Here is a 71932-nt window from a genome sequence, read left to right on the forward strand (position 1 = left end):
TAAAGGTCATCAGCCTTTGCTTCCTGTCTTTGAGCGATGTCAGCGTGAACAACGCATAATATGGCACCATTTGGTCTTGTCTCGCTTGGGGAAGCCGAGAGGATTTTGTGTGTCTCAGTTGGCAGTGTTCTCAGGAGTGATTCAGTAGGTTGTGGGTTCATAGCCTGGGCATCAGGACTTTGAGCTCGTATAGTATAATATATATATTGGCTGAGGCACCAGTGGAGTTCTGGTGGTGGTGTTCATGGTGACGTCCTTCAGATGAGATGTTAAACCAAGGTCCCGAATGCTGATTTTGGTGCTGTCAAAGATCCCATGGCACTCTTTCAAAAGAGAAGAGAGTTTCTCCTGGTGTCCTGGCCAACAATACAAATCGATCAATCGCTACCTGGCTGTGTGTGGGACATTGCTGTGCGCAACTTATAATAAATTATAATAATCCTTGCATTTGATATAGCGCCATATCAGGTCTTGGAGACGTTTCAAAACTTGACTGCTTACAAAATACGCAGTCACTACATTTTACAGTGAAATCCAGTGAGGCTCTTTGAGACGTCCTCCCGACGTGAAAGGTGCTACATCAGATCATTTAGTAACTATTATAAACTGCTGTAGGAAAATATGTGTTAAGTAGAAGGAGCTACCGCCTCAAACTTTTAGGAACATTATCAAAGCCTTGTGTAAGGACTCTGAATTGTTATTATATAACCTGGGCTGTACTTGAACTTCGATTGCTTAAAGGTGACACTGTGCAAACCGGAATGTATTGTCATTCCCGGCACTTTCATCCTTCACTTGACTAAACGCAAACTAAAATTAAAAGATAAAATAAAATTGAGGTGAAACACATTTTTAAGCGGGATTTAGTGGAGCGGAACATTATGTGAACAGTTTTTTTTTTACCGGGGATTTAGCTTATCGGTGTTTTTAAACTGACTGCGATAAAACGTCTGAATGAACCAGTGAAAGCATTTGCTAAAACTCTTCCTTTCTTGGGTCAGCCAGGTATCTGGCACCTGCAGAAACCCATCGCCAAGCTTAAGAATATCTGAGAGTGCCACATATGCATAACAATAACCCTTGCATTTGATACAGCGCCTTTAATGTTGGGAGGAAATCTCAAGTTGTTTCACAGAGTTTACCGTAAAGTGAAGTGACTGTGCATTTTGTAGATGGACAATTTGCACACAGCATTTGTCCCACTTTTAGCCAAGACCAATTTTTTACGTTGGTTTGGACACCAGAAGAAACTGCCTTCTCATTTCCCAACAGTGCCAGGGATCTTTAAAGTCCACCGGATGGAACAGGCAGATGGGACCTCAGTCTCGTTCAAAGGACGGCACCTCTGACAATGCGGAGCTCCCCCAAGCGCTTCACTGGAGAGGGCAAACAGGTCCCCTCCATCAACAATTAACCGCCCATGAAAAGTGATTATTTTATCTTCTTCGTAGAAACATAGAAATCTACCTCACAGAAGGAGGCCATTTGTCCCGTTGAGTCTGCACCACTCTCAGGGAAAATACACCTCACCTCCCAACAAAATACACAGTCACTATTCTTCACAGTATATTCTATGGAGCGCTTTGAGATGTCTCGAAGATGGGCATTTTATCTATCTGAACATCATTAGCTCCTGAGATATTAACCTCGTCCAGAGTTTAGAGCCCAAAGAGTTTGTAATAAGAACGTTCACTACACAGTCCATATTGATATGCCGCAGAGAGGGGAAGGATAAGAGTTGCCCAAATACAGATGAGTGGGTTTTCTTTTAAAAGAAGCTACAATCTTCTAAAATAAAACCCTGCAAAAAAAGAATGAATCAAACTCTTAATATGCCATACAGAGGGGAATTCTATTCCAAAGGGGGCTCCATGACCCAAATCTAGACAAGCCCCATTGGGTCGCTCTGTCATTAAAATTCCACTCGGATTCAGTGCCAGCTTGCAACATTGGAAAGAGCCTAAAAGAGTCCGGTAGCTGTTAGCACGTAAGCAGAAATACTGCTTAGCTCTGGAAAAAGAAAGGACTCCTTATTAGTAACAATTATTAATGTAGGTTTTGACGGATAGAAAGTGAGCGAATTTCTCTTTCTTTTTTAACTCTTCCCGGCACGTGTTTGAAATAGAGCGTTAGCTTTTGCTATGGAAGAAACATACTGACCTCTAGCTGAATCTAACTGGCAAAACACAAGGAGTGTTTCAGATCTGAAAATCTTTCCAGGGTTCTGTTTGATTACGACTGCCGATAATAATTACACAACGCGGCGAAGAATTCGCGAGACGTGTTGCTGGAATCTTTAGTGAATTGAACCAGAAAAATAATTAGAAATATCGACAAGCAGGTTAAATAATCACCATCTTTAGATTTCTCTGTTTGAAAGATAATGTAATTTTTCTTGTGTATTAAATGCTCGGAGTCAGGCTCCACCACTGGTAAGCGCTCTGAGGCGCTACCCTGTGTGGAGGGCTCTATATAAGTGCAAGTTATTGTTGTTGTGTTCGGAAGGATAAGATATGTATTTTTCCAAGTTTTGCTTTTCATTACATTTCACTTCACATGGGCATTTGTGTACGGCATAAAGTGAAAATGTCGTCTCGGGCACTCATTAAATCGTACTGTAATCGTGCCCCTTTGGATCAAATTTATATGGGTCACTACTATTATTATATTATTATTTTGTTGTTGTTGATGACAACGACAACGACAACAACTGACACTTGTACAGCTCCCTTCACATCGGAAAGATGTCCCAGGGCACTGGGCAGTCAGGGGTTTTTGGACCTGAGCTGGGAGTTGGCGGTCAAGAGGGGTGGAGGGCGGGCGGGTGGCTCAAGGCACGGTTGGAGAGACAATCAAATGATGGGGATGCAAAGAAGTGCGAGACATGATGATGAAAGGTTTAATGAGGAAGGAGAATATTCCCTGATACACCACTGGGTGATGATGGTGAGCAATTGTTATTTAAATAAACATTTGCGTAAATGCATTGGGACTCCCAGGACTGACACTCGAAACATTTAATGGCATTCGATAGGAATTCAAGGGCCTTTCATTAAGCTCCAGGTTTCAGGGGAATAATTGAACTAATGGCAGTCAGATTGGCTTGGGAGAGTTTAGTCCGTATCCTCCTCGGGTCAGAAGAAAGAGCTTATTTTTTGCAAATCAATAAAGGGGAAGCCGTGTCAAAGCTTTTCAATCTGCAATCTCACTCGCATCTGATCGGGCAAAACGGTTTATCAAAAGTTTCTGCGAGGATTCCAAAATTACAAAGCGTTAAATTCGACGCTGGGAAGATTTTGAAGTGCGTGCAGTATAGTCCAACGCTGGCAAAAAGAAAAGTCCCATCTGCATTCATGACCTTCTTCTTGTAACTGCCAGAGAACCGAGGGTCAAATCCAATATGTCTGGGAAAATCATTTTGGTTATCAATTCAATTCAATTGGATTTGTTTAATCCTCGGGGAGATTAAGCAGCTTCTTTCACACGCATCAGGTTTTGCCAGCCTCGGGCTCTGTTGGGATTTTATCCCTACAATCAAATGGAATCGTGAAGGTGAACTTCTTCGCAACCCTGATTCACAAAGACATTCATTAACTCTTCCCCACGGTAGCTTACGGTGACAATGATAGGAACTCAGGAAAACCTAGGCAAGAATCCGATCGAAACCTCTCTGATCGGCCTGATCATAATAATTATCATAATAATATTAATACTGATAACATAATAATAATCCTTGCATTTTATATATCTATATTTATTCAGCCCCTTATCATGTCTTCGAAACATCTCAAAGTTCATCACAGGATACACTGTAAAGTGAATTGACTGTGTATTTTGTGGGCATTAATATAATAATAATAATATAACAATAATAATAATAATCAATGCCAAATTTCATACTGCAGGAGCCCTGCAGAAATGCTAAACACCAACTTGCATTGACACAGCAACCTTCCCGCAGGGTCCCGTCTCACGGGACTTAACAGTTGCGGAGATTCATGTTGAACTGGGAGGGGAGGGGAGGGGAAGAGGTGACTGTAAGCATGGCTGAGGAGGAAGGTCATCGAGTGTGATCTGAAGGCGGACAGTCAGGCAGCTTCCTTCGCCTCTTACAACACAACAAATACAATACATCAGGCCCCTGTGTTATTGAGGGCATTGAGATTCACATTGGAGATATTTCCTGTCTCGGCTGCTTCATTGCTAACAATCCCCACTGTTTTCTTTCCTCTGCAGTGAGCATTAATGAGATGGTTCTACTTGACTGTTTGCTTTTCAGCACAGGAATAGCAATTTGATGAACTGGCACTCCGCAGCCTGGCTCGACTGAAAGAGTCCTGCAAATTGTGAAACGTTAAATGAGGTTGTTTAATCGAGGATTGAATATGTTATCATTATCTATTTCGCACCTCATTAAGAGCAAGTTTTACTTCTCTATTAAAATCATCCTATTTATGTTCCTGTTGTGATACGGGTTCTGTGTCCACTCTGGAACTGTAGCCGCTCCACCCTAATCTAACGTACCAAAGACTTGTTCTTTATCTGTAGGGTATCAATTAGAGCTCTTGTCTCGGAAGGCTGATAATCCGTGTTGAATTCCTGGGAAGGGCGAAACCTTAGGTAAGTTTCCTTATTCCACACACCTCTGTTTACCTAGCAGTGAGTAGGAACCCGGCTGTTAGTCGATTGGCAGATCGCTTTTCCGGGGGTAATAATCCCTTCAAAAAATAACAACAACAAAATTGAGAAGGATTTGGTCACTCAAACCCACGACCGTTTGTGGGGACGCTGCTGTGCCCAATTGGCTGCCGCGTTTCGCCCACAAAATATACAGTCAATTCACTTTACAGGATATTCTGTGAAGCGCTTTGAGACATCTCGAAGACGTGATCAGGCGCTATATCGAATGCAAGGATTATTATTTATTTTTTATCCTAAAGACGAGCAGTTTAACCCAATCACACCACTACTGGTTGCCCACAGGTTCAGCAAAAAAACAATTTTGATGTTGGCTACTTTGGATATAAATCCGCCATGATGTACTGCGGGAATTGTCAAACAATCTGTTTAGTTGCCAATAGCCAATTCAACCAAGATTTTAATATATTAGCAACAACTTGGCATGCATTGTTGCCGTTGGTATAGTATCTCGCAAACCACAGCACGTCTGCATGTACACAGAGCACACATACTCAATCAGAAACATAAGTGATGCGCACTCGTATATTGGTGACCACATCCAACACGGCAGGAGTTTGATTCACCAGAGTTATAATAGCAAAGAATTATCTTGTTTCAACTTTACACCACGCACAAGTCTGTTTCACTGGTACAGGAATAGAATTGACTGGTTTAACTTAACAGTGCATAATGGGAGCGTTTAATTTTTAATCATTATATTACACGCTTGGCCGCCTTCTCTAGTGAGAAATGAGTCACAAGCGAATAAGAAATCGCGCGCTTTTCCTAGAAGAGAATTTCAACAATTTCCGTCATTTAAAGCTGTCCTGATCAGCCCACGGTTCAAAACCAAGTCAATTCACATTTTTTCTCTTTTGGGTTTCTTTGAAAGCCACTGACCTTTAAAATATCCTTTCACAGATAAGCACGTCTTAGTTTAACAACAACACTCGGCCAAGTTTTAATCGGGGGGGGGGGGTGAACGTACAGAGAGATCTGGATGTTCAAGTAAGCGAATCATTAAAGGTAGTGGGGCAGGTAGATAAGGCAGTAAAAAAGGCATTTGGTGTACTGAGCTTTATTAGTAGGGCATAGAGTATAAGAGTAGGGGTTATGGTTAATCTGTACAAAACACTGGTTAAACCTCAGCTGGAGTACTGAGTCCAGTTCTGGGCACCTTACTGCAGGAAGGACATTAAGGCACTGGAAAGGGTGCAGAGGAGATTCACCAGAATGATACCAGGAATGGGGAACCTTAGCTATGAGGACAGTGGAGAAGTTAGGACTTTTCCCATTAGAGCAGAGAAGGTTACGTGGGGACCTGATAGAGGTCTTCAAGATCATGAAAGCTTTCGACAGGCGAGATAGGGAAAGCTGTTTCTGCTGTAGGTGTGTCTGTGACCCGCGGTCACAGTCTAAAGATATCTACCAAAAGAAGCAGAGGGGAGGTTAGAAGAAATGTTGTCACTCAGCGAGTTGTTCCAATTTGGAATGATCCGCCCGAAAGGGCAGTGAAGTCCGATTCGATAACAGCTTTTAAGAGAGAACTGGACAGGTATCGGGAAGACGGGTTTGTGGGGTTATGGGGAGAAAGCTGGTGATTGGGGTTAGTGAGAGTGACGCTCTGTCAAAGAGCCGCACAGACTCGATGGGCCGAATGGCCTCCTTCTGTGCCGTAACATTCTATGAAAAAGTGCAGTTCAATGTGGTATCCGGGAAATCGAAGGGGAGAAAAAAACCCTCACAAGAGATTACGTTAGTTCTTAGCAAATGGACGTGACCTTGTCTAATTGGGATTTTCTCAGGTTTAAAGGCTTGTCGCACAGGGGATCAGTGGTGATGCCACGCTTTGCTATGTGATCTACTGAGTGTGATCATTGTTGCCGTTGGTATAGCATCTCGCAAACCACAGCATGTCTGCATGTACACAGACCGCACATACTCAATCAGAAGCTATAAAGCAGCTCAATACTGTGTATGTCGGGTCCAATTCTATTGTGAATTTTGTTTTCCCCACCTCCTTCATGGCGTTGATCATTTCTCTTTCGTGACGTTCGAAGCGACATTGTCTCAGCTACGAACTCAAACCTGACCAGTACAGACCAGCTGTGAAACTGGTGTCTTCTTAATGTAAGTAGCCAACCCATCAGTCACTTGATCTGTGCTCTGAGGCATCCTGAAGACGTAATAAGGCATATCTGGTTTTATTCTGGATCTTTTATATTAATCTGAACCTCTGGAACTCTCTGCCCCATTTCTTCTGCCTTGTCCCCTCTTTGCCACCTTCAGATCACACCTTCCTCTGCAATATTGCCTACAGTCGCCTCCCCTCAAGCTCCCCAATCGAGTCAGTGCCATTGTCACAGGAAAGAGTGGTTGTGAAAATGTGTTGTGGGCATAAAATTTAAACGCCACGGCAATACAACAGGAAGTCAAAGTGGCTGAAAGATTTTCTGTAGAAAGCTGATGTCACAAAAGAGCTCAGACAATAAACTACTACTAATAATAATAACCCTTGCATTTGATACAGCGCCTTATCATGTCTTCGAGACGTCTCAAAGCGCTTCACACTGTAAAGTGAATTGACTGTATATATTCGTGGACGAAAGCGCGGCAGCCAATTGCGCACAGCAGCGTCCCCACAAACAGCTGTGGATTGAAGTGACCGATTTATTATTGTTTTTTTCTTGAGGGATTGTTATCAGGCGTGTGTGTGTGTGTGGAGTAAGGACCGGTTTCAGGGTGAACGTGAGATGGTTGAGACCACGGCTCAAAAACACAGTGCCTGAACTTGTCACGTTTTGCCACCCGATGGAGCTCTCGGCACACGGGTTCAGTGCAGAGCTTTGCCGTCGGGCTTCACATTCTCTGTTGAGCGGCAACCGAAAAAAAAAAAAAAGTTTGGAAGATGTTCCCTGCCCACAACGTGTTAGAACCAGGAGCCAGGTCCTGAGTAACAGGGGCCAGGCGACAATGGTGATCGAGGTCTGAACAGCAGCAGATTACACAACAGGCACCTGGGATTTAGACCCACTGGCTGACCACAGTTTCATTCATGGTTTAACAACAACAACAACGAATAAACAACAGCTTGCATTTATACAGCGCCCTTCACACGGGGTAGTGTCCTGGAGCGCTTGACAGTGGTGGAGACTGACCCCAAGCCAGGGGAGAGGGAGGGCGGAGGTGACTGTAGGCACGACCGAAAAGGAAGGACTTTAAACAACAAAAAACAGTAGAATGGGGGGGGGGGGGGGGGTGACTGGAGGTCTGAGCACATTCCTGTCTATTTATTCAACTAATAGATTTCAAATCACTATATATTATATATTATGTAAAACAATAATAATAATCCTTGCATTTGATTTAACTCCTGATCACGTCTTCGAGCGGTCTCAAAGCGCTTCACAGAATATACTGTCAAGTAACTTTACTGGATATTGTTTTTTTGGGCGAAACGTGGCAGCCAATTACGCTCAGCAGTGTCCCACAAACAGTCGTGCGTTGAGTGACCAAATTATTATTATTATTTTGTTTGAAGGGATTATTAACCCCAGATCTGGCAATTGACTAACAAGAGAGTTCCTACTTACTGCCTGTATGTGTGTGTGTACGTATGTATGTGTGTGTGTGTGTATGTATGTATGTTTGCATGCATGTATGTATGTATGTGTGTGTGTGTGTGTGTAAGTATGTGTGTGTGTGTGTTTGTATCCATGTATGTAGACACACACAATGTTTATTGAGCTGCCTTTATTCAGTATGAGGTAAAGATATAAACCTCTATGTGTTTTATTGTGTGGATCCATTGAACGCACAAAAAGGAAAATCGAGGAAAGTCCCATTATTGAGAGGAAAAAAAGTCCCTTCACTTATTTGTCTTTTCTGTGACAAATAAGGGCTTTAAGATGTTATTAGGTAATGGGTTTTGCAAAGTCTGAGTTAGCAGAGAGTTAGTTCGAAGCGGTGTGGCTATATGTGCAAGAAGGTGAGAAAACGGTAGGAAGTGGTCTCGAGATACATTTTGTAATACCCTTTACCTAAAGGCAGAACAGCTTGAAAAATAATCACCCGGCTCAGTTATCCATCGCTCACAAAACAACTTTTATATCAAATAAACTCGATAAATTCCTGATCACTCAATCTATAATGAGTTTCTCTCTCCTGGTGTCCCTGGCCAACAATCCCCCAAATAAAAAAAAACTGGTTACTCCGTTAGATTGAGTAGAATATTGTAGAAATTATAGCACCTTATAGCAATTATAAGACAGTGGTTTAAAATGTTAAAAGAATACTGCGACTGTTGGTTTCAGGCACTGTGAGAAGCTTAGTCCTGACATGAGGTAAGGGCCATCTGGAGATAAGGGGAAGACCCTGAGCCTATCACCAGGACAGTGGGATGTGTGTCTAAAAACTTTTTTTCTTGTAAGTTAGCTGCACTCTCAAGGACAGCACTGAGAGACGGTGAAGCCCGTCTCTATTCCAGAGAAACTTGATTGAGATAGACTTGACAGGACAAAGGAAGACCAAAATTCCAAAGGCCATAATCTTATCTGGCCAGAGCAAAGATCAGAGGGGAACTTAGTATAATTGGGATGCCACCGGACAGTGAGGGGTGTGTGGAAGCAGAGCCAGAGATAAAGAGAGGACGTGAGTATAGCAAGAGATTGAGCCTGAGGAGCAGACACGAAAGACTGAAATCATCCTACAGTCTACATAGAACTGGTAGTATGACTATTTACCTCTTTTGCTATATACTCACAAACTGTTTGTGAATAATAAACCATTATTACCTTTATTAAGGATTGTTGAGTCAGTATTTTGGATCCTCGGGATCGGTATATCCCAACAAGTCGCTCCGTGACTATTAGTGAGACGTTGCTGTGTGCAATATCGGCCACAAAATACACGCAGTCACAATACTTCACAGTGTATCCTGCGAGCGCTTTCGAGACACCGCGACGACAATATGACAAATGCACGGATACTGTATTACATTTGGTTCAGAAGAGCATTGAGAGAAAGTGTTTAGAATTTAGTGTGAGCGTTTATCTCCTCTCATTGAGTGTTAAACTCCCTGCTTTGTTTCACAATGAGTAAGGGCTTCACCAAGAGGTTCGTGTTGTTACCTATTGTTTCTGCAAGGTCATGAGACAAGTTTGGGCAAAGTTCAGCCAATTTGGTCTCATTCTTCTGGAACATCAGCCCTACTTGTTGTTTTCTGATCACAGCATCGCATCCTGCTTATCTAATTAGGCGCAGGTTGGCAAGAGCCAAGGCTTAGGGGGGGAGCCCAGAATGTGTGTTGGGGGTAACTGCTGGAGTCTGACCAGCTAAAACCACAATAGTTTGCCCATTGATATCTCTGTCTGGCAAGTTTTCCCGCTGCTTGTCCAGCTAAGACCGCCCTCCCCGTTAAGGTTTGCTGGGTTAACAGGAACTGAGTGGGATGACTCCGTGTCCCCAAGTCCAAATTGTGAACCTGTAGCAGATTGAACGGCAAAAACACTGTGTAAGAACAACTGGCGTGTGTGCAGTGTGAACAAATACCTCTCATGTAAACAAGTAATACAAAGTGCTTGATATTTACAAAGGAGAGATTTAAAGATGTTGAGAGTCTGAGAGCGATGGGATTTTTTTTGGTGGGGGTGTTTAAAGGGAGAGAGAAAGGTAACAAGGCAAAGGGATATCGAACCTTTAAAATCTTAAAGGCTGCCGATGAGAGAATTTCACACCTGTTCAATTTACAGACACAATTCAAAGTTCCACCGGGGGCTGTTTGATGAGCTGATGAAGATGTGGATCTACCACAGCCTCTAAATCTAAATCTAAAATCTAATCAGCGAGGCACAAGCACATTGTGGTCGCAAGAATGGAGTTTCTGTGATGATACCAACCACAAATGCTGAATTTCCATTCAGCCGAGCAATGCTGATCCTAAAGAAACTGCATTTCGATGATTTCCCTCCTCCGTTCCTTTCCATTCGGTCTCACACACAGCAATGGAAGGTTATGTCTAGGGGCAGATTGAATAGGTTGTCACCTCCTCCCCTGCGAAGGTGATATCTACCTACTCCTGTGGCTGGGGAAGGGGGCTTTCTGGGTGATATCTGGTCAGTAAGTTCTTCAGCTAAGATAACCGGAGGTTTCTGATTTTCCTGGCTTTATGGTATAGCACAACAAACACAACCGAGGAACAGAGAAAGGAAAAAGAGCCTTATCTCTCGCGCGCACACACACACACACACACACATATCTCAACAATGTTTTGAGAAATTAAAATGGACAAACAATTATAAGCAATAATAATAATATAATAATATAATAATAATAGTCCTTGCATTTAACACAGCGCTTTATCACATCTTCAAGATATCTCAAAGCGCTTCACAGGATACACTGTAAAGTGATTTGACTGTGTATTTTGTGGGAGAAACAAGCTATTTTTGTGCTATTTTTGCATCAGTCTACAGTGGTCGTTGGAAAATTATAATGTTTGCATTAACCAGGATAGGTTTCCAGGCAGAATAGGTGAGGCCAGGTCACTGGAGTCCTTTACAACAAGTCTGTTGGTAATATAATGAGAAGATGGTAGGGTGGGTGGCTATTCTGGGAGGATGAGATCAAATGTTCTTCAAGTTTAGGTGAATCCTGTTACATTGCTCCTCACACTTACATCCACCAACAGGTGATCAGCTGTGTCTGTGGTAAATAGACACACAAGAGTAAAGGCAGATCAAATGGGATATAGAATCTATCATGTTTACCATTCGGATCTCAACCCTCCAGTAATAAAACCACAATTGTTAGCAAAGCTCTTTTCTTTCTTTCTTGCTTTCTTTCTTTCTTATCAGTAGAGTCCACAGATCGCAATCATCATTCCGATCAGCTCTCTTTTAAGTCGTACGCATGTAAAAATAATTGCGTGTATAAGATTGGTCGCTCACTCCATGGCTGTTTGTGGGACATTGCTGTGCGCAAATTGGCTGCCGTGTTTGGCCCACAAAATGCACAGTCAATTCAGTTTGCAGTATATCCTGCGAAGGGCTCTGAGACGTCTCGAAGACATGATGGCAACAACAACAACAAATTATATTTGCATAGCGCCTTTCACGCAGGGAGGACGTCCCAAGGCGCTGTATCAAATGCAAGGATTATTAATGTCAATAATGTCCCAAAGCGTTTCCAGCTGGTCACTGGAGCTTAGGGTGGGAAAGGATTCTCAATCGCTGTAGCTGATGTTTCATCTCAAGCCTCTATGAGTTTGCTCATCATCTATCAAGACAGACATCTGGCCTGCGGAGTACATAGGGTATGTTTGGTGGTAATGATTTGCTGACAAATGTGCAATAGAAGCAGGGATTCAGTAAATAACGTGCACACAAAGTCCCCCCCGCAAACAAACATATTTTAAAAAATAGAAGAAGAATTAAGTCTGGAGAATTTGGCTGAAACGTGAAAAGATTCTCTAACCTTTTCCTCCTGCATTGGCTTGAACGTTCATGTCTCAGTTTCCTGAGGATGTGGAATTATAGTTCTCACATTGGCGACTACAAGACCACAAACAAGCAACTAAAATAGACCCAGAGATTCGGATGGTCGCATTGAAGTCCATGGCCCCTGTGCCAATGAACAGAATGTCACGCAAAATTATCTTATAAACAGAACAACAATAATAACAATAATCCTCAAGAATAAGAATAATAATAATACAATTCGCAAGTTCCAACGTAATAAACAGAACAGATTTAACTTCTGCGAATTAAAACAAAGCACTTTTTTAACCGGATACCAACCTGTTTCTGAGCAGAAAGACAGTTTTCAGGTGTCCTGCAATTACTTGCAACAGATGTGTCTCGAGTCCCAAGTTTTCCTTCGATCAAAGGTATTGATCATGTGGTTTAATAGTGCAAAATAACGTGAAACACAAAGACTTTGTCTCGGCCTTGAGATGCCATTATGTGTCAGCAATGCCTCACTCTCGCTTCTTTGAGTCAGAACCTTGTGGGTTCTGAAAGCCTCCATCAGGACTTTAAACTCACACAAATTCAAGGTTGAGACTTTAACGCTGTCCTTTGTATGAAAGGTTAAATATTAAATCAAGGTCTCATCTGCCTGTTCAGATGGACATTTGATATCACTATTTGAGAAGAGAAGGGAATCTCTCTCTCTCTCTCTCTGTCTCTTTCTCCCGGTGTCGTGGCCAACAATCCCCCAAATACAATAGACCATTCACTTCATGACTGGTGGCGAGATATTGCTGTGTGCAAATTGACTGCAGCCTTCGCCTAAAAAATACAAAGTCACTACACTTTACACTATATGTGCCGTGAAGTGCTTTGCAATGTCCTTCTGACTTGAGAGGAGCAATATCAAAGGTAAAGGATCCTTTTCATCAAGCCTTAGAAGATTAAGTTGTTCATGGTTTCATCAAGGGCTAAGGAATGAACAGATTCTCTCAATTACCGAAGTAAATGAAACATCTTCCTAAGACACAAGTGTGAGCCCTGCACAGAATCGTCACAAGGTAAATAGTGCTACTGTCAGGAAGCTGTCTCCAGCACAGATATTACACGAGGTCTGAACGACTGTGTAGGCCCCTAAAGCAATGATTCTCACCCAATAATGCTTTGAGAATCATTATTATTCTCCAGGCCGCTGAGTAAAACTGCACAGTTTGTGGTCAGAACGGCAACACAGTAAGTAAATAGCTCGCTGCCTCGAAACTCACACAGCCCAGCATCTCAAGCTCACGTTTATAATAAGCAGGTTCTTTACATCTGGTATCGCGGCTTTCATGCCGGGAGGACATCCGAAAGCGCTTCATGTGCGGAATGTACTGTAAAGTAACTGTTTATTTGGTGGGCGAAACCCGGCAGCCAAATCCCACAAACAGCCATGAAGCGAATTGATTGATTGATTAATTGTATTTGGTGATTTTATGGCCAGGACACCAGGGAAAACTCCCTTCCCTTCTCAAACAGTTTATCTATTAGATAAATAAACCTTTGGCTGCACGTCCCTTGTTGCACCTGCACTTTCCCTTCACACACCGCAACAGAGACTGAAACAGAAAGGAAATAAAGGAGGACAAGGATAGCAGATAGTTTGTTTGACAGTTCACCAGACATTCTTAGGGTTCCACTAATAAAATAAAAATAAAGACAGAAAATTAAGGATAAAAAATTGAAAAGCTGCAGAAATCCCCCTGAATCAAATGCGGAATCTCCTGCAGCTTAGAAATGCCAGTTAGCTAACAGGGTTTTGGGATGACTTTCGCTGGTTATTTTAAGAGAGCTTTCTGATCGACTTCCGCAATGCACAGACAAAAAGCCCTCAGGGTTATAAAAAGATGCAAGTCAATGTTCATCGTCATTTCGCCCACAAAACACATAGTCACTACACTTTATAGTATATCCTGTGAAGCCCTTTGAGACGTCTAGAAGACATGATAAGGTGCTATATCAAATACAAGGATTATTATCATTATTATTAATATCATAACAGGGTGTATTTCTGTACCTTAAGAGCCTGTTTATGACAATCTTCTCCTAATTAACAAACCGTGCGCAAAAATCTGGTTCTAAATTACACACACAGCCAACAGACAGTCACTGCGAATCCGGTAAAGAAACGTGAATTTTTGCGAAAGCATGAATGTCAAGTTCCAGTGAAACCAACAACAATAACTCGAATTTATATAGTGCCCTCCACACCAGACAGTGTCTCAGAGCGCTTCACAGTTATGGATCCTGGGGCCGAGCCAGGGGGATGGGGGGGAGCCGGGGGGATGGGGGGAGCCGGGTGGGGGGGGAGGGGGGATAGCCAGGGGTGAGGGGGAGGAAGGTGACCAAAGGCGCGGTCGAAAAGAAAGGTCTTCAGCAGAGACCTGAAAGTAAGAAGAGAGAGGGCGAGACGAAGGGAGTGAGGAAGGGACTTCCAGAGCCTCGGGGCTCAGTGGCTGAAGGCACGGCCGCCGAGGGTGGAGCGGAGGACTCGGGGGACGAGGGGGAGGCCAGACCCGGAGGAACGAAGGCAAGAGGAGAGAGGAGGTCAGAGAGGTCGGGGGGTGCAGAGGAGTGGAGGGATTTGAAGACACATGTCATTGTTCCAGTAAATGTGTATCTGGCTTCAGGTTAGGAAATGAGGACACCAATATTATCAACTTCTTCAAAAACTGTAATGTTTAAACTTATCGCAAGAGCGGCAGCAAGGAAGGATCCTTTATGTTATCGTTACATTCTAATAATATTTACCGGATCTTTTAAACCATGTTTGTCTACAAAATACACGGTTACTATATTTTACAATAAATCCTCTGATTTACTGGAAACTTCCTCTTGGAGACTTGTGAGTTGGGGACTTGGAGACATTAAGGTTGCTATTGCATTCAGTGACTTTTGTCTGCATTAAAAACAATTGCATCAAGCAAACAGCAATAGACCATATCGTTTAAATGTTTCTGTTTTGTGCCAATTGTGTTTTGGAGACAAATATTCGAAGAACAGGTCTTATTGCCATGACCTCAAGTGGCAGTAAATGTAAAAATAAAACTTTCCTTTTTAATCCTTCTTTTGGGATGAGACGTTAAACCGAGGTCCAATCTGTACCTGTTCTTGAGGACTTTAAAGATCCTGCGGAGGTATTGGAAAAGAGAAGGCACTTTGTCTCTCTCTCCCGCTGTCCTGGTCAACAATCCCCCAAACAACATTGATCACTCACTCCATGGCTGTTTGTGGGGACGCTGCTGTGTGCAAACTGGCCTCCGCCTTTCGCCCACAAAGTACACAGTCACTACACTTTACAGTATATCCTACAAAGTGCTTTGAGACGTCTCGACGAGGTGATGGAGGCGGGATATCAAATGCAAGGATCAGAATATATTTGCTTAAACAGATTGCTGTAAATGTTCTTTGATTCTATGATATCTGAAATATCAAAAAAAACGTGATTGAGAAATCTGGATTTAATCTAATTTAATCTGCGAGGAAGGTGTTTGGAAACAGAACACAGACAATACATTGGAGACAGATCATTATGAAAGTCTGCTCTTTGGAAAAAAAGGATCTGAAACTGAATCCGATCAATTCATCTCTGTGCTAACTTCCCACTCAGGTGATTTCATGTGAGAGATAACGAAAGTTGGCATAAAGATTTGTATCTAAGTACTGCGATAAAGATAGCATCGAGTCTTAAATACTTTGATAATAATAATGATAATAATAATCTTTGCATTTGATATAGCGCTTTTCACGTCGGGAGGACGTCCCAAAGTGCTTCACAGAACACACTGTAAAGTGAATTGACTGTATATTTGTGGGCGAACGCGGCAGCCAATTGCACACAGCAATGTCCCACAAACAGTCGTAGATTGAAAATGACCAATTTATTATTGGGTTTTTTTTGGTTTTGGAGGGATTATTATTAGGCTCTGTGTGGAGTAAGGAAACTTGCCCAAAGATTGGCCCTGACCCCCCGGGGATTGAACTCAGGTCTCTCGCTTGCAAAGCGAGTGCTCTAACCACTGAGCTACAGGACTCCACAATAATAATCTTTCTTTTACTTCTGCTTTGCCACCATTTCATGTGTTTTAATACGTAGATTTCGAGCTGGAACATGGGACTGAGTGGAGTATTGATTCAGTGTGAGGATTGGGTGTACGATGAAACCTCACCAGTTTCTCCCTACTAACATGCTGCACACCTCAACCCTCACGAGACTGCCTTCGTTGGGGTTTCCTGAAATAAGTGAAATAAGGAACCTCATTCATGGTTTTCTTGTAAAGGGCTATTTGAGAAAGAAATGGCTAAAAATAATTGGAAATTCCCAATCTGGATCTCAGAACACAACAACAAAAAGCGAAACGCTGAATAGATCTGGTTATTGTGACCCAAACGAATAGCACGGCATTTATTCTGGGTCAATGAAATAGAGACACAGACATATGGAGCAGGGAATTACCGCGATTTTTCCATATTCTTACTTTTGTTCTTGAAAACTCCTATGTTGTTCTTGATAAAGTCGTTATTTTTATCCCATTTGTGCTTGTTGTTTATTGTGTCAGCCCGACTCAGTTGGTAGCACTCTCACTTCTGAGTCAAAGGGTTGTGGGTTCAAGCATTAACTTACATTGTCAAAGGACACACATACACACACACACACAACACACACAATCACAGCACCTCCCCCCCGCCACCCACCACCACACACAACACACACACACACCACACACGCACACACACACACTGCACACACACATCACACCACACACAACACATACACACACCACACACACAAACACACAGCCAATATTAAACCACGGTCCTGTCTGCCTGTTCAGATGGATGTAAAAGCTGCGATCGCATAGCTTGCAAAGAGAAGGGAATTTCTCCCAGTCGGTGTCCTGGCCAACAATCCTCTGAATAAAACTGGTCGTTTATTTCATGGCTGTTGGTAGGACATCTGCATTCGCTGCCACCATGGCTCGCCAATACACAATCACCCCATTCCACTGTGTATCCCGTGAAATACAAGAATTATAATTTAAACAGTCCTTTGATTTTAATCCCGTTTCTCGTGTAGGGAATCATTGCCAGGGTGAGAGTGTAACATTGCAAAGCAGCTGTAGTTGATTTTCTGGGGTAATTACAATAAGCAAATCCAATCTCAAAGAGAATGTACATCAGGTGTTATATACACAAGGGGTCACACACAGTGATATCACTCCGATCAATATCTACAGGTAAGGCTGGCATCAAAGAGCTATTTCACTGTTACACTACATTGATAATAATAATAAAAATAATAAGGCTCCTCACTCCACACCCCTGTTTACCCAGTCATAAGTAGGACCTCGGATGTTTATCGATTGGCGTAAATATCTGATTTTCTGGGGGATAATAATCCCTTAAAAAAAGAATTTGGTCACTCATTCCACGGCTGTTTGTGGGACTTTGCTGTGCGCAATTGGCTGCTGTGTTTCGCCCACAACATACACAGTCAATCCCAGTTCACAGTATATTCTGTGAAGCGCTCTGAGACCTGACCAGCGCTATATCAAATGCAAGGATTATTATTATTCTAAGGCAACAATACATTATGTTTACACAGAGCCTTTCTCGGTGGGAGGACATTCCAAGGTGCTGGAACTCTGAGACAAAGGCACCAAGAAAGCAAAGAAGAAAACACATTGAAGTGTAGACAGAGTGAATTTCCTTCTACACAGCTCAGCAATACTTTCCTTCATTGCAAACTTTGCTAATTTCCACTGACCTTCTGGGCGCTTCACAGGTTGAGCAAAAGTGTTTTGCTGTCAAGCAATGAGATTTATGATTTCTGATATTCCGAGGTAAACAACAATGGGATAATTAGCCACTAATTTCAACTTCCATAGAATCTGTGCTGTATCATTCGGTGTTTCTAAGGTTCTTTAAAATGTGCCTAATCATTATTTGATGTGGGCGTTTATTTTAACTTTTCTGTACAATGGTACCAAGTGTCACCTGTAACTTGATTCGAAGGGAGTTTAACACAGTTCAATCACTTTTCCATGACAATTGCATTTTTTCACAGTGCAATGCAATCCACAATTGCATTTTTCTCTGTAATTTTCCAGTTGAGAATGATGTCACTTCCATACAACCACATACTCACACTCAAGACACTATTTAAAGAGCTGCACTCTTCAGCTCAAGCCACCAGAGCATCACAGAGTAAAGTACAATTACTGCTCGAGGGATCTGAGAGAACATGGCCAGCAAAGTAGCAATCATTGTGTTGCTGGGCATTGCTCTGTGCCTCATATCTACTGACGGTGAGTAGTCATTCATTAAGCAAACAGCTCAGGACGGCAACACAAAAATCCCGGGGATTTCTGACGTAACGGCTGTTCAATCCAATCCCACCCGGGCTCTGGATTCATTTTATTTCTGTAGCATTTTGAGAACTGCCCAGAATTTGGCAAATTGTCAAGCGCCTCGGCCTTTACTCTGAACTCGGTCTCCCGCAGTTCAACAGCAACAACAGCAACAACAACAGCAGCAGCAACGACGACGACGACAACGATCAAAAAATGCCAGTTGCATTGACACAGTGACTTTCACGTCAGGAAGAGGCATCCCAAGGCGTCGGACAGTCAGGGATTTGGACCCGAGCTGGGGATTGGGTTCAGGAGAGTGGGGGAGTAGGAGGGCGGGGAGGGTGGAGGGGTTAGGAGGGTGTCCGAAGGCGCGGTTGGTCAAGGAGGAGGGTCTTGAGACGTGACTTGAAGGAGGAAGGGAGGGAGGGGGCGAGGCGGAGGGACTGTGGGATGGAGTTCCAAGGGCTGGCGGCAGAGAGGCTGAAGGCCTGACTGCCGATGGTGGAAAAGGCCGCCCGGATTCAGAGAAAAAACTTACAGAGAAAAAGCTAAGGCTCTGTTTGTGGGATTGTGAATGTGACAGAGAGCGAGAGAGTCAGTCCCTATCCACGGCGCAATTCCTCCCTCTGCATTTATTTGCCTCACAAATCATTCTGATTTGCAAATGTGGTTGTTAAAGGCTAATTGATTGTTTTAATCTGTTTTTCCCAGCTGTTGTTCGCCTTCCCAGGCAGAGACGTTGCAGATGTTTTAACCTGGCCAATAATTTATCGCCTGACATGAGGATCAAGAACGTTAAAATATTTTTCAAGCAGGGTTTATGCTCAAAGGTGGAGATCGTGTAAGTCATTATCAACCTCAGGAACTATCACAGCTTCACGTATTGTGTGTGAAACTTCACTCTATTTGAGTGGAAAAAGTCACCTCCGACTAATAACGGTTTCATCTCACTTTATTATAGAGTCAACTTGAACAGTGGCAGGAGAATGTGCTTGAACCCTGACTCCAAAATGGGGAAGAAAATGATTAATTTCATGAAAACGTAAGTTTAACAGTCAGGGTTTTAAGGAATGATACTTAAATTAAAAATTAAAGTGTGGCCTGTTTGCTTTGCATATATATATATAATTTAAGTAATAAACAACTTCATATCAGACAGGTAAGGGTGGTGTGAAATCAGTATTAATGGGAGTGCTTAATTTGCAGGGTGCCCTAATTATTATTGTTAAAATAATCTATTTTTTAAATAAACCCTAATAATAATAGTAATAATCCTTGCATTTGATATAGCGCCTTATCATGTGGTTGAGACGTGACAAAGCGCTTCACAGAACATATTGTAAAATAGTGTGACTGTGTATTTTGAAGGCGAAACAAATTGCAAAATTTTTTGTTTCTTTCCAGCAAACCTCGTTCTAACTGAATTGGCCACTGAATGGCTCTGGACACAAAACGGTGCACGTCGTCGCAAGGTCTTGTTCTACTTTGGATACAAATCCCGAAAGAGCGCACGTAGATTGCTAAATAAACATAGAAGATGGATTAGAATACTGGATTTCTAGATGTGATGTTTCTTGCAGATTGTGCAATGCCTTTGCTTAGGTTTCTCAGCATCCTTTATGTCTGAGCCTTGTATAAATATGACCCAATTGTTATGTAAATGATGTTGAAAAACTATGTCTTATTTGGTTCCGAATGCATCAACAATTGAACTTTTGATTCTGTTGATATTATTTCAACACTATTTAGTTCCAATGTAGATGGCTGTGAACTTTTGGTATATATTTTCTGTACCTTTTCTAGGATGTTTTCATAATAAAAAATAGCGCCTATTTTATGTTGCCTATTTCAATACTCCTTCCTCATCCCTTACTTGTAGCGACTGCAATGAATTGTCAACTAAAACGTGAACTTAACACTGTTGCAGATTGCAATTTAATGCACTTTACATTGATATATTGCCTTTAAGGAAGGCTTTGAAAGTGACTGAGTGACATAAACACATGGTTTCGATACCATTGACCACTCTATCCTCCTCCGCTGTGGGACGTCCTCCCAACATGAAATGACACATGTCATTTTGTTGTTGTTGTTGTTCTTTCAGAGCTGCTAATCAACATAACAAGTTCACATTGAGTGCATATATCTTTCCTTGTCCGTTTCTGTTCAGAAAGACAACATGAAGTTGAAAATTTGCAGAACAAATAAAGAACATTGGGTATATAAGAACATAGGAACAGGAGGAGGCCATTCAGCCCCTCGATCCTGTTGCGCCATTCTATAAGATCATGGCTGATCTGTACCTCAACTCCCAATTAAATAAATAATAAGGGGGAAGGACAGTATTCAAGGTTAAGACCAGAAAGAAAAAATATCCACCAGCAGATTTCTGCTGAATTACTTGTCACTTCCAACTACAAATCTTACGAATCTTTCCACTCGGTCATAAAAATAAAATACCCCCCAAATAACTTATCTTAAACAGCTAACTGCCACCCTCGCTATCAAAGAGAAATCAATGGGATTGTGTAAGTCATTTGGCACTTCCGTTTGATCAGCCGAGTGTCTCGCGACTCCCATCACTGGGCTTTACAAGTATCCAAACCAGACCGAGTGTCTCACATGCACACACCGCCGTCACTGAGTGTTCTTCTGAGTTCACCCTCTCAATCCCATTGAGTATTTTTGGGATCTCCTGCGAGTTGGTGCGTTGTGAAAATGAAAGAGCCTCCAGCTTCTTTACTCATTATTCATAATAAAAATAATAATAATAAACCTTGCATTTCATACAGCGCCTCATCACGTCTTCGAGACCTCTCAAAGCGCTTCCTTTGATGCACTGTGAAGTGAATTGACTGTGTATTTTGTGGGCGGAAACGCGGCAGCCAATTGTGCACAGTCCTCACAGCTCGTCCTTCTGACACGGTAGATTGCTTTCCTCTTGCACTGTATCTAGGGCCTGGGTACCTGCCTCATGTTGTACACCCAGACTTCTACTCACTGCTGGATATACTCTCTGGGGTTCTGTGCTCAACTCGACACTATCGTTGCTGGTGAGGTTTGAACCCACGGGAACCGAGCAAATGTTGTTAGCGTAGGCACGAAAGGTGACAGAACCGTCCGCACCTGACAACTAGAGATCCATTAGCCGGATCTCAAGAATTAGAAAAATGATAGTCGATTATTAAAAAAGAATCAATCCAATGCAGTCCTGTAGCTCAGCGGTTAGAGCCCTCGCCTCGCCAGCGAGAGGACCTGGGTTCGATCCCCGGGCAGGGAGAAACCTTGGGCAAGTTTCCTTACTCCACACACACACGCCTCTGTTTACCAACAGTCAGTAGGAACCCAGTTGTAGTCGATTGGTGGATCGCTTTCAAGAGGTAATAATTCCTTCAAAATAAACAAAAATAATTTGGTCACTCAATCCACGGCTGTTTGTGGGACATTGCTGTGCGCAATTGGCTGCCGCGTTTCGCCCACAAATATACAGTCAATTCACTTTACAGTGTATCCTGTGAAGCGCTTTGAGACGTCTCAAAGACGTGATGGGGCGCTGTGTCAAATGCAGAGATTATTATTATTATTATTATTATTATTTCATCAAAGCTGCTGTAATTGTCATTGATCAGCCATCACTTCTGAATGGTTGGTTAACCTGTTCTGCTAATAATTAAGGATAGTATTTTAACGCAAGATGTAACTTTTCTCCAGAAATCTTGGTTTTCTTTCGTAAACACCACTGGCCCATTTTGAGCTGTTGTTGGAACAGAATTGCATTGCCACCTTGTGGTGATGTATAATACATATTAACATTTCTCTTCTCAAATTTCAAACGTAGAACTGATTACGCAGCAAATTCTAAAACTCACCAGAACTATTCACATCATTCCCGGAATCTCTGAACGAACTGCTGTGTTGAACGTAATTACCGACTTTTCAAAAAAACTGGTGCAGATTTCATTATTTTTATACTCTGTTATTATATAATAATATAATAATAGTAATAATGATCCCTGCATTTGATATATCGCTTTTCACGTCTTCTCGACATCTCAAAGCGCTTCACAGAATACACTGTAAAGTGAATTGACTGTGTATTTGTGGGCAAAACGCAGCAGCCAATTGCGCACAGCAATGTCCCACAAACAGCCGTGGGTTGAAGTGACCAATTTATTATTGTTTTTCTTCTTGAGGGATTGTTATCAGGCTCGTGTGTGTGGAGTAAGGAAACTTGCCCAAGGTTTCGCCCTGACCCGCCCGGGAATCGAACCCAGATCTCTGGCTTGCGAGGCGAGTGCTCTAACCGCTGAGCCACAGGACTCCACAATTATCAACAATTAAACAAACAAATTATGCCCTTACAGGTCAGGAGGACATCCAGAGGCGTTGGACAAAAATGATGTTCAAAAGTTTGCAAGTTAACATTTCACAGCTACAAAACCCTTTTGAGTGCGTTGGTTAGATTATTAATAGGTCATTGCTAATGCTTCCCCATCAGTCCAGTTGGCTGAGGCATTGTCCAGTGAGAAACTCTACTGTACAGATCTGCAGATCCAGGTTATTATAACAATAATAATAATAATAATATCAGTTGATACAGCGCCTTAACACATTGTTGAGACGTCTCAAAGCGCTTCACGGAACCTATTGATTCAGAGTCAAGAGAGTTACCACTTGACCAAGTCTGACATTAGGACATATAGCATTGAAATATCTCAAAACTCTTCACTGTAAATAACTATCAAGTGTAGTGACTGTGTAATTATAGGCACACTTGGCCGGCAATTCGCCGTCTTGTTGTTACAATATTAATTTCTCAGCCTTTTTCTGAAACAAAACTTTTTAAACAAAGTCGTTCAGTGTCGGTGGTTATCTTCTGCTTTCAGAATTTTTGAAAGGCAGAACATCATTCAACCCACACGCCAAGGACGAAACGTTACACGAGCCGCATTTCATCGGTGGGAATTTCCAATTCCATTGTCACCTCTGAAGTCACCCAAGTGTCTTGGCAAATCTAACCACAGCACCTATATAAAGCGCTTGATTGCTTCCCTCCAGACAAAACATCGCTCGCTCGTACCTAAAGCGGAAACAGAAGTCATTCGGCAGAAAATGTCTAGCAAAGCCTCATTCGCCGTGTTGTCAATCATTGCCTTGTGTCTGGCGTGCGTCCAGGGTAAGATATATCTGATCGTTATAACTGGTGAATTGCACTTTGGTTGATTTGGCTGCTCTGTGGGAAACACTAAGGTGTTAAGTCAAAAATAGAAGCAGTTTCTCATCTGATCAGAAATCGAATTTGGGGGTTTGCAAACCCCCATCTCTGACTTGTACCACAGGAGAAACCTAACACTTTTCTTTTCTGCAGCTCAACCTCTTTTGCATAAAGGGAGACGTTGCAAATGCATCAACACCATCAACCGGTTACATCCTTCAATGAGAATCAACAATGTTAAAATCTTGGTCCAACAGGATTATTGTCCAAACGTGGAGATCATGTAAGTCATCACTTCTGTGTTCCTCTCGTGTGAAAGAGACGTTCACGCGGGGAAGTGAAGTCATCTTCAATTACGCTCTTCTCTTATCTCACCTTCTAGCGTCAATCTGCAAAATGGCAACAAAATCTGCTTGAACCCAACGTCAGTGATCGGAAAGAAAATCATTAACCTGATGGAGCTGTGAGTACATTGTTCATCCTTGATATAAATGGCTTTCCCTTATCGGGTAATAATAATAATAATACTCCCTGCATTTGATATAGTGCCTCATTACATCATCGAGGCATCTCAAAACGCTTCACTGTAAACTGTAAAGTGGCACGACTCTGTATTTTGTGGGCAAATGTGACAGTCCAAATTGCAGACGGCAATGTCCCACAAACAGCTATGAAGTGAACAATTAATTCTATTTGAGGGACTGTTGGCCAGGACACGGGGAGAAACTTCTGTAAGATATAGTCTTATGAAAATCCCTTCAGAAAGTGGCTCTTCTGACTCTGAGCCGCAGGGTTTACGAAAGAAAAATGTTTCAAAAGTTTTACAGAGAGTTAAAAATATATATTAATCACATAAACGCTGTTTTATCATAATTAATAATAGTTTACCCTATATCTTTTTTTGTATCATATCAAATAAAAAGTGCAAGTATTTTAAAATGTTCAAATCAAACTACGAGCACTGTATTTACAGTCACCTCAGTATTATTCTGTAACTCTGCCACAAATATTTACATCAAAACATTCCCTCTCTCCACAGCAAAAAGAACGAATAAACTGAATGAACAAAAATAATGTTACCGGCCGCAACAGTTAACACGGAACAAATTGAACGAGACTGAGAAATGGGAACAGTTATTCTGCGTGACACGGAAATATGAAGACACAATATTTTGTTTTGCTATTTACAGTTTTTAAGCTTATATAATTTTTTCATTGTGGATCTCACAAATCCTAAACTAGGAGACCAAACACCCAATAATCTTCCAAATGACTCAACGCGCTCACAATGTTTCATCATTTCAGTAATAAAGGGCTGATTGATGGCACTGAAGCCGATCTCCCAACCGTGACTTGATGAAGCGTTATATGAAGTTTTCGTGATATTAGTTAGAAACCGACTAAAAAAAAATGTTCGGTTTTTTTTGGATGCCACATCAAAATGTTGTCTCTGAAGGCTGCTTTGCAAGTTTCCGCTTTAAACAGCCGGATTGATGGTCTCCGAGTTTAAAAAAAAGCTATTTCGGGAGTCAAGATGTGGTATTATAAATCGGTATATTGATAATGGCATCGATTAGTTCTCAAAATTGTGTCGCGCTTTGCTAGTGTGGATTGTCGCCAAACATTGCCTAACCAGAAGGTTACTTGTGAGTTTGGTCCAGTCGTCAATTTTTTTTTATATAGCAATTTTAAAGGCATTTACGCGAAAAAAAAAAGCGGGGGGGGGGTGTGGGGGTGGGAGTGCGGGGTGGGGGGGAATACAGCTATTTTTAATTACTTTCCGAATCACGGTAAAGTTTTCATTACGTCATTTAGAGACAGCTCTAAAAATGAGTATCGTTTGCTCGGGTATGACAAGAAGCAGAGATGTTTCTGATGGCGGTTGCACATCGCTGAAACGTTCTATTTCTTTACGCGTCGCCGTGCAGGATTCTTTTAATGTGTCGGCCAATAAAAAAATACAAGAACGACCGCACGTTGCCCCGAGTGTGTTTTCACTTCTAACAAAGAATCGATAAAGCGCAATATTAAACACTGTCAAAACTGTCTCGCGGAAGCTTCAGCCGATAACCAGCGCAGGGATGTCCACTCGGAGGGGGAATGGGTGGAATTCTCAGCTTGGTTTGGAGACCCTTGAGAACGGTGACGGGATTTCGTGTGTGTCAGACGCCCGGCCGACTGACAACAACAACAACAACAAAAAAAAATAGCTGTCAGCACCTGACATCTGCTTGGGCTTGTGAGTCAGACGTCTGTGGGCTTTGAACGCACAATTCTAAGCCAACACTTGAAATGCAAAGCTGCGCTTTCATGCTGTGAAACTATTTTCTACTCATCACCGTTTTTCTTGAGTAACCGTTCCCCTTTCAATCCCTCCGTCGACGATAAGAATAATCATAATACTTACATTAGATATAGCGCCTTATCGCGAACTTGAGACATCTCAAAGCGCTTCACAGGATACACTATGGGTTTTACACGGTGAACTCGTAATTATGAAACCGGTCGCAGTATTTGCCGACACCAAGATTGTTTGGAGATGATAAAAGTGATACTAAGTTAGATGAGTAATACAATTATGAATCACTGGGTTATGAATGAGCTCATGAACAATTAAAGAAGAAAATAATCGACTACAAAACTAGGCATTGCAGCAGCTGTGGGATCTAACAGTCACTGGGAATAGTCTGGTGTTGGGGCAACTCTTTCCTCATGCGATTTGTACTATTCTACACATTCCTGTGAATGGCATAACAAATGTCATCTCCTTCAGATAGCCAACAGCCCTGAAACCTTCTCATAGACCACATTAGACTGATACTAATATTAATAATCCTTGCGTTTCATAGAGTGTCTGATCACGTCTTCGCGACGTCTCAAAGCGCTACACAGATTGTACTGTAAAGTATAGTGACTGTGCATTTTGTGGGCAAAACGCGGCAGCCAATTGCGCCCAGCAGCGGCCCCACAGACAGCCGTGGATTGAAGTGCCCAATTTGATTATGATCAGTGAGGGTGGCCAAAAAAATATATATCACATCATCAAACTCCTTGTCAAAAGAAATTTTAACTTGTGTGTTTGCAGTTTTAGTTCGTGGCAATGTAACATTTACCAGCGTAACTTCTTTAACTTGTGTTGCCTCTATTCATACAAAATGATATTGGTGAAGAGCATTTCACGTCGAGAGGACGTCCCAAGGTGATTGTTTATTCATATCATATTGAATGTGCAAACAAGGAATTTCTGACATGAAAATAGTTGTAACTCGTAAGTCAGACTGGAAGATGAACCATCTCTTCGAGTGGCTTCATTTCCGTCTCTTTAACGCACTGGTTTCAGGTTCAGTGGAAGGCAATACTCAAAACTAAGCAAAGTACAATAACTTACAATAACTAACCAGCAATAACTTCTGAACTGTTGACTTGCGGGAAGATAAAGGTGCAACTTCAGTGGGGAAAAAACCGTCACTTCACACCTCTCGTCATCTCTGCCGCAGCATTTAATCACGTGTGTGAAACCGTAAAGGCCAAACCACGCTTTCCTTCCCTCGTCTGTGCAGGAGAGTGATCAGGAGCGGGGAGAGTTGAGGAGGGGAGAGGAGAGGGGGGAAGAGGCGAGGGGAAGAGGGGAGTGTTGTGGTGGAAAGAAGCACGATGGCAAGCGAGCGACAGTAATAATCCTTGCATTTGACACAGCGCCTGATCACGTCTTCGAGACGTCTCAAAGCGCTTCACGGGATACACTGTAAAGTGAATTGACCGTGTATTTTGTGGACAAAACTCGAGAGACAATCGCGCACGGCAGTGATGTGATAAAGATGTGATAAAATGCTACATCAAATACAAGGATGATTATTGTCTGTTGTTTTTTCACCCCCTCTCTTGTCTGTTCCTCGGCCCTTGTCTGATGTTGAGGTCTGGTTTAGGGTTTCTCTGTCTGTTGATCGGAAGCTGAATGTAGGGCATAAAAGTAGAGGTGAGGTAGCGGGTTATTTTTAAGGCTAAATTGTCTGCACTCGGGTTATGCATTGTCACGTAATCTGGCAGATAGTGCAAGGTTTTAGAAGATGTCAAATGAATTGAGCTTCAAACAATAAAATGGTATTTACTTGCTATTTCATTTCATTTGTTTGCCAAATATTTTTGTGGCTACTGTGTATTCTCTTGGTAATAATAGCAATCATAATCCTTGAATTTGACACAGCCAACGGCTTACCACGTCGTTCAGACGTCTCAAAGCGCTTCACTGGATATTCTGTAAAGTGTGGTGACTGCGTGTTTTGATGGATTGGATCGCGGGAAGGGGAGAGAAGGAGGAAAGCACCAAAAAAAAAAACTACTTCCAAAGCTGGAAGTGGACAATTATCAGAAAAAAATCTGACGATAAAAAAAATCATGTTTTATTTTGTGGGACTTTAACTTTTGCTTTTCTTGTGAATCGCAGATGGTGATATGTTGACAAACCACTGGGGTTCCCCAGTCACGAACAACATTTGGCTAACACCTTTCGTGCAGTGACCCTTTCTATCTGTTGTACTTCTTTCTTTCAATAAGAAAACAAACACAACAGTCGAAACTGAAAGGGAGAGAAGTTTGTTTTGGGTGGTGGGGAGGGGTTGTGTTATCAGGGAATTATTCTGTGGGTGTGGAACGCACCATGTGAGCGTACTTACCATGTCAAAGTCGAGGATTAGCTTTCCCTTTCCTTCACAGGTTGTTGTAACCAGTAAAGAAGAAAACATACTTTTCACAATTAATAATAATGGGATTCTCTCAGAATATTCTACTTTTGTAATAATAACAATCTTCGCATTTGATACGGCGCCTCATCACGTCTTGGAGACGTCTCAAAGCGCTTCACAGGATATACATCAAGTAAATTGACCGTATATTTTGTGGGTGAAACGAGGCAGCCAATTGCGCACAGCAGCGTCCAACAAACAGTCGTGGATTGAAGTGACCAATTTATTTATTTTTTCTTGAGGGATTATTATCAGGTGCGCGTGTGGGTGTGTGTGGGTGTGGAGTAAGGAAACTTGCCCAAGGTTTCGCCCTGACCTGCCCGGGAATCGAACGCAGGTCTCTGGCTTGCGAGGCGAGTGCTCTAACCGTTGAGCTACAGGACTTACGGCTGATTCGTTTACAGTCTCCAAACCTTTCTCAAAACCTGCCGATTGTCACCTGCGTTCACTCTTCTCCACTGTTAAGCTCTCTGATACTATGCCACAGCGTGAAGGGCGCTATATAAATGCAAGTGATTGTTGTTGCATTCGCCGCAGGGAACAATATTACAAGCCTTGACAGGGACTGGTTCCTGAACAAACAGGATGATCACCGGCAAGAAAAACAAGAGTCCCCCAAACACTGGTTGTTTTACCCAAATCTGTTCTTTCATCAGCAAATGATAATCCATCTCTGCGACACCATAAACAGCCGTCAGTTTAACACGACATTCCAGCCACCAGCCAAGGGAACAAAAACACTATGGGGGCCATCTGGCATAAAACACGATTAAAACAGATAGTTTTGAGATGCCATTGGCAAACTGTTAACTTGTTAGTGTTCTTTATTGCTCTGCATCAGTGTCTGCTTTTTTTAAAATCTGTTATCCGTCAATATGATAATAATTTGGCCACTCAATCCACGGCTGTTTGCGGGGACGCTGCTGTGCGCAATTGGCTGACGCGTTTCACCCACAAAATACACAGTCAATTTTACTTTACAGCGTATCCTGTGAAGCGCTTTGAGACGTCTCGAAGCTGTATCAAATGTAAGGATTATTATTATGATAACAAGACTCATATCACCAACCAGCAATGGGGATGTTAATGCAGTCCAGGCTTTTTTTAGTCTGACTTCAGGGACCCTGTGTTAGACACAAACATTAAGTAATTTGCTATTTAACCACCAGTTCCCCAATTTAAACAAACTTTAGTGATAACAAGACTTCTGCAGCAACGGGAAAGTTGAAATAATCTGAGATGAATATTCACTTCTGTTTTCTTTTAGATGGTGCATCAAGTTCCTTTTTCTTGTTGTGCTTCTAACATGACACAGGTGATTTTAAAGGCATTAATTAAGGCCCAACACATAGTGATGAGATGTTACACTGAGGCCCCATCTACCTGTTCAGGTGGAAGTTAAAGATCACATGGAGAAGGCAGTTTCTCTTTCTCTCTCTCTCCCGGGTTCCTGCCCTACAATCCCCCAAATAAAATTGGTCACTCACTTCACGGCTGTACGTGCGACATTGCTGTGCGCAAATTAGCTTCCGTGTTCACCTACAAACGGAGTTAGTTATTATATAGATTTACGATACTTAAAAATTGAGATATTTTTCATTTGTCTGCATTTTGTGCGCAATTGGCTGCCGCGTTTCGCCCATTAAAGTACACAGTCACTCCACTTGACAGTATATTCTGTTAAGCGCTTTGAGACGTCTCGAAGACGTGATAAGGCACTGTATCAAATGCCAGGATTATTATTACTATTACTATTATTAGTTGCTTTAATTAGCAAATCATACCTGACTCGATTTCTAACAAATATATTTTCGTGGTTGCTTCATTTCGCTTGTTTTCATTAATTTTATGACTGTGCATTTCTAACTCGACTTTTCCTCCTTAATTTGTTTTTNGTTTCCTCTTTTTTTAAAATGGGATTTTTTTTTTTAGAAGCTCTAAATGGTGAGTTCAGAAACAAAAACTAAAAGAAAACTGTGGGTTTCCCAGAAAGGCTCGAGATAAACTTTCTTGAGGAATTTTTATAACCGCATAAACCACATTTCTGATGTTTAAGTTCACTATATAAACATCAGGACACTGACTTCATCTATACTGTCAAGAAGGAAGAGCCAAGGAGAAGTGTGAGGATCCGATTGAGAGATGGTCAGTAAAGTGATAATCCTTGCACTTGTTGCTGCGTGTTTGATCTTTGCAGAAGGTAAGAGATAGACTGTAAAAAATAATATTATTATTTCTGCTACTTCCTTAACTTTCACCCACAAAGTACACAGGCGATTCGGAGGCTTGATAAGGAACGATATCAAACGCGAGTATGATTATTAATATTATGATTATCATTATTATAATAACCTTGCATCAATAAAACCAGATATTGATGCAAAACATAGCACGGTGTGTAACAAAAAAAAGACTGCAATGAATTTCGACTGGAGCATCCTTGTCAGCTCTTTGACTCTGGTTGTCAACACTTTGTGGCTGTCACTCCCGGGAAGCACTGATTTTATACACAGCTGAGTAAACGGCGTTCATCTGCTGTACCATTCAATAATAATAATAATAATAATAATAATCCTTGCATTTTATGCAGCGCCTTAAGCCCTCGCCCTGATTCTGTGGATGTTTGTTGACAAGCAAACTGAACGTCAGTAAATCAAAATGTGCCTCGAGTTCAGCTGCTTCCCTTAGAACCAAAAGTGAAAGTGCGATTAGGAGAGAGAGGTCAGAATGAGCCTCACCGCGACATTGACATTGTGTTGAAGGAATGTGTGTTTGTGGCAGAACCTACAGGAAAAGCAGATTTTTGCCATCATACAAAGCAATCTGCCTCCTTTATTCAGAGCTTAATAATAAAAGACATCAATCAGCACAACTCTAAGAGAATAAATGCCATTACAAATAGAGCGATGGTAATAGTACAGTATACTTGGAATCAGTGCTTTCACATCAGGAGGGCATCTCAAAGCCCTTCACAGGATATTTACTGTAAAGTTGTTGAGATGTCTCAATAATAAGAAATCATGCCCAGATTGACAGAGTTCAACGACCTTTCGATTTAACGAGACTTATTTAACACGAGACTGAAAATAAAGTAAGATAACCAAACTTAACGGAAGTGCAAGTGTAATCTTAGCAACTCCCACTTTTAAAGCATTTTAAGTGATGAAAATAAAGTCCCTCTGTATTTTTCTCAGCTGCAGCTTCACCCTTCACAAGCCGTCTGAAACGGTGCCGTTGCATTCAAACAATCGATGCAATCGACCCCAGGGATATCAAGCTCGTTAAAATCCTCCCACAGCGCACCTCCTGTGATAAATTGGAGATCATGTAAGTGAACTCGGATTAAACATTACAGACCTGAAATTCCACTTGTTCTGAGTCCATAACAACAACAACGACTGACATTTACACAGCGCCTTTCACGTTAGGACGTCCCAAGGCGCTGGACATCAAGAGGTCGATGGCATTGATTTATGGATCTATTTTGATGGCCGACCAAAAGGTTCACTTTTAAACACTTGTAAATTGTGTTGTATTGTTTAATTTTTAGAGTCATCAAAAATGGCAAGAAGCTATGTTTGAATCCTAACTCCGCCATGGGAAGGAAACTTGTGGGTTTCTTTCATTTGTAAGTGCAATACAATATTTATTCTTTTATTTCGAGTAGTTTAGAGGTACTTAAGAAATGCACTTTGCTACATCAATGGAACTAACATTAATTTAACAAAAAACATTTGAAGCGGAGCTCACACATGCTGTAGATCGTGTTATCTTTTCAAATTAATTTTCACATTTCCAATTGTGTGGATGTATAATAATCATTTGATGTCACGGGTTAACATTTAAAGTCTCTCGTTTACAGCATTGTATAAATAACTTACTTTTATTCCACCCTTAATTCGTTGTCTGTGGCAGAAATAAAACGTCTGTTCTTAATGAACTACACATTAGTGATGATCTCGATACATCAATAATTACTGTCCCAAAAAGAATTCATGCTCTTTCCCTGTATTACTTGGAATTCATATCTTACAATAATAACAAATGATAATTATTTTCTTCCACAGTAAAATGAAGAATCCACAGGGATGACACGATGTGCCTAATGCAGCAATGGACCAATAGATAACTTTCCATTCCTATCTGACAATCGCCCCTAAACCATTCTATTATTAACGCTTGAAATAATTCGACCAGCGGTAATCACAGGAGTTGCTTTCTGACAGGTTAACTGCAAACTGAAGATTGGGTGTTTAAGAGTTAATTCTATATAATGACACAAAATGTATTCAATCTGATTGAAAGGTATCACGTCAAAGTCTCACCGTTTCCCATGTGTTGATAAATTGTCCATCCTTACAATAGAATAATAATCCTTTCGTTTGACTTGGTACCTTAGGACGCCGTCAAGACATCTCAAAACGCTTCCCAGAATTTCACTGTAAAGTGGTGCGACTGTGTATTTGTACACAGCAATGTTCCACAAACAGACTTGACTAGATCTGGGGGAATTTGGCCAGGACACTACAACAACAACAACAACAAGATTCCATTTATAGAGCGCCTTTCACGTCGGGAGGACGTCCCAAGGCGCTGGACAGTTGGGTCAGGACCCGAGCATTGGGGGGGAAACGGTCAGGGTGAGGGGAGAAACTCCCTTGTCCTTTCCAATAATCCCAATTGGATCTTTACCATCCAAATCTAACACGACCAGACCTCAATTTAATGTCTCAATGTCTCCTTAAAGACATTGGGTTTAGTTTAGTTTTCCCTCGATTGTTCTGCTAGTACAATGAACCCAAAAGGGCATGAAATATTTATACTAGCAGATAAAGTTGACCAACATATTTTGTAAGCAGTGTTACACAGTATCTTGAAACTCGATCCTGTCAACTGTGAAATGTAATCTTGGCATCCTGACATTTCACGCAAATCACCTTATTTTAATACATCTCGTAAATACTGGGTTCTATTGGCTGCCGCATTTCACCCAAAATACAGTCGATCCACTTTACAATATATCCTGTGAAGCGGTTTGAGACGTCTCAAACACATGATAAGGCACTATATCAAATGCAAGGGTTATTATTATACAGTTTGTATAAAGCAGCAAGCAGAGAGGAGAGGGAATATGATATCATATCAGGAATGAACATGCAGCAGTCCCTGCTCCCCACTTATGTGTTGGAAAATATTTAGGAGAGATTATGGGAACAACCAAAATGCCAAGTCAGTACTTTGGAAAATCTGATGTCATATTAAGAGAAACTCTTGTAAATGCCAATCAGATTTGTTAACTGCACCTGTTATTCTTTAAATCACTATAACCTTTGTTCTAATAAATTGTGGTCAATTATTGTATTGCATAATTTCTGAGCTTTGCTGATTTGTGTATTTACACAATAAATCACTCTTTTAAGCATTTGGCTCTTGGAATTAATTTTTGAAGCGCTTTGAGACGTCTCGAAGACGCAATAAGGCGTTGTATCAAAAGCAAGGATTATTATGTCATTATGTTATGATATTATTATAAAACTTTCCACATTATATTATTAACTTTCCACGCACTGTGGTTCTGTGCTGCTTCCTAAATCCAAACCTGTCAACCATAACAGGAACTACGTTTTCCAGTCAATTGTGGAATTGAGAGTAGAACCAAAATCCTTCTGTAAAAATACATCCTTTATTTCTCTAGGCCTAGGTACTGAATTAATATTCAAATGTTTTGCATTTCCTGGTGCCCCCTTTAAAAAAAAGTCTCTCCACCTCGCCCCCTCCCTCGCCTCCTTCAAGACCCGTCTCCTCAAGACCCCCCTCTTTGACTATGCCTTCAGTCCCCTCCCTCCTCCACCCTCGCTGCTCAGTGTCTGAAAGCATCGCTGTTAAGGACATTAATTAAGTGAAAGGCATTATACAAGTGCAAATTGTCATGAGGTCAGCATGAAGTCATAGATTCAAACACTATAGCTCAATCTTTACATCGGGCCAATTCATGAACCCCAGATGTCTAAATTGTGCCTAACTGTCTCAACATACACAACATCGATTGGGTGTCGAAGATATAATTTCTTGTCGCCTTTATTCGCAGGTTTGTGCAATACTTTTTAACTACTGCATTTCTATTTGAATAAATACAGCAAACAAAAGTTTGAAATAGATATACAATTTATTGTCCCAAGCTGTGAGTAGGAAAAATACACCTGTGTATGGGAACAAGCAGACCCTATTTATGGAAAAAAAACATTGTACTACCAACTGCTATTCAATTTAAGCCAAAAGATTTACATAAGACATGACTTGAGAAGCCCTTGTTTACCAATCCATCCCAAATGTCATTGAAGAAGCTGCCTGGGTGGCTATAACTGTTAACTAGTGCAGATGTGATTGCTGGTTTGATCAGTGCACTTATAAAGAATGGTAAACAAGACTTATCTCAGTGCATCATATAGTGAAATCTGTAAAAAATAGGTTTAGTAGAGAACTAAAATATGTCCTTCTAACCTGAGTAGTGATCATTACTAAAGAAAGAAATCTGGAGAGGATTCGGTTTCCTGTAACCTACACTTTACCATAAATGACTCACGAGAATTCATTTACGTTCAGATACAGGCAGGAGTAAAATGACTAACACAAGGTGGGTTTGCTACTTTTCTGAATGGATCTAAAGGGTTTTACTTAATCTTACACGTGCACCCATTTCTGGGATGGGTTTTTTTTTGCAATTTTTTTTGTGTGTGTAAAACCCAAATAATATTTCACTGCACATGTGGGACTTTGCATTCATCATATACTGCATATAAAGGTTCTCAAAAATGTCCTACCAAAGAGAGAAAGTTTAATTTCAATACAGTATTTGAATAAGACACCACACTTTAATCAGTCACAAAAATGAACAAGTATACAATAGCATTTGAATTTGGTCTGTAGGTAATTGATAGGAATCAACAGCCCCTTTGAATTGTGTACTGTATAATCCACTTGAGTGACCATGAAATTGAAACACTGACAAAGATCAATACTGTATGGCCACTTTATCTAACTTACTGTTGTTTTGGGGGGTTTCATGATGTACACATTAACAAAATGGTAAAAAGCAAGGAAAACATGAGTAAACACTTTTTATTCACACTTTACAAAAAGCTACTCATTAAATCTACTACAACAATACTACCAGTAATTAGTTTACCGATTATAAATTGGACACGTTTCCTATTTGCACAAACAAAAGACTGCAGGTCCCAGACAAAGATTCAATAAAATATACTGTGGGTATTTTGTCGCTTATTGGGTAGAAAACTTAAGTTAAGCCAATTTGCTGATCCGATCCGGGATTTGACTTGCACCCACCATCTTTTTAAGTGCTACGCCAGTCTTTGTTCCGTTTTTTTTTTAAAAAAAAGGTTTTAAATCAGTTAAAAAAAATTGTTTTAATCCACTCAGCTGCTTTTCCGCATCAACTGTAAACTGGAATAACGACCGGTCCCAATTCTTTTAGTGTCATGCTGTGTTCTTTTTGTCTCTCTCTGCCTGCAGTTGAAACTAAAGAGCTAGATCAAACTATACCTCTGGCTCATTCAATGCATGATATAGTACAAGCTAATTTCCAAAGGTTCCCCTTTCTTTCCCCCTAAGACCTCGAACAAAAGCACAGCAAAAGCTAACCTACTAAAGCTTGCACACTTGGCTTTAAGAATATGCTATAGGCTACCAATGGCACAATGAACAGAGAGCGGAGATATAGCCGTGGTCCAGCTGGAAAACACAAAAGCATGACTTTTGCCGCTTAATTTATTTATATATATATATTTTTTAAAAAATTCATTTGAAACTTTGTCTGGATGACCTGTATGCAAACACAGCTCGGTTCTAGTTTACACTGCTTCAGAACATTAAAATTCCTACCAAGGAATGATACTTCTCTACAAGATCAAAGCACACGACATTGACTGCGCAAAGTCTTACACGATGCAGCGTTCCTTGGTGAAAAGTAGCACTGTGCAAAGAGACAGAAGCAGTGCCAGGGTACAATGGGTAAAAGTTACACTCTATACCCTACTGTACCCAACCTGATCAACAATGTGGTGTTCATTGCTCCACAAGAAAAAAAATGCCACAGAGCTTATACAAAAGTGTCTTCATAAAATCTCACAAATCTTAACAGTTTTTTTTTATTGTTTAAAAAAATCTCAAAAAGAAGCTGCTCAGGATCTCTCCGCCTGCACAGGCAGTGCTGGTTCCAAATAAAACCTCGAAAAAAATATAATAAAAAGGTCAATGAGGCACACGTCATGTTAAAAAAAACTTATAATCAGAGGATTTGGGGAGTGGGGGAACGGGGGAGTAATTCAAATAGATTGCAAGGTCAGAACACTGATACCAAATCCTGAGGAGTGAAATAATTGACTTTAAATTAACAATGTCCTCAACTGTAAAGAGTAGAACGAACACGAGTTACAAATCCAGAACAGTGCAAATATTAGCGGAGGAAACCTCTTGCAACTTCTTTTTTTTTTTACAAATGTTTTTTTTAAAGCATGAAACAGATAAAAATTTAGCCTTAGTTTACAATACAATCATTTTTTTTTCCCAAATCTGTTTTAAATTTTTTTTAGTACAAAATTCCTTAAATCAGGTCTTCTGTGGTTCATATACAATCATTAAAGGCTAAATTCAAATTCAATTTTATACAAACACTTCTCAAAATTGTAGGAGTGAAGTATGGAAAGAAAGGTCTTCAAATGGCTACTACTGGCCTGAAATAGTAGTGCAACAAGGATATACAGTTGATTCCACTTTAGTAAGTACTTAACTGCTTAATCGGCGGACATATCTTTTTTAATTAAAAAAAACAACGCCACTGTCCTTTTACACTTTGCGTACTTCCAATAAAACAAACACTTAAATGGAATACTTCAGAATAAGTCTCTACAAATGCCTTCACGGGTTTGGAAGCTGAAATTAATTGAAGGTAGTGACGAATTGAAGTGATCATTTCAATGACGTTTCCAGATGGAAAATAGTTATTTGCTCCCCACCTTGCCTCTCAGCAGTTTCATCTATGCACCGAGTTAAAATCAGCAATTTGGGTTGGGGGGGGGGGGGGGGGAAATGGAAAAACTATTCAGAGCTGAGAGGCAGAGAGAGAGAGAGAGAGAGAATGAGAGAAAAAAAGAATGAAGATTGCCACTTTGATCAGAGGTCAGCTGCTGGTTGGTTGACAGGATTATTAAAAAATATATACATATAAAACATTAACATTTAGGAGAGAAAAGGTCATTGTAGAGATTTACCCAGGAATACTCTGTTAATGTCAGTTCCTAATAACTGAATTGTTTCGATCAGATTACAAATTTCACCCCCCACTTCCATTCCAAACTGCACTCTACATTATACCCTAAATAGCTCTTTGACCTTCCACCATAGCGCAAAGTTAAGATCAAGGTAGCAGTGTAAAATAGTTTGCCAAATTTATAATTCTTTTAGCTGCATTACAAAGTGCGCATACTGTAGTCGAATGTGAATTTGTGTTCAGTGAATTTTCCTAGATAAATAAAAATGCTTTAATACAAGTTTTTCACCTAATGGGAATCAACTGTATAACTAACCTATGTAGAGAGACTGGAGAATTTGCTTCATTTTTACACCAACAGAACAAAATGCAGAAGCAAAAAAGCAATACAAGCTTTATAAAATAAAGATACCCATTTTTCAACATTTGTCTACAATATACAAAGTAGGAAATAGGGCTCAGAATTTCATCGTCTGTAAATAGCACCAGACTACTATCATTTATTTATTAATTATTTAAACAAGCTATCCAAGAAACAAATTTAAAATTGATTAAGAACATAATTTGGACAACAATCCTACTGGCCATACTTCACTCCTCAGTACTTTGATTTTACAACTTTACAAATTGTTTTGAGGCTTCCCTCCAAATGGTACACACACACACACAACTACCTTCGGGTTGGCAGATGGATACCATTTACTGGTGACAAGAAGGGCAGTAAAAGCTCAAGTTGTGCAAAAAGTGAGAAGTGGTCAGACGGGATGTGTGGGTGTGGGCAGCCACTAATATTGTTTTCAATCAGCCAGTTAGGATCCAAAGGTCCAAGAACACCCAGTATGTTAATGTGAGGCTTGGAATAGAAGACGTAGTCAATGATACCCTGTAACCCAGAAACAAACACACATCGTTAGTCTCGGTCAGTCAATGGGATCATTACATTTCGATAAAGTAAGATCATCAAGTACAAGAGTCTAATGCCCCACACATATACACCCTTCGAATTTAATACTGTAGTTCTTGATGTTACAACACGCTGTCTGGAACATCAATGTGAAGACTAATACGTTCAAACCCATTTCCCACACAGACTCTGCAAATGTTTGCAAATCCTGAGACCGAGGGTGTTTCACAAATCAGTGACACCACTTTACACTATATACAATTATATACACACAGTATATCCCGTTGGGAAGCGCTTTGGATCATCCTCCTGACGTGAAAGGTGCTATAATCAAATATCATATTTATGCAGATCAGGTGGCAGAATTTTGTAGTGAGCTGCGTGTGGAATTGCTTAAAGGCAATCAAATGTTAATTCTGTCTGCTTTTGGAGCGCTCTTGTTTTTCTTCCTTAAGGAAGAGCTTAATTCAAATGACTAAGGAACACATCAAGTTTGGAACAACACAGACATAACTTCTAGAGTCACCGCCTTGTAATTTAATAATTCAGCTCTGGACTCAATATGGAAACAGTTATGCAAATCAGAAAACTGCGGTGTTGGAAAACAAAGCCATAGCAATTGTAAATATCAGTTGCTGGATAGGAACAACAGCAAGATGTACACAGAACAGGTGCCAGCACAGAACAAAACCAATCAACAGAAGGTCTTCCAAATGAATGACACCAGGTGGTGCAGAGCTTCATCCAAAACCATACTGAAACAGTAACTCCACCACCTGACTGCAGCCACCCTCCACCCCCTCCTTATCCCAACACACAGCTCGGGTCCAAATCCCTAACTGTCCAGCACCTTGAGACGTCCTCCCGACGTGAAAGATGCTGTTTAAAGTAATTTGTTGTAGTTCCTCCTTTCCACCCTTCACCCAGATGAAACTAAAAGCAATATTACTCAAGTTATTTGTATAATGAAATCCTTAACTTAATGCCCAAAAGCCAATCACATTTACTGCCTCAAAGGACTAAAAGTATTCCAAGTTTGGGATGAAATACAACTACAGAAAGAGGAAAGCTCTGTGAAGCAATCAAATTATTAAAAGAACAATATGTATGATTTTCTCAATTTAAGATTATTATTGAAAAGCAGCTAAAGGAAGTGGAAGAATAATATTTAGATTTTCACAGAATGATATTCAGGTCCACATGGATGTCTCTGATTTGTGAATTAATAACTCAGCGATTTTGAAATACCAACCTCAACGACTTCCTGGATGGATTCAAGGCATCACAAAGGCTGCATATTCCATCATTATATTTTTTAAAAAATCAATAATAACCCTTGCATTGTTTGATACAGCGCCTTATCACATCTTTGAGACGTTTCAAAGCCCTTCACAGAATATACTGTAAAGTGAATTGACTGCATATTTTGTGGGTGAAACGCACAGCAGTGTCCCACAAACAGTCATGGATTGAGTGACCAAATTATTATGTTTTTTGAAGGAATTATTACCCCGGGAAAAGTGATCCACCAATCGACTAACAACCGGGTTCCTACTTACTGCCAGGTAAATAGGCATGCGTGTGGAGTAAGGAAACTTGCCCAACGTTTCGTCCCGCCCGGGAATCGAACCCGGGTCCTCTCGCTTGCGAGGCGAGTGCTCTAACCACTGAGCTGCAGGACTCCAGATGTACTTACTTTGAAGTCAAAGGTATAGTTTGTATAAGGCATCAGGCCATTCTCGTAGGCACTCTTCAGCTTGAAGCCATGAGTGATTCTTGCACTGGGTGTTCCGTTTTTCCCAATGCTACTGAATTTCATGAGACAGTCACTGTATCTTAGTTCTTTGAAATCCTTGTGGTTTGTGTCAACTCCTCCAGTGCTCAAGTATTCAACCACACCTGTAATCAATCAGAATAATTGATTAGAATCATTAATCCGGTCAAACGCAGTGCATCAGAATGGCAATAGTTTCACTTCTCTTCCTTGTTTAACAAGAACTCAAGAGCTCGAAAAGTGTTTCCCTCAAGAGATTGTCTTTAATAAAAAAGGAAGTTGAAGATTCACTAATCATTCCCTATACGTCATCCCTCAACAATGCAGGGAGGAGGGAAATCAACCTGGTTGCTCTCCTCAGCTTTCTTTATTGTCCGTGGTGGGAGATAGACACAGGACTCAAGCTACAGACTAACTAGAGCCCAGTAATCTTCAACAGCAGTTCTGTGACTCTTTCCTCAGTTTTCAAGACTCTAATGCTGGGAGAGTTTGAAGTTAAGCAGTTGTAACTCAGAAATGAAGAGAGATGGAGAAACCTACAGGATCAAGATGCCTTCCACCCAACTTGTGTAACACTCGAGTCCAAATACTGTGTAGCTATCCAAAGCACCAGCACCAGAATACAGATTTATCAAAGGCCTAGCACCACCCAGTGAACTAAAGCCAATACTACAATAATTCAATGCATTTCAATACAGAAGCTTAACAACCAATGAGAAATATTATATACAACAACTTGCATTTCTATAGTAACTTTACTCAGGGCAGAGGACCGTATTGTATTGTACTGTATATTGGGTATTGTACGGTGTATTGTATGGTGCATTGGGTTTTGTACAGTGTATTGGGTTTTGTACGGTGTATTGGGTATTGTACGGTGTATTGTACGGTGTATTGGGTATTGTACTGTACTTGAAACAATGGCGTCAGGGAAAAAAATACAGTAGATTTTGTCCAACAAATCCGTCTCAAAATGAGAGCGAGAGCTGTTGAAATATAAATGTAAAAAAACACATTCAAAACATGACTAATGGCGAGATGAGATGTTGATCCCGACGTGAAAGGCGCTATACAAATGGAACCTTGTTGTTGTTGTTGTCGATCGTTACCTGAATCCGGCAGCGAATTGAGATCTGCGCACAGTACAAGTGGAATGGCATTGAGGTCAGCCGAGGAGGCACCGGGTCTGAGTGTACGAGAGGCCTTCTCGATGATGTTCTTCACTTCAGACAGGAACATCATGGTCTGGATCAGCTTGACATCAGAGTACTCGGGATCCCAATGCATGTGTGCATTCGCGACCAGAATGAGCTGCTTTTCCATTTCGTGATACGTTTTCGCAGCTGCAAATGAGGAAAATAAAGACTTGTTTTCTTTTCTCCCCTTAGAATTCTCCCTCGGAATGCGTTATGCACCCACACAGAAATTCGCCCCAAATCAGGCCTTTTTTTTCCCCCCAGTTCCAGGGCAGAAGGAACTTATAATCAAACGAAAATAATAATAAAAGTGACGTCAAATACGTACGAGATATTTCAAAAGAATCCTTCTGCAACTCTAACAGCACAGCAACACCAATGTTGTCCTTTGTCATAACTCTATTCAGCATAGCTTCTGAGCCGTCCGAGTTTGCCATAGCCAACTGGTTGAACTCAACAGTATGGTTCTGAATCAGAGTAAATCTGCAGCAACAGACAAAACATTCACTGCAATTGGGGGCTGAAATGACATTATATTATATTGGCAGCTATTATTTTTTTTACAAAAATACCTAAATAAACAACAACTTGCAGTTATATGGAGCCGCTCATGCAGGGTAGCGTGACAGAGCACTTAAAACATAGAAATCTAAGATAAACAGATTTGCCAAACAGTGAAAGTCTAAAGCCAACATAGAGTTACATCTTGGAATCACAGGAGAATTCCTCTCTTGATACACTTGCCCTTCAACCAAATTCAGTCTCTCTGGAGCGCTAACAAAGGATCCTTTGAACTATAATATAATAATCCTTGCATTCGATACAGTGCCTTATCACGTCGTTGAGGTCTCAAAACACTTCACGGGATATACTGTACGTAGAGTGGATTGACTGTCTATCTTGTGGATGAAACGCGACAGCCAGTTACACAATCCCACAAACAGCCATGGAGCGAGCAACCAATTTTATTTGGGGAGGAGTATTGGCCAGGACACCGGGAGAAATTCCCTTCTCTTTTCGAATAGTCCCGTGGGATCTTTAACATCCACCTGAATAGGCAGATGGGACCTCAGTTTCACTTCTCATCTGAAGGATGGCACCTCCAACACGGTCCCCCGGTACTGCACTGGAGTGTCAGCTTCGACTATGGTAATCAAGCCCGGGTCCTCTCACTTGCGAGGTGAGCTTGTTAACACCTACGCCTCAAGACTCCTGTAACTAACCAGTAAACATTCAGTGAGAGACTGTGGATTTACGACGAGTCAATATAACTTGCTCTCCCTGCCACACTGGTCATTGAACTAACTACTGTCATTTCCTGGAGTCTGCAATCTTGTAGATCTAATAATGGTGCCAAGATTTCTGATAAGATTAAACAGAGGTGGACAATAATATTGACAAAAAGCTATACACCAGTACTTTGCTAGTACTGTCAGAAGGGCTGAATGTCAGGCTCAGTGCTAGCTGGAAAAGGCCCTTCTTGCTAGTCATTCTGGTAGATTTTTTCCTATTGTGACGTGCCACTGTGTCTCCAAAAGTCAGTCACTTTCCAATTGACTCAACTCATCGCTCCTTAATGATGTTTTATAGGCAAGTGCTTTAAGTATCAAGTGCCTCTCTCTCAATAGCGACAGACGCTTTAAACAATTTAACAAAACGAACATTTATAATCATTCCGTTATACAAACAGAAAATTATTCCCTTGCATGTCCATTAAAACGAACACCTACTTTTCTGTCTTGTAGAATATTGCACAGCCATCCACATGCTTCCGATCGGATTCAGACATTGTCCGAGCTCTGGATTTAGGACTGAAGAAGCCGTCATATCCATGTTCTTTAAGTTCAACCAGGAAGAAGGTGAAGTACTGTTCAGTTTCAACTTCCTACAAAAGCAACAGAAAAAAAATCCATAAATAAAAGGAGTAACAATAAATGGAGGTGTAATAATCCTTGCCCTTGATATATATAGCGCCATTCATGGTGGGAGGATGGCTCAAAGTGTTTCACAATAAAATGTACTAATAATAATAAGACACGGGTATAAGATAGCAACTAGGGGGATCCAAAAGTGAATATAGGAGGAACTGTTTCATGCAGAGGGTAGCGAGAATGTGGAACTCGCTGCCCGAAGTGGTGGTTGAATCAAGGTAGCGTAGATGCACTTAAGAGGAAGCTGGATATTCACATGAGCGAAGGGACTAGAAGGGCATGGGAAGGAGGAATAAAGAGTTGGATAATCATGTGGAGCATAAACACCAGCACACACTAGTTGGGCTGTTTGGCCTGTTTCTGTGCTGTACAATCTATGGAAATATATTTTAAATGTAAAACCAGATAGAAATAAGATACTGGAGTTAAAGTGGATCCATAGATCAGTGACTATATTCAGACTACACCACAGTAGTTTCTCTATTGGATCTACTTCTTGTGGTTAACCGCCAATACATTTTCAAAAGTTTTAATAATCAGTGTTTCCTTACACCAGAATGCCAAATGATCTTTAAACAAGGCGACAGAGAGGAGGTGAAGAAACATTGGTTACCATTTTTACAAAGATTCTTTATAAACAAAAGGCTGAGGAATGTCAACAGGTACATCATAAAATGTTATACAATATGAAAATACAGCTAGAACCTTCAGCAACACAAGAGTTCATCAAAAGTGTGTCTTACCTGAAGACTTATGATATCTGCATTGCAGTTCAAGATTTCTTGCATAATAGATTTTTTCCTATATTCCCAGCTCAAAGCCCATGACGGACAGTAGCCATACAGCTGTCTTGTGGCATACTTGTCACATAGTACATTGTAGCACATGACTGAGAACAATGCTGCAAAAAATCGTAAATAAAAATTTATATGGCTATATTGATATACGTTTGACATAATATGGAACCGAATGGCCTTTCTGTGCCGTAACATTCTATGAATCTATGAAACAGCAATATCAATGGCAAACTATTGTGGTTTTAGCTGATTAGACTCCAGCAGTTACCCCAACCCACACTCTGGGCTTCCACAAGCCTTGGCTCTTGCCAACCTATGTCTAAGACCTTCTGGAATTAGGTAAGCAGGATGCATCCCTCCAGGGAGAGAGAGAGAGAGAACAAATTCCATTCCAACAATCTATCTCTGCGATTTCCATGTGTAGGTGGGATGGGTGGAATTGTCAGCTTGGTTTGGATACTCTTAAGCACGGTGATGAGTTTCCAGCTGACCAAAGAAAAGAATGAACTGAAACCTACTCGGGTATAAGGCTTACACATTATCCTAAAAAAAGTCACTCACTTCACTTTACACTAAATCCTGTGAAGGCCTTTTAGACGTCATCCTAAAGTGAACGGTGCTAAGCAAGACGCAAGAATTATTACTACTTGAGAGAGTAGTACTGGAAGGATCTGGACACCAACAGAACCTTTGTGGAGTCCTGTAGCTCAGTGTTAGAGCACTCGCTTTGCAAGCGAGAGACCTGAGTTCAATTCCAGGCAGAGGGCGAAACCTTGGGCAAGTTTCCTTACTCCACACAGAGCCTAATGATAATCCCTCCAAAACCAAAAACAATAAGTTGGTCATTTTCAATCTACGACTGTTTGTGGGACATTGCTGTGCGCAATTGGCTGCTGCGTTTGCCCACAAATATAGTCAATTCACTTTACAGTGTGTTCTGTGAAGCGCTTTGGGACGTCCTCCCAACGTGAAAAGCGCTATATCAATTGCAAGGATTATTATTATTATTATTATTACTCCCAACAAAATTCAGAGTATTCAAGGGAGAGAGGTTGGAGGGAAAAAGAGGAATAAAAGAAAATTGGTATAAAAGGTATTAAAATATTTATATTGTTTGTTATCTTTGTAGAGCTCATCAGTAAATTATAATGGTGCGACTGAAACTACGAGCGCAAAGCCTTGATTCTTGATGGTACCCATGTTTGATTACTTTTCGTTCACAGTTAAATAAGTTTTGATTTAGTTTACAAAGAAGCAAATTAGAATATCAAAATGTTTTGGGGGTGCAGGAACTATCTCCACCTCACCCCCAAATAAAATGCTCAATTGAAGAAAAATACTGTTAACACATACAGGTTTAATTTAGTGCTTGTGAGATGGGGCATATTGAAGAGAGCACATTGTGACCTTGTAAATCTCACCCTTGTTGAGAACAATATTACAATGAAAAACAATCCACAGCCTCCGTTTATTGTGCACAGTAACTTGTGCTTATCGAAGGATGAAGACACCAGTGCAACATTGTCAGTTGATTTAAGGCATTGACACAAACTTCAATTACTATAAGAGTAACCTGTCAGCAGGTTGCATTGTCTCTGTGGATCCCCCCCACCCTTCCCCTCTCCCCCCAAAAAAAATCACTCTGAAATGACATGACCATCTCCAACAAAAAAATGGTCCTATTGAATATCTCAGGCCACCATTGGACCAGTTGAGCGTAGAACTGGGAATCAACTAGCACTCCCTGCACTGAGGCCACAGTGTGGTCAATACTGCCCTCAGCAGCAGGCCTCCGCCTTCGCACACACACAAGACACACTGCTCCAAGCTCCAATCCACTGATTCGAGGCAAAAAGGATATTATAAACACACCATAATTCCAAACGCATTTTAAGTGGAATATCTTCAGGCACTTTAGCCATTGAAATAGTATGTGTAAAAGAAATAAATTAATAATAATAATCCTTGCATTTGATGTAGTACCTTATCATGTCGTCGAGATATCTCAAACGGAATGAAAAGAACTGGACATTGGCAAAAGAAAACTACATTTTGAATAACAATGATTGTACCTGAGGGATGTGTCCTCTCTGGTTCTTGTAAGACAATCCACGACCTTGGAGGTGGTTGTTCTGGCTGAACTGTTGACAAAAAAATCAAAATGACACACAGATTTCCATAGTTTTATGAACAAGTTATTAAACTTTCGATTTGTTAACTTACTTCTTTTAGCAGTACCTGCCAAATTATCAAGCAAGTAATTCAGTAGCCTTCGAGTTCCATCTGGTTCCTGATAAAGGTTAAGGATTTCTTGTGCCAGAGGATTTCCTGCAATATCACACAAGTTTATTAATCATACTATCCACAGGTTGTTAAACCATTCCTAATTCTTTATATGACAACTTTGGGAGCATATGAGACAAATAAGAAATATTACTCTGCATGGTTTCACCTCTCAAGCGTGGCACTAATAAATGTAAATTATCAATTACAATTTACATAATAATACTTGCATTTGTTATAGCGCCTTATCACAATGACAAGTCTCAAAGTGCTTCGCAGGAATTACTGTCAATTATATCGAATGTATTTGTAGGCGAACGCGGCAGCCAATTTGCAGACAGCAATGTCCCCCAAACAGCTATGAAGTGAATGTCAGTTTTATCTGAGGGATGGTTAGCCAGAACACTGCAAGGGAGAAACTCCCTTCTAGCCAAAAAAAAAACACATTACCCATCTTAGATTAAGTTTTAGTTCTTAGTGAATTTCACTTTCAAAGCAAAACATTTGCTGGGGAGAAAGAACACTTACAGCTGGTGTCAGCGTCAAGCATTCCCAATTCAAGCCTCCTAACCTTTACATTTAGAGGAAACCTTCCATTACTCAACACTAAGCTTAAAGGAGCAGCCAATTTAAAGCGGTTTTACACAGTGAACCTAGATTTACCAGAAATTAGGTTTGATCCCACCCAAACTTACAGAGAATATTTCCAGCTTCCATACATAAGTGAATTTGTTCTCACGTGTTAATACAGAAAAATGCTCATACAAATCGCACAGAATTAGTTAGCCAGTCATTTTGACCACAACATAAATTCCACCTTATGTCGCTTACCTTTCAAACCCAGGGTCTGTAGCTGAAACAACTTTCCAAGCTCAAATGGTAGAACCCGTAGAAGATTATTGTTTAAAAGCAGTTCCCTGAAAAATTAAAACAAATGTTAACCTTTTCAAGGATCAAGTTTATTTGAATAAAGCAACATTGCTATCGTCAGAACGTAATCAAGCAGCGATTTGCTTTGGCTGCTCAATCAATTGCCCAAATTTTTTTCCAAAAAACTTGTGGACTCTCTTCTCCAGGAAGATTCCCAACATTCCAGCTCGCGGAGGTGCACATCATCATATTATTCAGTCAACAACAATGGAGACATTGATCCTCAGTAAAGATCTTCGACAATTTTAGTCAAGAACACAAATTAACCTCCATTTATAAATTAATTATGGCATTGAAATTAAAAAGTTTAATTCAAAAAACCTTCAGAATTTGGGGTTTGAAAACAGAAAAAGCAGACCATGTGTGCCATATAAAACACTTGTGCACAAGACAACATCAACCACAAAAAACTGTCCAATATTATATGAGCCACTAAGGAGTTACCCTGCCTCATCTTGCCGCTGATTCAGAAGGTTGTGGGTTCAAGCCCCACATCGGGACTTGGAACTCGTATTGTCTAATCTGAACCTCTAATGCAGTGCTGGGGGCGTGCCTCATTGTCGGAGATGAGACGTTAAACCGAGGCTATGTCTAGCCTGATCAGGTGGACTTTATAGATCCTGTAGCGATATTCGAAAAGAGAAGTTTCTCCTGGTGTCCTGGCTAACAATCCAACAAAATAATTATTAACTCCATAGCTGTTTGTAGGACATTGCTGTGCGCAACCTGGCCCAGAAAATACACAGCCTTTACACTATATGCTGTGAAGTGCTTTGGGACGTCATGACATGAAAGGTGCTGTACTAAATGGAAGGATTATTATTATTATAAGCCACAAAAATCAGGTGCTCTTCTCCAGTTGAAATATCCAGATGATTTACCTGAGTGATACCATGTTTCCAAGTTCTGATGGTAAACTCCGGATCTTGTTGCACGATAGGTCCAGGTAAACCAGATTGTGCAGTTTGGCAATGTCAGGAGGAATGCGTGAAAGGGAGTTGTCACCAAGATGCAATGCAGTCAAGTGCGTTAGCGACCACAAAGATGAACTCAGACTTCGAACTCTCCCTGCGTAGTAAGACAATATTAAATTGTAAGAGGATTTAAAAATATGCAAATAGAAGTGAAATACTTAGCAAGTTGCAAAAACAAAGCAATAATTTTAAGTCATTGTATTTGACGCACATAGGGTACTTACCGCTGATTTCTAACTCTGCCCAGTGTGATTTTTTCCCATTTGCTGCTTCTTCAGAAGACATGATTGTGTACATTCTCCGTGGATCAGGTGGATCATACTTTTCCCTGGGCATTCCGGTTACACTGGAAAGATAACGCAAGTTACGTCGACAGAAGCAATCAAGTTAGTAACCACTTGCACTTATATAGTACCTTTCACTAAGGATAACTTCTCGAGAGTGCTTCACAAAGGCACCGAGCAAAGGAGAAGGAGGTGACAATAGGCATTTGGCCTAATATGCAGCAAATTTCTGATAGATTCCATCATAGAAAAACAGAAGGACATTGTGCAAAGTGCTCTGGTGTGATCTACATTTGTAGAGAAGTTACTACAAATCAGCAATGTCATGCTTGAGGTAAACCAAGCAGTCCCTCCTCACTGAGGTTCTCATTAAGGAATCCGGTTAGAAATTGCCACACTTTACACTCCGCTATCAATTTAGATTGTATTAAATCACAAAATACTGTAGTTTTACTTTTTAAACTTAGTAAGCCATTGAATTTTACATCATACTTTTGCTATTCATCTGAGGATATGAAAGTTTATGTATTATATCTAAAACCACCCACGCACTTTTATAATCAGAGAAATGTTGGAAATCGGCAAGGTGTGAGAAAGATAAAGGCAGGTTAACTTTCTTTGTCTATCAAATACTCATTCTTCAGCTGTGCATTTTAACGTTTCTCTTTCGATTTCAGGTTTCTAGCAACTGCAGCTTTCTTTCCTTCACATCCAAACTTGGATTATTTGGATTATTATTATTATTAACTTGGTTTATATAAGATTTATACAAGGCTTGATAATGAATGAAGATACAACTTATTTTATAATCACCAATTATACTATTCGATCACATCTAATTGTATATAAATATAACACAAAAGTCTGGTACTAAAGTTAGAAGACTAACTGTTCCAATTTTACCACTTCTGGGGGTGAGGATGAAAAGATAGACACAAAAACACAACAGAAAACAGGAAATCTGCACAGGAGCAGGCAATATTAAATATACAGAACAATCTCTGAAGGCTGAAGGTTAGGTCAGCATACAATTAAAGAATGCTCGTGCTATGAGACATGGAATTTTTTTATTAAAAATGAGAAAACATTTCACGAATAGCCAACTTGTCCTGACGGTAGAACACTACACACCCTGCTTATCTACCAAGTCCAGGAACTGTTTTTAAGAACTTATCACGATTATCTTTAATGAAAATGAACACCAAAATTCTAACATGTTTTGCACGATTTTTCCATTGAACACACGCAACATGCCTGAGGTAACAAAACCAAACTCTGAAATGTATTCTGCGCAACAATTTGCTTTAAAATTTTCATCTGATTGAACTGGCCTTCACTCACCACATCACCGTATTCTTACAGAAGACAATGCACATTTAATCAGGACGTTGTACGACTTTCATGACTGTTTAACACTTGTACACACTGTAACCAACCAATCAGTCGTCCGCAGCCTTAATATCAGTGTGCGAAGGATTGCATTCACAAACTATTGCTACTCAATAGCTTACACACATCATCTTCAACAGTAAAACCACCATACACAGCTTCGGGGGAGAAAGTGAGTAAGATGTCCAAATATAGGACAACTTAAATAAAATTTAGCAGGAATGAAACCATAAAATAAACATAATAATCTCCCATTTAGCACAAGATGAAAATGTCTCAAAGCGCTTCACAGAGAATCTCCTGAATGAGCGTGACAGCCAACGAACTGTCACAAACAGCCATGAAGTGAATGACCAATTCTATCTCCGGGTTGTTGATTAGGACACTGGAACAAACTCCATTCGCTTGCCAATAATATCATGAGATTTAACATCTACCAGAATCTCGGTTTAACTTCGCACCAGAAGGAGTGCACCTCTGACAATTAAAAGGTAGAGAAACATGGCATGGATATAAAAACGTGACCTAGACGAGAATTTGGGGAAAGGGAAAATCTTGATGCCTTTCTTCCAAAGCAAAACATTTTGATGTGTCCAAGTGATCAATTTCATCAATGAACCTGGCAAGATTGAGTTAGACAATCCCATTTATACATATTTGGTAATATTATGAGATGAACCCATAATTAATTATTGAGCGTTTTAAGGGAGCAACATTGAGTTTAGCTCTATTTTCGGTGATTAAGTTCCAGAATAGTCAAGTGTCGGTACATGACAGACGTGGTGGAAGACACACACATCGCAAATACATGTTCATCCAAATCATTTTAGTTTTAAGCACTGTTGAATAGACTACAAAAATGCTGCATGAGAAATAATGAATCTATTTTTGGGTTCAATAGTAAGTTATTTAATGCTTCAACTTTGGATATATTTTTTGTTTTAATACCGGTCAACTTTCTGCGAAGTAAGCATCTGTCTTGCACCTTGGAAACCAAAACTTCCAATACAAATATGAAGAGTTATGATAAATGACTGATGTAATCTCTAGCTAGGACAGGCTGCTGCATGTGGCAATGCACATATAAGTAATGGGAGTTAACACTCCCAACCATGCTTTTAGGCCTGTTGCAGACATAATACCAGCCTATTAAATTGCTCTATTAAAGTGAGGGGTTCAAACCATACATACACCCCAGTTTCATTATAAACTATGCTGCCATTTAACTTTTTAAAATGTCTTAAGAGAACAAAAACCTAGCGGCAAATAATTGCAAGGTTAGCCTTCCAAATCAGTCAACGTGACCAAATTTTTGTTCCAAGCTTCATTTGGAAGCCCTGTGCAGATACAATGGTGATTTCCTTTCATTGGCTACCAGTGAACACAGGAACTAGTACACACAGCGAGAACACATTCCAACTGCAAATCTTACCGTTGTGCTTAACTTTTTTTAAAAAATGTTTTACCTCTGATGAATACTGACAAGAATATGAAGGAACACTAAGCCTTGCATCAGCAACACACTCCAGACCTCAATTTTTTCGCCTACAAAATATACAGTCAATTCACTTTACAATGTATTCTGTGAAGCGCTTTGAAACGTCTCAAAGACACATAAGAAGCTATATCAAAGGCAAGGATTGTTATGACAATTTTAGCAGCTTAGAGTTACTAAAAAATCAAATATTCTACATTTATGTTAATTTTTTGAGCTATAACAAATGGTGGGTCACATTTTAACTATCCAAATACTGAACGACTGACTGAGTGGGTCTTCAAAACGGTTTCAAAACTAATCTACTCAATTAGTTTTGGCCAATTCCATTTTTAAGCAGAACACTGCACAAATTTAGTGATATATTCCCCAACACAACACACTAACTACCCAGCTTTTTAAGACCTTCTATCAGGAGAAGTGCCTAACAGCTTGAGCTGCAGATTTTCTCATGTGTAGCATTGGTGTCACTCTGAGCAAAAATTATTTGTGCAGTATAGAAGGGGTGGGATCAGACACATATTGCTTTCCCTTACAAACTGATCATAACTGACGCAAACTGCCAATTTCCCCACCTCTCCACGAACTAAAAGTAATTTGAAATAACTGGTTGAATGCCCAAAGTTGTTCTGGTGAAGTGAACAATTAGCATCTCCTTGCATTAGCCAGTTAGTCTCCTTGGTCGGGATGATGTAGCTCCCTTGATGTTGTTGTTGATTTTTTTTTGTCAGCCAGGTGGGTGTCTGACACGTGCAGAAACCCATCACCATGTTTAAGCATATCCAAACCAAGCTGAAACTTCCATGTATTCCACCTACACACAGAAATCTCAGATAGATTGTTGGAATGGGATGCGCGCTCTGCTCTCTCCCTCGAGGGACGCATCCTGTTTACGTAACTGCGGAAAGTATTAAGCGCAGGTTGGCAAGAGCCAAGGCTTGGGGGGAGCCCAGAGTGTGCGTTGGGGTAACTGCTGGAGTCTAACCATGTAGCCTGCTATTGCTTTTGCTGTCTGGCAAGCTTTCCGACTGCTTGTCCAGCAAGGACCACCCTATGCGTTAGAGCTTAGGCTTGCAGGATTAACAGGAGCTGAGTGGGATGACTCCCTGCCCACAGTTACTGGTCCTGCCCTGCCTGGTCCTGCCAATGAGCCAGGCTGGGCTGTGCTGTCATCAGCAGTGAGTGCCCTGGAATACTGCAGCCCCACCTGGCTCAGGAACCGGACTGGAGCTCACCGCAGACCAATTGATGCTAATTGGAATAAAGTAGTAAAAGGAATTGCACTATTACTACTGCAGTAAATTTGACCGTTGTATATTGGGGTTAGGCTATAGAACTTCAACAACAACCACAACAAAAATACAACTTCTTCAGTCTAGTAGAAGTTCTTCATTGGTAGATATACCTGTGTGGTATATGAAATATGAATATGAAATAGCCACACCATTAAAGGTTATAGTAGAATTTTGACAATATTATCCTAACTGCCAGTATATTTTTATGGCTGACAGACATTACACTAATTTTATATCTGGTTCCCCAAGATAACATAAAACATTGGGAGTCTAGCTGATGGGCACTGATTATTTAATAGTGTTGAATACTCTTGCAGAGCTGGTTTTTCTGGCTGATAAATGTTTGAAAATACAAAGCCACCTACTACTATTTTTAGGGCTTAATATATTTCCTAGAAAGTATCAGGAAATGATATTAAAAAGTCTACTTAAAATTATTCATCAGTAGAATATAGTTAATTGACACTCAGCCCAAAGGTTGCAGGTTTCTGCTCTATTGAAAGCCAATACTGTATTTATGTCATGTAAATAATCACAAAGGATCACAATATTCAGTTAAATGTTCAAAGATAACCAAATGTTTTTGTTTAAAGCAAACACAATACATTACTAATCCTATAATGGATATATCCAACAACTGGGCATATGAAGCACTATCACCAGTCTAAACCACCGTATTTAAGCGTTCCGAGACGCCGTCGGGAGTGAAGGGCACTATATAAATGCAAGTTGTTGTTGTTATTTCTATAAACCAGGTGTTTATGGAAAAAGGGTTCTGTTAGAAAGGTGACTTAACAAATACGCTCGATAAATAAAGATGATAAATATCTAGCCCGGTTCAATTTTGTGAGCCAACTGCAGATCTTCAGTGGCCACACTGGCCCCATGGTAAATTACTTCACACTGTGCTGCTCCGATCAACACTGCGCTGGTCCGATCAACACCGCAAAGGAAGGTACTGTGACCAATCCCAACACATGAATAAAGGTGGGGTTGGGGGGGGCGTTTGGGGGGGGGGGGGTGGGGGGGGAGAGTACAATTCTTGGAATCTACACCTGCAACATAGAAATCCTGGTCTTCAACCAATAAATCAAGATGTCAGCCATATGTGGTCAATTTTCTCTTAGTCCATAACAAGCACACAAGTCTTAAAGAAAGATAAGATATGCCAAGTTTGCATCTTATTCAAGCACTCAATCTGAATCCAGGAAGCACTATATGGGCTTTCTATGAACTTTATGGGAAAGGTTCAGTTTACACACAAACAAAATCCTGACAACACTGTTTTTAATCGCTACGATCCATTATTTTGCTTGTGAATTATCCAAATATAAACTATTTGCATTTTGTTCCATCAGTAGTAATGGTAAAATAGTGCTCAGATTGTGTTGCTTGCATCTACATTTGTGTATTAGTTTATTAATGCCTAGACCTAAAAGGGGTTTGTGAAGCCATGATTTTAATGGGGCTCTCAGCCCAAACGGATCCTGGGAGACACCACTGTTTGGACTAACAAGGCCAATCCCTGCACAGCCCACATATCGTCGTCTAGTTCCCCTTCCCCCAACTTCAAGGTTCCTGAATTTCTATTTTTACCTCCATGGCAGTCAAGCAGAACAGTTACTATCCTGCAACTTTCCAATCAGCTATCAACATTACTAATCCAGACAAAACCCTTCAAAAGGTATCCACAACTAAGTTCTCAGTCAGCAAATCTTCTTCCACATATTTTCCACCCTAAGAGAGAGGAAGACATTTTCTAACCTCCAGTCTTGCTTATGAATTTTCTATTGATGCCCTCCAGTCCTACATTCGTTGATTAAGTTAAATAATTCATTTACACCAAACTTAGTTATAGCTTTCATTATTTTAAACAGCTTCACCATACACTGCATAACCAGCAAAAAGAAGCCTACAATGTACCCAAGCTGTAAATCTCTTTACAACTGAGGTAAATTGTAAAGTTTTAAATGTCTTTACAATTTATTCCTCTAAAGCCTAAATTTGCTAGTGGCAAAAATGGGCTCATTTCTGAGCCTTTTACAATGTTTCTATATCTGTTATGCTACTGTAATCAAACATATACACACAGCAATTCTAGAATTTACCATACCAGTGATCTGTATAGTGTACAACATTGAAGTAAACATGTTCCAACTTGTAGTACAATACTCTTCCTTCCTACCCTTAATTGAAAGAGGCCTTCTATATTAAGGGAAGCCTGGTCTTGCTTTTTGAACATGTTATGCTTGTCTACACTGTACTCAACTACTGTACTTGCTCCTCCTCCCCCCACCCCGCTCAACTGACCACCATGTTTGTATTTTCTGAGAAATGCTTCAAAACGTGGGAGATGAAAAGCACATCAGGCCTACATAAACAGTCCCAGTTCAGCACAGCTCAGGTGCCCATTTTGCCACTAGCCTTTTTGAAATTTTCACATGTGATTTCAGTGTGAACTTTCATCACCAATATATATATATATTATATGTATTACATATCTGAACACCCGTACAGTATTATTTGATAATCAACTGGAAAGTTAATAAGAATAGATCACATGTGCAAACTGACTTGCTCACCGGTTTTTAGGCTGAAATCATCGCTAACCAAAAAGGTACAGTTTAAGGATTAAGGATCGTCATAAACAGGGCCATGTATAGAATATTTTATTCCCATTCCAAGCAATAAAAGACTCAGCAGATCAACTTACAAACAAAAGGCCACCATGTGGCTTTGCTACTTCCTGTACATTACGGGCTCTATTGTTGGAAATGTATTGCTTTCACCTGTTATTTACACTCCGTGGGATGTCTCCATCGACAGCCCCAACCACACCAACGGCAAATGGTAAACACATAGCGGTGGTCAGACGTCTAACAATGCTGTTTTGTTTTCTCCAAACCCCCCACAATAAAAACACTCTGCATTATAACCAGTCTAGCAATGACAGACAGACAAACAGAAACAGACAGTAAATGTAGACAACACCTCTCTCTCTCTCTCTTCCTCTCTTTAAATGCTCATTTGGTTTGAAACTTTAAGTCTCTAATCATTTGGATCCTATCGTATCCCAGTCCACAACAGCCCTTTCTGATGGGCTACTAAGATATACCCCCCCACAACACCCCCCTTGGAAGTTAAGACACTTGCAAAAAAGCAACTGCATGGCAATTATTATTTTTTTGGAGGAGGAAAAAAAACATCCAATTGTTCTGAGCCCCCAGTTTGGGAGCAAGTGGTAACTTTGCTGCCCTCCCCCCACCAGCCTCTCTCCCCCCCCCCCTTTTTTTAAGCTGCTGCTGCACCTACAGTCACTTACTCACCAGCTGTGATGGCCAGATACTCAGGCAGAGCAATGGCAGGCTGGAGGGGAACCCCCACACCAGGCACTGCTAGTCTGCCCATCCTCAGCCTGGGCAGTGGGGAGAGGGACAGTGAAGGGGGAGGGAGGGAGGGAGGGAGAGAGGGAGGAAGGGGGGGGGAGGGAGGGAGGGAGGGAGGAGGGGGGGGGGGGGGAGCTAAGGCTACCGCTCAACCTAACTTGGTGGCCGGATGTCCCGCCCCCTCCCTCCGCACGCTCATTGGCTAAGCCGCGCCACGTCTTGCCTTTGATTGGCCCCACCCGGCTGTCGGTCAGGCCGCGCCAACGCACTTCCGGTGTCAAGTTAGTTCGGCCCGACGTTGGTGAAGCTCCCCCCCCCCCCCACCACCTAGTCAACCATGTGTAGGCCTCACACACACACTGACTGTACAACAAGCACTCCCCCCCCCCACACACACACACTGACTGTACAACAAGCACTCCCCCCCCCCACACACACACACTGACTGTACAAGCACTCTCCCCCCACACATACAGACTGTACAACAAGCACCCCCCCCACCACATACACAGACATGTACATCAATACAACATCCCCCACCCCCACCACACACAGGCTGTACATCAATACATTGACCACCCACCCACACACACACTGTACAACAAGCAACCCCCCCACACACACAACACTGACTGTACAACAACCACCCCCCCACACACACTACCATACATCAATACATCACCCCCCACACACACACACACAGACTGTACTATGCATCAATACATCAACCACTCCCCCCCACACACACACAGACTGTACTGTACATCAATGCATCAACCACTCCCACCACACATATACACACACAAAAGCATAACACACGTGTGTATATATATATACTCATACACATACATATATACACACAAATATATATATACATACTACATAAATACCCAACATACACACACATACACATAACAAAACCCCCGAATCAACAACTTTTATAGCTATAGCTCTTGTGTTCATATCTATGGATATAAATATTAATATAAATATATAAAATATTTCACCCACAAAACAGTCATTACACTTTACAGTATATTCTGTGAAACGCTAATGAGACACCTGGATAACGTGATCAGGTGCTATATCAAATGTAAGGATTATTGTTATTTTATTATATATCTATAGACAGCTGTATAGATAGGTAGATATTCAGGGAGATTGAGTGGATAACAAATAAAAACACTGCAAGTGTTTCCCTCTCCCGCCCACCCCACACACACAAACCAAACCTGTAACTGGGAAAGTTCACCTCTATCTTTATAGACAATTTTTTTCTATAGTCTACAAATAGAAAGATTTCTTTTTAAATTAAAGCTGCAATCTGGAGCTTTTCTTTTGTTTCGTTGTTGCTTGGGGGCTGTTTTGTTTAATAATAATATTTCAAAACAAGACGTCTCTTTCCTCTTTTTCTTTTCTCTCCTTTTCCTTTTTTTGTTTTGTAAAAGAAATCTAATATGTAAATAAACAAATCAAATGAGGAGAAGAAAAATAAAAATGATCAATAGGGAAACCTCTTTATATGTATATATATATATATAGAAAGAGAGAGCAGTCGCTTCGTAAGCGAGACGGCTGGGTTCGATTCCCGGGTAGGGGAAAACGTGAGGTACGTTTCTTTACTCCACACACACGAGCCTCTGTTTTCCAGCAGTAAGTAGGAACCCGGTCGTTAGTCGATTGGTGGATCGCTTTCCCGGGGCGTAGTAATCCCTTCCACAAAAAATATTGAATAATAATAATAAATTGGGTCACTTCAATCCACGACTGTTTGTGGGACGGACGGCTGCCTGTTGCGCAATTGGCTGCTGCGTTTCACCCGCAGAATGAGCACACAGTCACTACACTTTACAGTATACCCTGTGAAGCGCTTTGAGGCGTCTCGACGACGTGATTATCAAATGTAAGAATTATCGTTACTACTATGTTTATATTCAAAATCAAGTTAAAGGAAAATGGTTATAAGCGTGAATGAAGCGAGTAGAAGGAGGGAGGGAGGGAGGGAGTGTGGGGGGAAGGAGGGAGGGAGTGTGGGGGGGAAGGAGGGAGGGAGTGTGGGGGGGGGGGGGGGGGGGGGGGGGGGGAAGGAGGGAGGGAGTGTGGGGGGGAAGGAGGGAGGGAGTGTGGGGGGGGAAGGAGGGAGTGTGGGGGGAAGGAGGGGAGTGTGGGGGGGAGGAGGGAGGAGGGAGGGAGTGTGGGGGAGGGAGGAGGGGAAGGAGGGAGGGAGTGTGGGGGGGAAGGAGGGAGGGAGTGTGGGGGGGAAGGAGGGAGGGAGTGGGGGGGAGGGAGGGAGGGAGTGTGAGGGAGGGAGTGTGAGGGAGGGAGGAGGGGAAGGAGGGAGGGAGTGTGGGGGGAAGGAGGGAGGGAGTGTGGGGGGAAGGAGGGAAGGAGGGAGGGAGTGTGGGGGAGGGAGGAGGGGAAGGAGGGAGGGAGTGTGGGGGGGAGGGAGGGAGTGTGGGGGAGGGAGGAGGGAGGGAGGGAGTGTGGGGGAGGGAGGAGGGGGTGTGGGGGAGGGAGTGTGGGGGAGGGAGGAGGGGAAGGAGGGAGGGAGTGTGGGGGGGAAGGAGGGAAGGAGGGAGGGAGTGTGGGGGAGGGAGGAGGGGAGGGAGGGAGTGTGGGGGAGGGAGGAGGGGAAGGAGGAAGGGAGTGTGGGGGGGAAGGAGGGGAAGGAGGGAGGGAGTGTGAGGGAGGGAGGAGGGGATGTGGGGGAGGAGGGAGGGAGTGTGTGGGGAAGGAGGGGAGGGAGGGAGTGTGTGGGAGGAGGGGAAGGAGGTAGTGTGGAGGAGGGGAAGGAGGGAGAGAGTGTGGGGGAGGGAGGAGGGGGTGTGGGGGAGGAGGGAGGGAGTGTGGGGGGGGAAGGAGTACCTGCGAATACATAACAAAAGTTCTAGATCTTTCTCCCCGCGAGCAAACAGCCATCATGGCGGCCGCTTCCCATTATTTCCCGGAGATTTCCCGCCTCCTCCCCCGGCCCCGCCCCCTCGCCTCCCATTGGTCCCCGCTCTCGGGGGGCGGCCACTGCGCAGGCGCCGTGTAGGTGCCGTGCACTGAGCACAGCAGAGGGCTGATTGGCTGATTGATTGATTGATTGATTGATTGGTTCATTGATTGGTTCATTGATTGGTTCATTGATTGGTTCATTGATTGATTGATTGATTGATTGATTGGTTGATTGATTGATTGATTGATTGATTGATTGATTGATTGATTGATTGATTGATTGATTGATTGATTGATTGATTGATTGATTGATTGATTGATTGATTGATTGATTGATTGATTGATTGATTGATTGATTGATTGATTGATTGATTGATTGATTGGCTGGTTGAGTGGGTGGGTGGTTGGTTGACTGATTGGTTGGTTGGTTGGTTGGTTGGTTGGTTGGTTGGTCATCATCATTTTTAAATCTTCTTAGCACTCGTGGTCTTTAGACAGTCCACATCACATGGAGAGTTTCCTATATATGCAGATTGAGTAATATGTTTTTGCTCATCATTGCGGAAACACTACAACAACAACTAGCATTTATACCCCCCGCACCCCCCCCCCCCCCCCCCCCCGCCACCACCACCACCGAGAGCTTGGGACACTACCCTGTGTGAGGGGCACTGTATAAGTGCTGCATAAAAGTTTTTGTTGTGTTGTTCTTGTAGTGTTTCCACAATGATGAGCAAAAAAATATTATTTCAACAATGAGCGAGTAGTAATAATAATAATCCTTGCATTTGATATAGCGCTTTTCACGTCGGGAGGACGTCCCAAAGCGCTTCACAGAACACACTGTAAGGTGAATTGACTGTATATTTGTGGGCGAACGCGGCAGCCAATTGCGCACAGCAATGTCCCACAAACAGTCGTAGATTGAAAATGACCAATTTATTATTGTTTTTGGTTTTGGAGGGATTATTATTAGGCTCTGTGTGGAGTAAGGAAACTTGCCCAAGGTTTCGCCTGGAATTGAACTCAGGTCTCTCGCTTGCAAAGTGAGTGCTCTAACCACTGAGCTACAGAACTCCACGTAAATGTATGGAACAGGCTCCCTAGGGAGATGGTGGAATCAGAAATTTACTCTTTCAAAAGCAAATTTCTTTTAGTAAATAATACTGTGGTACATGACAGTATATAGTTTAGTACATGACATGTGCACGTGACTGCCAGGATGGTGGAAGGCGAATTGGATGGTCCTTGATCCTCTTTCGTCGAGCAATTCTTATGTTCTTATCTCTACACACGCAGGCTAAGATTTTCCAGATCAGACTCCTAGAGTTTTTAAACATGCAGTGTCTGACACATGCAGAAATCCATCACCGTGCTTAAGGATACACAAACAACAACAAACAAATTGCATTTATATAGCGCCTTTCACATGGTGAAGACATTGGGAGCTCTTGAGTGCAATAGCAAGTCACATGTAACACCAGAATTTAGCATCAAATTCAATCCTGACTGAACTACACAGAGCACAGCCGAATGTGTCGGTGCAGGAAAGAAAATGGAGAATATGTGAAAAGAGTGATATCTTAATTCAAGGCCAACAACAATGTCTTGTTGACCAGCTACTTGGATGCGTGCATATTAAGATGGCATTATTTCTTCATTGGATTTTCTCTCCAAGAAGAAGTCACACCCTCCACCGGCTTGCTGCAGAGATAAAGCTCCACATCTGTTTCAGTGGCTTGAATGCCACCTGGTACACAAACAGATTCTGCTGAGCCGTCAGTTTCAACCCTAGCACGTCAAACTGACTTGATTCTGTGCTATGAAATGGCTCAAAAGTTTAAATTAATGACAAGGGATGAGTATTCAGATTTATACACAGCTTCCATTGTGTAAAGATCTTCCTGCAGTCTCTTACCTAACGCGAGTTGTTTTGACTTATAGGTGCTGTATTAAATGTAAGGATTATTTATCTAATCATCTCCCTTCCCTGAACATACACATATGAACATACCAAGATAGAACCTAAAAGATATTTTTTGCATAATTAAAGTTTATGTTTAACTCAGTCCTTTGGATGATACATTTAACCAACGTCACCTCTGCCTGTTCAGGTGGACGTTAAAGATCCCGTGGTGCTATTCAAAAAGAGAAAGGAGTTTCTCTCTCTCTCCCAGTGGCCTGGCCAACAATCCCCCCAAAAAAATATTGGCCGCTCACTCCATGACTGTTTGTGAGACATTGCTGTGAGCAATTGTGCTGTCGCATTTTTGGCTACAAATGCACAGTCAGTCCGTTTCACAGTAAAATCCTATGAAGCGCTCTGAGGCATCATTCTAATATGATAAGGTGCCTTATAAGGTGCCGTATTCCATTACGTTGTTGTTATCAAATGCAGGGATTAGTATTATTATTATTTATCATTTAATAGTTACTCGCCACTTTGCTGGCACAATTTAAAGACAACAACAACAACAAAATGACATGTATAGAACGTCTTTCACATCGGGAGGAAATCCCAAAGCGCTGAACAGTCAGGTGTCGGGGCCCGAGCATGGGGGAGGGGTGGGGGAGGGGGGAGGGAAGGCAGAGAGGTGGGAGGGAGACCAAAGACACGGTCGAAGAGAAGAGTCTTGAGTCCGGCTTTGAAGGAGGCGAGGGAGGACGTGAGACGAAGGGACCGTGGGATGGAGTTCCAGAGTGTGGGGGCAGAGAGACTGAAAGCCCGGCCACCGATAGTAGGGCGGGTCGGGCGGGAGACATGACCGGAGCCCACTGAACGGAGGGAGCGGGCAGGTTGGTAGGGAGTCAGGGAGTCAGCAGATCAGAGAGGTAGGAGGGGGCGAGGCCATGGATGGCCTTGAAAGTGAGGACGAGGATCTTGAGCTCGATCCTCTGGGGGATGATATTAAAGCCAGTACATTTCTCTTAGGGCTTTGCTGGCTTTAATCCCACAGTTAGATTTTTCGAACTGTGCACATGATAGCCGGTCCAGAAATATGCTAATAATTTCCAAATATTACCAATTCAACATTTGGAATTTTGTCCTATTCATGAGGTATCATAGGGCTACAATTATTAGATCATTCTGAAGTAAGACAATCAAAGATGTACTCACATAAACACCATATTTAGTCAAGACTACTAACATTCCTGATCTAAGTTCACTTGTCCTCGGCTGAAACAAAAAACTTTATGCAGGCAGCACTCTGTTTGCAAAAAAAGAACCACACACCCTTTTTTATCTGGAAGCAATGGACATTTAAAAGAACACTTTCATTTCTCAAGTGCAATACATTCTCCTTTGCATGGTTTTTAGTTGTTAATATCTAACGAGTAGTCTACTTTCCTGAAAACATCCTTCCAGCTAGCTTTTAGTGTGTACGGTACAAACATAGTCCTTTCCCTCTGTTTTTGATCCTTGTTTTGCATTTGTAACTTGTGACCCTGTTACTCTGTTTCATCCAACAGTATTGTCATCTTCAGCTGTGGCGATTGATATTTTCCATTACGTGTCAGAACAAGCATTTTTAATAACAATATAAATGTGCAAAACCCATCATGTGCCGAGGAAGGTCATTTTTTTTTGCGAATAAACATACTATTTACTAAAAGAAATTTGCTTTTGAAAGAGTAAATTTCTGATTCCACCATCTCCCTAGGGAGCCTGTTCCATACATTTACGTGGAGTTCTGTAGCTCAGTGGTTAGAGCACTCACTTTGCAAGCGAGAGACCTGAGTTCAATTCCAGGCGAAACCTTGGGCAAGTTTCCTTACTCCACACAGAGCCTAATAATAATCCCTCCAAAACCAAAAACAATAATAAATTGGTCATTTTCAATCCACGACTGTTTGTGGGACATTGCTGTGCGCAATTGGCTGCCGCGTTCGCCCACAAATATACAGTCAATTCGCTTTGCAGCATATTCAGTGAAGCGCTTTGAGACGTCGAGAAGACGTGATCAGGCGCTGTATCAAATGCAAGGATTATTATTATTATTATTATATTATTCACATCTTGCCTTCCAGGATGAATAGAATTAAATAATCAAAGGGATTTCAAACCGGTCAGGAGCATTACGCAAATTGATTAGAAGGTGATTATTGCACTCCGACTGATAAAGGGATTTTGTAATTTGACGATGACTTTGCTGGGCAGTTAGTCATCGGTTATCCTGTAGGAATGAGATTAAATGTACACTTGAATTGTACCAGCAGATGGCTCCCTATGCTCATTTACTACCCGAGAGAGCTACTTCATATCATTGTCATATGTTGTGCCATTGTGCAAAAGGCATTTTACTTTATTAAAAAAAACCACACACACACAAGATAACATCACGTACTCTTGGGAATGTTTTATTACCTTGGAGCAGTTTTATGTGAAGGCGAATCTGACCCACATTCTCTTGGTTTAGGCCCAAATCTGTTTATGTGATGATTTAAATCATCATTCGTGCATTCCGGCACAACTCACAGGTGCCTGTAAACATCACGCGAGTATTGATAGGAGTTGCAGCACTGAACAGCCCCACAGGAATGGTCAGCCAATGTGTACAAACAGTACTTTCCATTTTTCATGCCTATAAAGCTGGGAATACACAACTAAAATATCAAAACTGTTGATTCTTAACCATATAAAAAACCTTTACAACTCAATTAGTGTTTGACTCAGATATATAGGCCATTACGTATGTATATGGCTGACATGTCAGTGCATATCTGTTCTGCATAGACACTAGACATCCATTTTGGATGATTTGAGCAGCCATTTTAAAGGATAGGACAACCATTTTCATTCAATTGATTGTTTTTCCCTCAAGAATAGTCATTAGGAATATTCCATTGTGTAGCTGGAAAGAAAATTAAAATAGTGACTTGTTTCACACCCAAAAATATAATATTGATGAACTGTATACACTGAAGTCATAATTCCATGGGGTCAATAAAGAAACTCAACACTTCCCTAAGGAATACCTGATATCACTTATTTTTATTAGTAGAACTAAAGAAATATATTGTCAGGGAATGAACCCGGGAGACATCAGTTTTGTATAAAAAAAGATTTTCTTGCCATGCAGTAATTTTTTCCGTAAGCATTGCAGACGATAACATTCTTCGAACAGCAATTAAAACAAGTATTTTAATATGGGTGAGTTTATAGCAAACTTTGCACCAGGTAGTGTTTATACTGCCACAGGAGAGAAGCAAAAAGAAGTAAAAGCAGCTGTCGTAAGTGAGGGCTTTGATTCACCTTAAAAAAAAGATGAATTACAAGAAAAGAGAAGAATTGGTAATAATAATAATAATAAACCTTGCATTTTGATACAGCGCCTTATCACGTCTATATCAATAGCCTACTCCTGTTTCTATGTCTCAGAGACTTCTCAAAGTGCTTCACAGAATACACTGTAAAGTCAATTGACTGTGTATTTTGTGGGCGGAAACGTGGCAGCCAATTGTGCACAGCAGCGTTGCACAAACAGTCGTGGGATTGAAGTAACCAAATTTTTATTTTTATTTTATTTCTTTTATTTTGAAGGAATTGGGATGTCCTCCCGACGTGAAAGGCGCTATACAAATGTAATCTTGTTGTTGTTGTTGTTGTTGAATTATTACCCCTGGAAAAAGCAATCCATTAATTGACTAACAACCGGGTTCCTACTTGCTGCCAGGTAAACAGAGGTGTGTGTGTGTGTGTGTGTGTGTGTGTGGAGTAAGGAAACTTGCCCAACGTTTCCCACTGACTGCCTGGGAGTCAAACCCAGGACCTTTTGCTTGCGTGGTGAGCACTCTAACCACTGAGCTACAGGACTCCACAGGCAATATAGAATAGAGGAAGCTCTCCTCCTATGCAAATCTGTGTCATTCTTGGCAACATGTCAGTGGGACAGCAAGCCAATGACACTGTAAAGATGGGCTATAAATCACCTGATAGTAAACATACAAAAGCATGCTTTGACATGTGAAGGATTTGGTTACAGTGATGATCGCTCCTTTGTTCGTTTCCAGATCTTGTCGACATCTGTTTACGTCTGCGGTGCCACACAGGAAAACAAAGCCGAAAGGGGGCACTGATTACATCACTCCCCATTCATCCACTTCTACATTTCATCACATTTTAGTTTCTACAAAATCGTGGAACATATTTTCCTCTCCTCTGTACATTCTCTCTGCTTTCATCCATTTCCTCCTGAATTTAATCCTCCCTCAATCATTTAAGAGGGTCAATTCATTCCATCAAGCTGGCAGGCTCGTCCGACTTGTGAAATGTCTTCCCAGCCCCACACCCTCCTCAAGAAAACAACGCCCTCCATTGCTCTGTAGCTACAGACCCATTTCCAACCTGCCCTCTTTCTCTAAAGTGCTGGAACGAGTATTTGCCTGCAAGCTTCATTCCTTCCTCTCCCAAGATTAGCTTCAAGAATTTTGACAGAGAATCCAACTCCTTTGTTTTCCCCCAACAGATGTGCTGACATGACGTAGGGAGGAGGTAGTCCTGTGGTGAGCGTCAGAAAACCAACGTCAATGAAAAGCTGGGGGAATGAAACAAACCAAACCTTCTCATCAGATCCGCATCATTGGCAACCCCAAAAAAATAAGATTTGGACTTTGTGTGCCGATTACACTGTAAATTGCGTAATCTGCACCTTGGGGCGTCCCTCCCGGCGTGAAAGGTGCTGTACTGATGTAATTTTGTTGTTGTTGTAAATTGGGAGTGAATTTCAGAATTCCAGCGTTTTGGTTCAGTAGAGTTATTCAAGCCAGGAGCTGGAAACAATACATCATAAAATACATGGAGCTCTTTCACTTGGGATTGTTCTCCATGGAAATGCTGACCAAGGCAATCTTGAAGAACAGCACGGCTAAGCTACCAATTACCTCAGTACCTTTCTCATCAGGCGGAGCTTCTCAAGACGCTTCACAGGATTTACTGTCGAGTGCAGTAACTGTGTATTTTGTTCAGACGAATGCTGAAATCTAATGGACTTCATATAACTTCATAAACTCGGTACCAGTTGACTTAGGTGTTCCGTAGCTGCTCGAGAGGGGAGAGAATCATTCAGTTTTCTCAATGTTTACTGACTCGTGTTGAAAGTGACTCCACATCTTCACATAGAAACCCAGTGAGGACAACATCAGAACCAGCTGTGGTGCCAATACTTACTGTCTCCTGTTACACTTGTAGGTGAAATACCAGAGCAGTTGTCACAGTATGGCACCAATAATATAATAATACAATATAATAATAATCCTTGCATTTGATATAGTGCCTTATCATTTCTTCCAGACCCTCAAAGCGCTTCACAGGATACACTGTAAAGTGAATTGACTGTATGTTTTTGGCAGTGAAATTTAGCAAAGACAACAGGAACTCCTTTCAGTTAAGCTTTTACCATCAGGTTCTGTGAAAACAAGAATAAGCTATGGAAAAACTTAAAAAAGGTGAAGCTTTTACTGATTGCTGTCACGGCTGGTGTTCGGCCATCGAACTTTACGAAGTGGAATGATTTTATTTTAAGAGACGTACGTGCAAACCCAGCCAGGCTTCACGCCTCAGTGACCCTACAGGAAGCAGGGAGAGCAGACAGAGTGAAGTCAGACCATTAGGTTTGAACGTTTACAGAATTCCATCATGTGAGACCACCTCCGGCTACAACACCAAACCCATCTCAGGGATCTCATTCCACAGAGCCTTAGTTCCACTCCAACCTTTAGGATTCATAGAATCATGGAATATTACAGCACAGAAGAAAGCCACTGTGCCCATCATGCCTGTGTAGGCTCTGTGGAATGTAATAATGAGGTTCGGATAATAATAACAGTAATAATAATCCTTGCATTTAATAAGTCGCCTTATCGTGTCTTCGAAACGTCTCACAGCACTTCACAGAATACACCGTAAAGTGAATTGACTGTATATTTTGTAGTCGATTACAATATCAGATTTATATATATCAAAAAACCCACAAAAAAAGAAACAATTATAAATTGGTCACTTCAACCCACGACTGTTTGTGGGGACACTGCTGTGCGCAATTGGCTGCCACATTTCACCCACAAAAATGCAGTCAATTCACTATACAGTCTATTCTGTGAAGCGCTTTGAGACGTCTAGAAGATGTGAAAAGCGCTATATCAAATGCAAAGATTATTATTATTATTATAAAGAGATAGAATTCTAAATGTCTAGAATGAATACTGAAGCCACTTCTTGAGTATCAGCCACTCCAGTAATGGCCCCTCTCATCTTAACGAGCTCAGGAAATATACCATAAACACAACAACAAATTACATTTGTACAGCGCCTTCCACGGCAAGAGGACAGCCCAAGGCGCTGGACCGTCAGGGGTTTGGACCTGAGCTGGGGGTTGGGATCAGGAGGGGGTGAAGGGTGGGGGTAGGAGAGGTAATTTAAATACAGTATTAATATAACAACCATAAAACTGAGTTTAGGTTCAAAACATAACAGAGAAGGCAACAATCAGGCAGTCTAACTCGCGAATCTCACGGAAAGCATTGCTGTTGTAATTGGATGTGCCTTACTCTGACCTCCTGGCTTTCTGTCCTGTCCTCATTCCAGAAACAGGAACCTCCCTTGGCTGCGATCTGGCTTCATGAGAGTGGGGACGGAGCAGGGTTCTGAAGAGTTGGTCTGCTTCACTGTCTACAAGTCTAATCTAGTGAATCTGTCAAACAGTGAAACCTTAGGCAAGTTTCCTTACTCCACACTCACGCCTCTGTTCACCGAGCTGTAAGTGGGAACCCGCTTGTTTGTGGATTGGCAAATAGTCATTCCGGAAGTAATAATCCCTTCAAAAAAGTACTACTAATAATAATTTGGTCACTCAATCCACGACTGTTTATGGGACACTGCTGTGCAGCATTGGCTGCCGCGTTTCGACCACAAAATATTAAAATTCTGTGGTGTCCTCCGAGATAAACAAATAAAATATGAAAACACAATCAGAAGGAAGAGAAACATCAACTGCATCTAAAGTATTTTTGCCACCCTCTAATTTGTTGTCCCAATAAAAAGTATAGTTTAGGGTAAGCTGTGGAGGTAGTTAAATGATATTTCCTAATAATGTATGTATATAATTCAAAATTGATCTGAAAATAGAATTTAAATGTGGCACAAAATATAAAGATTCCCCCCAGCCCTCTTCCCAGCATTTACCACATGTAATTATTTTCTTTGCGTCCCTCACATCAAAGAGAAGCCATGTGCAGTAGAAAGCAGCCACAGTTTTATCTCTGACTTAATTGTTTTTCTTCCCCTTCGGCTTCTCTTTCCTTCTCATCTTCACCAGTTGAGTTTGAACTTTGGGACTGGTGATGACATTTGGCATTTTAAACAGCGTTCCACGCTCTTCTCGTGCTGTGTTGAACTGCTTTTTAATATTGTGTTTCACCTCAGAAAATAATTTGAAATCGTGCCTTGGAACCTAATTCTTGACGCTCACAAAAAATATATACAGTCAATTAATTCACTTGACACTATATTCCGTGAAGCGCTTTGAGATGTCTTTAAGACGTGATAAGGCTCTATATCAAATGCAAGGATTATTATTATTATTTATGATTATAATTCAAATCCCACACTGCAAATAGCCTGTGCTGGCTCTTTCAGATAACGATCATTTATTAATCACATAACTTTATGATTTTTCTCAGCGCTTCAAGAACAGTCATTAAATTTTTGGCACAGTTAGTCTGCATTTATACGGGTGGACTGAACGCAGGAATGATTTGAGAACCGGTTTAATTCTCAGTCACCGAGTTTAATCTTCATTTTTCATTACGCTGTAATTTAGTTTAATCATGTAGAAAGTGCAGGTTATTTCATAGAAATGAAACCTGTGGTTTATGCTGAGAAAGTTCGTAAAGTTTGTAACAGACGTCAGAATGCACATAATCCATTAGCCATTTAGGATTGTGTATCTGCCCATGTCAAACATTGAATTGTTTTCACATGTCGTCTCTCCCCAGTCTTTTATTCGTACCACATGTCACTGTTATGTAGTGAGTTGGAAACATTAAACACTGCTGCTGTTCCTGATAAACCCGTTGACCTCAGCAGGATGGCTTCCAGGTCAGAAGCAACCCAGCAAGCGATACCCGCAGCCCGGGACATCGCATCGCACATGTGGTACCAGTCCCAGTCTCTGCGTTCAGTTCCGATGGTACAATTTAATAAGGTTTTTAGTGTATTGACAGGTTTTGTGTGGGGCTTGATTTACAAGGCAATGGGAAAAAAAAGACCAATCTTTGAACGTGGAAGCTAAGTTAGTTAGTTAGTTAGTCTGCATTTATACGGGTGGACTGAACACAAGAATCACTTGATAAACAGTTTATTCTCAGTTTAAAACTTAAATTTAAAAGGTTTAAAATTTTTTAATTTAGTTTATTAAGGTCATCTTATTGGTAATATTCCCCCAAAAAAAGGAAATCACAGTGATGGGTGGATTGTGTTGAATTGTTATGAACCAATTCTGGTCTGCAATAAAATGGTCGTCATATAGAAGCAGAAGTATCTGAAGGAATGAGCTGAGATATGGATAGAAAACCCCACCTGACTCTGGATTTATGCGGTGTATTTAGTTCTTTTAAAAATGTACAGAAAACTGAGTCCATAGTTAAGACGGACTTACCAGATTCTGAAGGCTCTGAAATACGACTCAATTCTGAACCCAGGTAGAATTTCTATGCAATAGACTGCAAACCAAGTGTTTTGAAGCAAATTGGAGTGCAAGTGAGGGGGTGGTGGGGGTGGGGGGGGGTTAGTGTTTAGTTACAAGGAGTGCAAACCTCCATGGACACGAATGTACCTTAAGACGGGAAGACCAAGAATGTGATGACATCTTTTACAAAAGGTTGGGAAGGATTATAAATCTGATATCTTCTGTGAAAAATGACTGAAGCATATTATTAACAAAGTAATTTAGGATCAATATCTAGCAAAAGAAAAGACAGTCAATCTGTTGGCCAAGGAGTGTTTTTGTAAGGTCTTTTCTTGTCCAAGGCACTTATTGGACTCATTCAAATAATAATAACAATAATAAAGATGCTGAATATTACACAACTTGTCTTTCTGAAAGCATTTCAGAAGATCAATCCAATGAAGCTTGTGGTTAAGCTGAAAGCTTGTGAAATCCAGGATGGCTGTAAATTTGGAAATTAATTGGTCGGATAACGAGAAACATGTGGTTGGGAAAGGGAATAGTTCTAATTAGACGGCTCATTCAGAGACCGGCTTGAGGATACCTGCTGATTGCAACGTGTTGTGATGACTTAAATTCAAGTGATCTGGAGAGAGAGTTCATTTGTGCATTTGGTCTAAATTTGGTCTTGTCGGAAGGACGTCCCAAAGTGCTTCATACAGATGTACTGTATTGTGAAGTGGAGTGACTGTGTGTTTGTGGGCGTACTTTTGTTACATTGTGAATGGCAATGTTTTGTTATGTTATTAGTTCTGCTTCTACGAGAGAAAACGGGACAGGAACTTTGACACAGAGACTGTTTTTTTTAACTGTCTTTATTTGTGTTGATAAATATTCTCTGTCTGACTAAAACTGGGACCTTGACTGTGCCTGATGATTCAGTCTGTGTAATACAGAGCACAGATTATCAATGCTAGACATCTATATGACATACAGGAAGTACTGTAATAATAATAATGATAATCCTTGCATTTGATACAGCGCCTTATCACGACTTCGAGATGTCTCAAAGCGCTTCACATAATAAACTGTAAAGTCAATTCACTGTATATTTTGTGGGTGAAACATGGCAACCAATTGCTGAGCTACCCACTACAATAACACTTGTTTAATCAGGGAATCGAACAGCGTCCTGAAAGATAGGATGTGATTATAATAATAATAATCCTTGCATTTGACACAGCGCCTTATCACATCTTCGAGACGTCTCAAAGCGCTTCACAGAATAGACTGTAAAGTGAGTTGACTGTGTATTTTATGGGTGATTGTTTTTATGTTCAGAGAGAGCGAAAACTACAGTATATTTAAACCCGGGCGCATCTTGTAGCTTGTAACTCAAATGCCAGTTCTGGGAGTTAGCTAACGGCAACATGACATGAATGGGTTAAGTTTCCTGAATCGCAGGATGTGCCCAAAGACATAAGTAATATTTTCCTGGGAGGCACCGATCAGCTGGACCTCTGACCACTTTGGTGAGACAGAAATACTGAAACATCTCTCTTCCTGCTCGGTTTGTAGTGTATCAATTACAACATTTTAATCAGGAGCAGAGGCGCCAAGCATATGGCCAGAGCGTACAACAAGTAAGCCTTTGTTTTGTTGTGGTGGGAGATTGGCTGCTGAACACATTCCCAGTAGGAGGACGCTGCCAAAGTCAGGTCCTTGCTGGCTGTAAAAATAAATGGTTATCTGTACCCTCACATCTGACAATTGAAAGACAAGAGGCCTAAGGACATCTTACTTTTTAAAAAAAATACACCAGGTTTGTGCAGAAGGCTTGTGAATGGCATTTTGCAAGGTCGGTATGTAATTTCTTGTCAAGATGGTGATGGGCAACACGTGGCTG

The 71932-nt window shown here is 41.2% G+C and overlaps 4 protein-coding genes across 5 annotated transcripts; 3 read left to right on the plus strand and 1 right to left on the minus strand.

Annotated features, from left to right (window-relative positions):
• Nucleotides 1-18376: 18376 nt before the first annotated feature.
• LOC103183737 (alveolar macrophage chemotactic factor-like) lies at nt 18377-20370 on the plus strand. Its single transcript, XM_007901383.2, has 4 exons — nt 18377-18493; nt 19250-19379; nt 19500-19580; nt 19943-20370. Exons 1-4 carry the CDS (start codon nt 18430-18432, stop codon nt 19959-19961), a joined length of 294 nt encoding a protein of 97 aa, XP_007899574.1. The 5' UTR covers nt 18377-18429; the 3' UTR covers nt 19962-20370.
• A 3242-nt stretch (nt 20371-23612) lies between these two features.
• On the plus strand, nt 23613-25724 carry LOC103183736 (interleukin-8). Its single transcript, XM_007901382.2, has 4 exons — nt 23613-23714; nt 23907-24036; nt 24136-24216; nt 24793-25724. Exons 1-4 carry the CDS (start codon nt 23651-23653, stop codon nt 24806-24808), a joined length of 291 nt encoding a protein of 96 aa, XP_007899573.1. The 5' UTR covers nt 23613-23650; the 3' UTR covers nt 24809-25724.
• Nucleotides 25725-30492: 4768 nt separating this feature from the next.
• On the plus strand, nt 30493-33916 carry LOC103183735 (C-X-C motif chemokine 2-like). Its single transcript, XM_007901381.2, has 4 exons — nt 30493-30695; nt 31690-31822; nt 32046-32123; nt 32563-33916. The coding sequence occupies exons 1-4, from the start codon at nt 30638-30640 to the stop codon at nt 32585-32587; spliced, it is 294 nt and encodes a 97-aa protein (XP_007899572.1). The 5' UTR covers nt 30493-30637; the 3' UTR covers nt 32588-33916.
• Nucleotides 33917-35347: 1431 nt separating this feature from the next.
• Nucleotides 35348-59385, minus strand: LOC103183734 (CCR4-NOT transcription complex subunit 6). 2 transcript variants are annotated; one of them, XM_042339939.1, is made up of 12 exons: nt 59288-59385; nt 48798-48919; nt 48481-48667; nt 47501-47586; nt 46610-46714; nt 46459-46527; nt 44333-44490; nt 43389-43543; nt 41987-42141; nt 41572-41805; nt 40385-40587; nt 35348-38667 (listed from the first exon to the last, which is right to left on the minus strand). In XM_042339939.1, the coding sequence occupies exons 2-12, from the start codon at nt 48907-48909 to the stop codon at nt 38455-38457; spliced, it is 1677 nt and encodes a 558-aa protein (XP_042195873.1). In that variant the 5' UTR covers nt 48910-48919; nt 59288-59385; the 3' UTR covers nt 35348-38454. The 2 variants fall into 2 exon arrangements, with proteins under 2 accessions (XP_042195873.1, XP_042195872.1); XM_042339938.1 differs by lacking the exon at nt 59288-59385 and adding an exon at nt 56363-56491.
• Between the last annotated feature and the right edge of the window lie 12547 nt (nt 59386-71932).

The sequence above is a fragment of the Callorhinchus milii genome, unplaced genomic scaffold (assembly GCF_018977255.1).
Source record: "Callorhinchus milii isolate IMCB2004 unplaced genomic scaffold, IMCB_Cmil_1.0 Scaffold13, whole genome shotgun sequence".
In the NCBI taxonomy this organism is placed as follows: Eukaryota; Metazoa; Chordata; class Chondrichthyes; order Chimaeriformes; family Callorhinchidae; genus Callorhinchus; species Callorhinchus milii.

Bases quoted from the DNA above. Each gene is read 5' to 3' on its own strand.
- LOC103183737 (XM_007901383.2), top strand. From the start codon at position 18,430: ATGGCCAGCAAAGTAGCAATCATTGTGTTGCTGGGCATTGCTCTGTGC. The intron at 18,494-19,249 runs GTGAGTAGTCAT...TGTTTTTCCCAG, and splicing joins GTGCCTCATATCTACTGACG to CTGTTGTTCGCCTTCCCAGG. The intron at 19,380-19,499 runs GTAAGTCATTAT...ACTTTATTATAG, and splicing joins TGCTCAAAGGTGGAGATCGT to AGTCAACTTGAACAGTGGCA.
- LOC103183736 (XM_007901382.2), top strand. From the start codon at position 23,651: ATGTCTAGCAAAGCCTCATTCGCCGTGTTGTCAATCATTGCCTTGTGT. The intron at 23,715-23,906 runs GTAAGATATATC...TCTTTTCTGCAG, and splicing joins GTGTCTGGCGTGCGTCCAGG to CTCAACCTCTTTTGCATAAA. The intron at 24,037-24,135 runs GTAAGTCATCAC...CTCACCTTCTAG, and splicing joins TGTCCAAACGTGGAGATCAT to CGTCAATCTGCAAAATGGCA.
- LOC103183735 (XM_007901381.2), top strand. From the start codon at position 30,638: ATGGTCAGTAAAGTGATAATCCTTGCACTTGTTGCTGCGTGTTTGATC. The intron at 30,696-31,689 runs GTAAGAGATAGA...TATTTTTCTCAG, and splicing joins GTGTTTGATCTTTGCAGAAG to CTGCAGCTTCACCCTTCACA. The intron at 32,124-32,562 runs GTAAGTGCAATA...TTTCTTCCACAG, and splicing joins CTTGTGGGTTTCTTTCATTT to TAAAATGAAGAATCCACAGG.
- LOC103183734 (XM_042339939.1), bottom strand. From the start codon at position 48,909: ATGCCCAGGGAAAAGTATGATCCACCTGATCCACGGAGAATGTACACA. The intron at 48,668-48,797 runs GTAAGTACCCTA...CTTACTACGCAG, and splicing joins GGCAGAGTTAGAAATCAGCG to GGAGAGTTCGAAGTCTGAGT. The intron at 40,588-41,571 runs GTAACGATCGAC...GATTGATTACAG, and splicing joins CAATTCGCTGCCGGATTCAG to GTGTGGTTGAATACTTGAGC.